This window comes from Glycine max, chromosome 13 (genome assembly GCF_000004515.6).
Source record: "Glycine max cultivar Williams 82 chromosome 13, Glycine_max_v4.0, whole genome shotgun sequence".
Taxonomy (NCBI): Eukaryota; Viridiplantae; Streptophyta; class Magnoliopsida; order Fabales; family Fabaceae; genus Glycine; species Glycine max.
The window spans coordinates 34,858,340-34,929,511 of NC_038249.2; the positions used below are offsets into that span (position 1 = coordinate 34,858,340).

The following is a 71,172-nucleotide window of genomic DNA, read 5'->3' on the forward strand; positions in this document are numbered from 1 at the left end:
CTGTGGAACATGAAAAGGGAACCTTTTTTACGTTGCATTTTTCTTTCGCTGGAAACGTTCAAGACTGGAATGAGAGGCATGTACGCTGGTTATAGCATTGAAAGACGGCGATTTTCACTTTTACCAGCTAATTGAGCTGCTCTCTAATTTTCTTGAATTGTTGTATGGCTTTAACACAATCATTAATTTCTTAGTATCAACTTGAAGTTGATTAATCATTTTAACTATCTTTATTTTTTTCTATGAATTTTTTTAATTAAAATCTGGTTAAAAATGTATAATAGATAGACTTTTTATATAAAAATTAAACCAAAAATTCACTTTAATTCTGTCTTCATAGGTAAAATTGTAGCTTTTAAAAATAAGCTTACAAACGTGTTGCAAAAGTTTTTTTTTTACATGAAACTGCAAGAGTCTTTTTTTTTGTTCACATGAAACAACCGCGGCACCCATGCGGTCATGCTCAATCAGAACCCAGCTCGAGATTTTCTTCATTTAGCAGCAACACTTAGGTCTCAAATTGTGACTTTCACGTTATAAATACGTTATTAGTATGCAGATTTAATAATGTATTTTTTTATATATATAAATTTTAAAAAATTATAAATATTTTTAAATTTTTGTCAATTCATATAAACTATACCTATTGGAATCATAAAAAATATGAGGTGTAGAAGAAAAAATGGATAGTGTAGGAAGAAAATTCCACCCAACTCTTAGAAAAGATCCATAGACCAATATTTGAAAATTGAAAAGATCCATTGATTCTACGTTTACATTCTAATTCTATCTAGATATGACTAGTGCTGTACTTGGATTGTATCTTATAAATTTTAATTTTCAGAAGGTTTATGCACCCAAATTCTTTTATATATATCATTTTTAATATATCTAAATATATGTGTATATATATATATATATATATATATATATATATATATATATATATATATATATATATATATATATATTCAATTTAAGGTTTAGAATTAAATAAAAAACATATTAAATTAATATTTAATTTTTTGAAAAGAATAAAAAATAAATTCAGATATTTAGTTCTATAATATATGTATAGATTTCTTAAAAAGAATATATTACTTATTAAACAAAAAGTATATATATATATATATATATATATATATATATATATATATATATGCATGTAAAACTTTGGAGGATGTCTTCAATTATGATTGTAAAAGATTTTTTTTGATAAAAAAGGTCTTGAAGTATTCAATTAAGACTATTAGAATTTTTTAAGAAAAATAATAAAATTTGTTATTATTCAATTAAAAAAATTTATAATATAAAAAAAATAAATTCAGATATTTAGTTCTATAATATATGTATAGATTTCTTAAAAAGAATATATTACTTATTAAACAAAAAGTATATATATATATATATATATATATATATATGCATGTAAAACTTTGGAGGATGTCTTCAATTAGGATTGTAAAAGATTTTTTTTGATAAAAAAGGTCTTGAAATATTCAATTAAGACTATTAGAATTTTTTAAGAAAAATAATAAAATTTGTTATTATTCAATTAAAAAATTTTATAATATAAAAAAAATATTTTGTTATTCAAAATTATACAAATTTTGATGGATTCTTTCTTAATTGGGAAGAATTTTAATGGATTCCATGAGACTTTTTGTAGAAAATACACATTAAATAATTTCACTCAAACCCTTGAGATTTCATAAGATTTTTTATTTATTTCTTTCTTTTCGTGCCAATTGGTATGTTTTTCTTTTCTCATCACATATAATTTTTTGTCTCTTGTTGAAAGTAATAAACATTCATGATTTTTTTTACTCTTCCACCAATGGTAAACATGTCTTGGAACGTGTGATATGAGAAATCTTCTCAATTCTTTGAATTTGAGACATCTTGATAACATACTTATACATATAAATGAACATGAGAAATATATAGTTTTAATAAACATAAGAAGTTGATTTCTGTATAAGTGAATAATATATATGAATGAGGTTTGGAATAATTGTTGGACGTATTTTTTGTTTGATAGGATCGTTATCATGAAAATGACTATAAGTATTCATGTTACTAACAGACACTGCGGTATATAATCTTTATACAATTAACATGATTGATAATTAAATGGGAATGAGCTTATTGTGCTTGTAAATTTGTTAGGAAAAATTAATTTATTATGTAACAGGTTTAAAGTTTTTTGTTTAAGATGAATTTTATTTAAGGTGTTAAGTGGGTAAAATTCATGAATCTTTTTTAATAATTTTGAATTTTTTATAAAGAATCCACGGAATTCATTAAAATCTTAAAAATTGATAATGTCCTTTCAAATCTTATAAATTTGTATTTTATAAATCTATTAAAATATAAACTATAAAATTTTAATAATAAATTTTTTTAAAAAAACTTAAAAATTATTATATTCTCAACGAATCTTTTAAAATCCAAAAATAAATTTTAGATAAATAATCTTTTAAAATTTTAATCCAATATAGCTGCTTGTTAAACCTACAGGCGTGGCTTGCAAAGCCAATTTGGGCCTTTCATGAGCAATGGGCGGTGCATAGAAACTGCTTAAAGACTACAGAAAAAAAAAAGGTAGTCATATTCTACCCTTTTGAATTCACACGTGTATGCTAACTGTTACCGTTACTCCCATCCTTAACTTCTTGTTGACCATACATACTGATACTAACCCTATCATTCCACGTACTCCTTACTCACTTTTTTCTTCAGTGTTATCAATCACCACCCTCATTTTAGTCTAATTTCTCATCATCTCTCAACAAATCACCATAATCTTTCCTTACAAAACAAACAGTCTTTATTTAATGATCACCGTGTTAGAGGGATAGTTTTGGATGATTCATGCGAGACTTCCTACTCCTCTAAATGACTATGATGTAGTTTGTGATCTGAACGTTACCACCTAGTTAAATAATAAATACTGGGCCTACATTATCCAATATTCATGTACTTCCATACGTTTCCATATTGACTATTGAGTATTATCAATTTGAAAGGAAGACTTTTTTTTTTATTTATTTTTTATCTTTATCCTTTTGGGTAACCAAGCCAAGTTATGGGGTTCAATGCCTACAACTGGTTGGTGAACAGTATTCAGGGTCTCATTAAACAAAGAGAGGATGAGAAACTATCTTAGCATTTGCAGGATAATGACGAAAGTGCAAAAGCAAGGTTGTTTGCCGACAATTAAAATAGTCTTAAACTTCACCAGTTACCCACCAAATACCCTTTGCTTTGGTAAATCATGACACGTTACTTAATGTTTTAAATAAACTATTCATATTTTTGTATGAAAACCTTATACCTCACGAAGATGAACAAATATGAAAATATGCAAGCATCCTGTTTTGAATTAGCATCATTTACTGACTAATTCATTTTAAGACTACCCTATTAAACCACTTCATAATTAAGTTTTCATTCGCTTAAGCCTTAAATATCTCTCTTAACTAAAATACGTGAAAACTATTATTTCTTGCCTAATGAAGAACGGTGATTTGCGACCCATTCAATAAAAAGAAGACCTGACTTAAACCTGCTCTAATCTTATTAAAATTAAACACTACCGAAAAAAGAATGGTTACGGTTAGTACGTTGGGATTTTGGATCCTTGTACAGTCAATATCAGCTGTTTGTGTGTTTGTGTGTAATTGTGTGCTTATAAAATCAAAATACGAAAAACATAATTTAAAGTATTAAATAATAGTCTATTATCATATCAAATATGAAAACGGAATTACATTTTTTTTTATATTTATCTGAATATCTTCTTGAAAGCTTCCTTTACCTAGCTAGCTTCCCAGCATCACACATAAGTTTTTGTCTCGACCTTTTATGGAATTGCAAGGCAATTTCGTCCTTCAAACCAACAAGACGAGTAGTCAATTTTTATGATTCAATTTAAGAAATCTGTGAATTTCATACGTTTTTGTTTTTATATTGAACCGACCATTTTATCTCTTAACGGGAGAGACCAGCTGGTGGAGTTGAGATTGGTGCCTTTCGGAATGGGTAATTGTTCATCTGGACTGTAGCTAGCAAAAGAACAATTTTGAGGATCCGGATCCTCTTGTGGTCTTGTATAGTTCATCCAGAAACTCCTAAAATTACGGTTTGAAAGTCCAAATAAAGAACTTTGAATCTGATTGTCATTATCAGTCAGTTAAATTGTCTTTTTCTCGCAAATATTATACTCAATTAACCTTAAAACCAACATAATTTTTTAATCCTCTTATTGGAATTAACGAGTTCACTACACTAATAGACCTTTCTTCCTCTTGTTGATCTTTTTTTTTTCTAAGATGTTAAAGATGGCCCACCTGTGGGCCTGATCCACCCATGACTAAGATAGTCACTTAATTAAGAATTAATATGATATTGAATAGACCAAAAGAAAAAAGAAAATGTTTATATGATCGATATCGAATGTCACGAATATATATATATATATATATATATATATATATATATATATATATATATATATATATATATGTATCCACTATCCACTCCACATGTGCGAGCCTTGTTCCCTTAAAAGAAGTCATTCTTCTTCCTTGGCCTAGCTGTCTTCATTTGCATGAAAAGTAGCAGAGAGCAGAGGCACAAAGTCTCAAATAACATTATTATGAGCAAACTCAATGGGATATATATATATATATAGTAGTTTTTTTTAGCCCCTAAATATTGCTCTTAAAGGAACTCCATAATATTATTGACGGAATTTATCTCATATAAGCCCGTTGATATTTAATTAACTTGAAACATTAAAATTTGAGCTGATACTCATTTCGAAATATCCTATTTTTCCAATTTTTAAAACTCTGGTCCTCATAATTTTCAAATTGATTTTATCATATCCCTTTCTACAGTATAATACAACTCGTTAGTCAGTTAAAAAAAAAATATAAAAAGAATGATATTAAAATTGGCTGATATAGCAACGTCTTCGTTGACGTGGATTGTTGTTGACGTTGCACTTGTTTCGCTTGCAAAAGCAACTTAATTATTATATATTATTTTAAAAGAATTAAATAAAAAATTATATATGTTTACATTTTTATCGTTATATATATTATATATAAATGTTATATATGTGTACACGTTTATCGTTATATATATTATATATAAATGTTTATTAGTTAATCATCACTGATATTAGTTTTAAAATAACTCAAGCCACATACGAAGGGAAACCTTGAACCACACACAAAATATCCATATATACATACATACATATATATATATATATATATATATATATATATATATATATATATATATATATATATATATATATTAAAAAAAACATGTAAGTCATAAAATAATTCAGAATTATTTAATATTTTATTTAGAGATATTTGTTTTATCGGTGGGAATGTAAGCAAGTATATATATGTTTAAACTTTAAAGTATTTGTTGTACACTGAAAAGGATATTTGTTAAACTTTTCTGAAAAATGTAAATTTTGTATATATTAAATAATATATAGTTTTATCGAATTTTTTTCCAAAAATTTGAAATTCAAGCCAATAAGATTATGAACAATAAAGTGTCAACGAGCCAAACCCACTCCATCTCCATCGCCATTGTCGCAACCGACCAATCAATCTACAGCGTTCCTTTCTCGTGAAACATGTGTATTTATCCTCCCATAAGAAATCCTAAATTCTAATTCACCATCACACTTCTGATAACTATAAACCATTCTCTACTAAATATTTACTTGATATGTGCTAAATTCTAATTCATCGTTGGTGGTTGTATTTTAGATAGCTTAATACAGACGCTTACAATATCTTATAAACCCTCAACCCAGAAAAAGATTTACAAGCGAAGAAAAAAAAATCACCTTTTACTTCCATTTGGGATTATAGAATATCAATTGGTTCCCATGATTAAGAAAAGTTGATGAATACGTTGTATTGGCTCCACCAGCATCATTAATTAAACTGAATAATTATACATACATAAAGTAAAATGTCAGTCCACATCTACTAGTAACCACTGTAGTTAATATTATTAAGCAGTAATAGTTAATAATATCGAATAATTCCGTGTAGAAAAGAAAAAAAGTAAAATAAAAAAAGAATGGCTACTACGAGTCACTGGGTGAGTGGTGACAATGCAACGTAAACGTAAGCAGTAACAAACAACTCCGTGGAAGGAGGGTCCTACACGGCATAGACCATAATGAACTCCGTGTATTCACTATTCAACGGCCAAGATTTGATGATAACTTGGGACCTACACTCCCCTCTCTTCTTTTCTCTATAAATTCTATTCTCTTTCCAACATCTCTCTCCATCACTCTGTTAAAAGCTTATCAACTTTTCTCTCTCTCTCTGGCGAATATGCTTTCTTGGAAAGTTCTCCTCGTCTCCGCCGCCGTCTTGTTCGCGGCGTTAGGCCTCAGAGTCTCTCTTCCAGTCGCCGCCACCAACCTCCCTCTTCTTTGGAGTTTCTTCCTCTTGTGTTTCAAGCCTCCTTACCTCTTCGTTGTTCTCAACGCCATCATCATCTCCATCGTCGCTTCTTCACGGTTTCATCACTCATCAAACCCTCAATCTCCGGAGCCAACTCCTCCACGTGTTGAATCCATGCCCGCTCCCACCGTTCCAGAACCACCGCTTTTCCAAGTAAAAGCCGTTCTCGAAGTGGAGAAGAAAGTAATCGAAGAAGATGTTGTGGCACTAAAGAGAAAAGACTCGACGGAGATTCCATCGCCGGAGGAGAAGCCACTGGTGTCTGCTAGGTTCACTCACCGGAAATTCCTTAAATCCAGTTCAGAAGGTAATAATTACTAATTATTATTATTTTGATGCGTGAATACGCGCTAGGGTTGTCGTTTAGCGAAGTGCATGGATGGTTGTAGGTGGGAGAGCGTTGAGAGTGGTGGCTAAGGCAAAACGGGACGAGACGTTGGAGAGCACGTGGAAGGCCATAACGGAGGGTCGATCAATGCCATTGAGCAGGCACATGAAGAAGTCCGACATGTGGCACAACCGCAACGTGACCCCACAACCCCAAGAGACATTCAACGATGCACTGAGTGTGTCGTCCGGGAGGCTGCGGAAAGAACCCTCGCTGAGTCAAGACGAGTTGAATCGTCGCGTCGAAGCCTTCATACAAAAGTTCAACCAAGAGATGAGGCTGCAAAGACAACAATCCTTAGAACAGTACATGCAGATGATTAACCGCGGTGCCGCTTAATCTCAACCTCAACATAATCAATATTTTCATTTTACAGAACAAAAAAACATATATAGTGTAAGTATTTCTGCAGGTGTAGACAGTAGGGGTATTTATTTTATTGCCATATATTAGTTTATGGTTGGGTTAGGCTCATCATCATTATTTCTTTAATTTGTTTGTTTTGTGCCTTTATATGCTCCACATACCAAAAATGTGGTTCATGTTCAATATCAATTAGCTAGCTAGCTAGAAAACAAACACACCAAAAAAACACTTCGGGGAACTTAGGATTAATGTTGTTCCTCTTTGTAATTTTTCGGGGTCATTTTTTTTAGTCAAACCTCTTTCTCTGTAATTAATACCATGAATGTAAGCCTGTAACGTTTAGTTTGCTATTCTATTTCTTTGCTCTCATTTTTAATCATGTCTTGGGTATATATATATATATATATATATTATCAGTTAAATATGTCTGATAAATAATTATATTGAGTGATTGGTTTAAATTTAAAGTATTGTTATTTTTTTCTTTTATTTTTATAAAGTGCTTTAAAAAAAAAGATTCTTTCTCTAGATTTAATGATCTCAAATAAACATGTACCTTCTTAATTGACTGTTGCCTGTTCCCTGCCATTTTAGTGATAGTTAATCAACTATATATAATTACATAATTAAATCAATTTAACAATTTATTAAAAAAACGTATTTGTCATCAATCTGCATAAATTTATCATGTGTAAACGATAAAACTCTTTAATTGATAAATTTACGGAACAAAGCTAAAGATTCTGTTTTACATGTATTAACTCCCAATACTCTAGTGATAGGGCATCTGCCTATGAGAAACTTGAATATAATTTACACTCGGCCACATAAAATTCAAAGGAGAAATTCATTGGGAAAAAAAAGTAACACGTGGCTCCTAATTAAATTAACCACCCAAACTAAAAAACAAATTCAAAGTCCACAAAATAACTAATTGCCAAAAAAACAAAAAACAATGTGAAAAGAAGAAACGAAGTCTGAAACATTGAATATAAGATCGCCAGCTTTCGTCTTGTGAGCGTCGACACGGAGTAAAAGTCAACCCAGAAACGGATCAAGATAATAAAAACAAGACCAAACTGAAAATTGTGTGTTCCCTCCTAATTTCTTTTTCCGTCCCCTCCTAAATAATTCGGTGGCAAAAAAAAATCCCAGAGACTACATCTCCCCCTCCTGAACCAAAAGGAAAAAAGAAATTGAAAATTATGATCACGTATACTGGAAACGTACATTGAAAATTGAAAAAAGAATTAAAATTTTATGATTTACTTTTAGTCTAAACATATTACTTCATATTACCTTTTTTAACTATGGTGATTTTTAACACATGAAATCGAAAAGAAGCACATGTGAAATTTCCCCAATGAGCTTTTTATTCCGGGGGACAGCTTAAATGGGATATATATGAAGAAAATGAATGCATGGTTTTCACGGTACACAAAGCAGTTCATTTTGAGTATACCGCTGCGGATCATTAGTGCTGAAGAATTTTTTGATTTTTTTTAACCATGCTATTGATACAAAATTGTCTCTCCCAAAAAAGTAGCGATAAATCTTTAATTAAGGATCAATCAGGATTCAAATCTTTAATCATTTGGTTAAGAGATATAAGTAACTACAACTTGTGTCGACTGTTATTTTAAAGAAATTTATTCATGAATTAGAAGGAATGACAACTTCTACATGTCATACTTAAACTAAGGGTGGATTCTAAAAAAAAAAGTATGAAAAGTTGATGTAGCTAGCTCCAAAGTGAAGGAGTTTGGTTTGACGAGCAAGCAAGAACACTGACAAACTCAGGTTTTGGGTTTTGGACTGGTATTCCAAGATCATGAAGAAAATATTCTAGCATCCACAACTTCTTTAAGATTGCAAAAGAGTATTCCGAGAACAAGAAGAAAATATTCTAGCATCGGCAACTTCTTTTAGATTGCAAAAGAATATACGATGTCTCATGTTAGTAGGGGTGTCAAACCGGGCCAGGAACGGCGGGCTGGCCAGCCCGCAAGCTAGTGCTTTTAAAAAAATAGATTAAGGACTCTGAAATGGCCCAAACGCATGCAAGCGAGACCAAACCCTCATGGCCTCTTGAATTGAATCTCATTTCTCATTCTCTTAAATCTCTTCTCTCGAGCCCTCTCTCTCAAGACCCTCACCCTTGACCTCGAGCCCTCACCCTTTTTTTTCGATTTTGAACCCCATCAGCCTCACATCTTCGATTGGACTTCGAGAGCCTCACCCTCAGCCCCTCATAGCCTCCCTCCACAGCAACGGCTCCGCGTCAGCCTCACTTCAATTTTTTATTTTTAGTTATAAAAAATTATAAAGAGATAAGAGTTAGATTCAAAATTGATGTTACCAACAACAATAAAAAACAATGTTAAATTGATGTTACCAACAACAATAAAGGATAATACAAAATCTGGAAAAAAAAATTGGCGGGCTAACGGGTGGCTTGCAGCCCAAGTGGACCAGCTTGAAATAGACCGGACTAGGAAAGGTAGCCCGTTTTGCTTGGCGGGACGGGTCGGGTTAGCCTTTTTATGGCGGGCTGGCCCCTATTGACAACCCTACATGTCAGGCATGGTACACAAACGAATGCTCTGCATGGAATGATTGAAGATTGATGGAGTCTACTCGCAAATTGACCACTGTGAAGCTGGTCTTTACAAAGCGCATAGGAAATGCTCTAGCAGATTGTTTGTGTTGGAGATAAAATCACAAATTGAGTAAAAATGAGAAAATTAAACAACATATAAGGATAAGATTTGAGGATTGAGAATGTGTTTGTACAAGTAAAAAGTATATGTTAATTATATTTTTAGGATAAGACTTTACTATGAAATTTCTCCATTGCTTTCTTTGTTTCTACTTATAAGATATTTTCAATTAATTTATGTCCTTAAAAAATAGTTACTGTATTAAATTTATTAATTATTTGCATTATCATTTCAAAATTATTTTTATTTTATCTATATTCATTTACTTGTTTCTCATTAATATTTAAAAAATAATAATTAAGTAAGAGTATGTAAAAAGAAAAATAATTAATATATCTAAAAATTAGAAAAGAGTATGGACAAAACAAATTTTTAAAAAAGATCTTATATTTAGCTGGCGACGGAGGACTATAATGATGTATGTTAGGAAATTGGAATTTATAACATGTCATTGGTGGGACACGCTACAAAGTTTAATGTCAGGTTGCAATATTAGGAATTAGAGTGGAAATAGAACAAATATAGAATCCTGAAGAAATCGTTGTGGAAGGTGAGAGCTTGCTATCTCATGTGTGAGGAATATGCCTTTGTATCCTATCAAGACTATGTTACATTCTAAAGAATTAGTGAATTACACGGGCACCGCATAAATCATTATGAGAGACATAATTTCGGGTAGCAACGACCATTGATAAGAGCGAAAGGAAAGTGTAAGGGTAAAAAAGATGAAGTTAATGGACTTCCTTATGGCGCATTCTTTTTAAAATGGGTATATTAAGTAGAGAAAAATGATTCCTTGGTAAAGGATTTAAAATATTGCAATAATTAACATGAATGTTGACATCATGCGTGGGTGTATATATATGAGAACTTATAATTATGGTAGGAAAATTCAACTGATAAGTGTCGGACAATATTGTTTTGCTGGGTCATTCGAATGTGATCCATGGTTTTAAAATGAGACCAAGAAAGGGAACAAACAAATTATACCTAAAGTAGGTTGATGCCATCATTTTGCATTAGTGTTCCAAGGTCATTGTAAGCATGTTTCCATTGAACCATCCTATACAAAAGCAGTTCATCCATCGATTACATCCTAGCATGTCAGAATTTCCTCATTTATGCTCTGATATATAACTAGTAGGTAGAATCATATCATGAAGATCCACATTTCAGTACAAATTTCCTACAAAAGAGTTATTTGTGTGTTGGTCTAAAAACCTTCGCAGAAGCTAAGTAGATCCACTAATAGGGAAGCTTGTTAGGTCCTGCGACAAAGAATACACGAGGATGACCATGTTATAGAACAAATCAGTAAATATGATTTTCCTTCATCTTCTTGGACCAATATTTGCATTAATGAATGAATTTCTTAGTTGACTGAAATTTTGTAATCAATCAAACCACCTCTTGCCAACTGTTTCTAAAGGCCATCAAGGGGGGAAAAAATCCATGTATTTTAGAATAAGATATTTTTAGCATCAAAATAAAGCTTCCAAGAGAGATAGAGGAGTAATAGTACTATTGTTCTATTCTCAAAATTTGAACATATCGCAACAGAACCTAAGCAAATCCTCCCAACCAGTAACACTTTAATTCATCATAACTTAAAACATACACATGAGCTGAATTTCATTGACACGAATAAAGAAACCCGTAAGGCCAGACATTTGAATATAATAACATTTTTTTATGTCATTCCAGATTCCAAGCCAAACCATGACTTTACATCCTGTGTCTGGGTCCATTTTTCCATCCGATCCCACTCTTCGTTTTCAACCATTAAAGTAAAGAAAAGAGTGAACTCAAACATTTCAGAAAACCACATATAACTCAACCAACAAATAACACACATGGTGTATATAGATAAAATAATGAGTGAGAAATTTCAAAACTGGAAAACTAAACCAACAACCCAGTTTTCATGTAAAAATAATGCATCATGTAATATTCTCCTAGTGAATTACTCCCTGATGCTGCATGCATCAAATTTCAATAGCGTCAACTCACAGAACAAGAAAACATGTCCTACTAAGATGATTTAAAGAGTAAGTTTGCAATGCATCATTTTCACCATGTAACAAGAACACACTTCTCATGTTTAAAGCCAATATACATCAGGGAAAAAGTCTAAACAAAAGTTTAGGAATATGGATATCGATTCATATATAAATTACATATTAGGATTGTGTAATTTGATGAAACAAACCTAATAATGACATACTCAATTTTTTCGCTCCGTATTAGAACCTCTTGGATGTTAAATGAGCATTTGCTCAGTATCAGCAATGGTGTGACATACAGTAGCACACTCAGTTAATTCTAATGTTGAATATATGGGTTCAAATCCTGGCTGCAGAATTAAATTGCAACTTGTTTTTTTCTATTTTTGACAAATCTACATCAGCAACCATGTACCCCGTTTTGTACTTCACTATGATCTGATAACTTGTTGCACATTGCAGGAAAAATAGTGGCGTTTTTTTCCCTGTAGAGAAGAAAATATAAAATCATGTCTCAAGTTATCAATGATGCAAAATAATGGAGAAACACAGGTTGGAAATGAAGTTCAAAGAAATATTTAGGCCTAGCAATCATTTTATAACACCATAAAATAAGTATAATTAAGACTCCACTGGGGATTTACCGATTTAGCATCGTCAGAAAGTGTCTTCTTCATTATCTCTGGATAGACTGATAGTACATAACACAAACCAAAACTAATTTCACTGCAATCAAAATTTCATTGGGAATACTCAGACCAAAAATTTAATTTTGTTTTAGCCTCTTCATTCTCTCAAGAGCACCAAGCCGTATTCCATTATCCTTATCTTTTGCAGCATCTACTTCTCCATTATTTTCATTCTCATCTCTCTTTCTAATCAAACCACCAAACACAGCAGAAGGAACATCTTTTTGTGCAATTTCAATCTTATCATCATCATCATCAGAATCACTTTCTTCTGGTAACTCAATATCCTCATGATTTGCACTAGTTTTTACCCCTCTATCAAGCTGAGATTCCACTCCAGCACTCACAAACCCAACCTTCCTATCTTTTGTCACTGTATTGTCAACTGCTGGGGCTAATTGTCTTTCTAAAGCAGCCATTTCGTCCTCAGGGATTCCAGCCTGTTTCAGTTTGTCTTTGGCCTCATCAAGATTCACAGTTTGATCCTTCTGCATCAGATACTCAGGCAGTATAAAATGTGTCTGGAAAAACAGTAGAAGCAAGATTAGAATAAATGCCAAATATCAGGGTCACAGAATTATAGGGAAAATGAAAAGTTAAAGTAACCTGGCTGTAGCTTGCAGAGACACTTCGCTTAATACGAAGCATTTCTCTGAAAGTATCTTCGTTCCCATGCTGAACCTCAAACTCGTGCCACTTATTCCAAAATTCTGGATCAGATCGTGGATCTGCAAACTGAGAGGCAAAAACAAATATTCCACGGGCCCGGTCAATTTCTCCCAAACTTTTTTCCAACTCAGCATACTTCAAACACATGGTTTTGACATCCTTGTCTGGAAGACCAGATTCAATTGCCTGTTCATAGATCTCCCTTGTTTTGGGTACACCAAATATCTCAGCTGCACGAGCAATATATATTTCATACATGCTTAACTTCTCATTGTTAGGAACAGCCTTAGTTGCTTGATCATAAACCTTCATAGCTCGCTTCGCTAGTCCATAGTCCTCCTCCAGCTTGGCATATTGCAGGTAAAGTGGTTTCACTTGATCAGCTGGGGCCTGTTTGGCAAGCATGATCCATAAGAAGGATTATGTTAGCATTGTAATGCATTAAAAAAATTCAAAAGTAATATTTGACACAGAAATAACATTTATCCTTAATGACACTTTGAACACAATCATGCTGTAGGTTCATCAATGAAAAACTTGAAAAGAAATTATACTTAAAGAACACTTAGATTTTGGCAATAAATAAATAAATAAAAATGTATATACCGATTCAACTGCATTTTCAAATAGTTCTCTTGCTCTCTCCAATTTATTCTTTCCATATCTCTTCACAAATTTAGAGAGATATGTAACCCATATGTCTTTAACATGTGGGTACTTAAATATCTTTACACCTCTTTCATAAACTTTAAAAGCATCTTCAAAGTATTTATGTTCCTGCATAAATCATTGTAAGGAATTGTCAATCAGCCAAAACCAGTTGAAGCAAAATTCAAAAGATGTAATGTGCCAAAACAGTACACCATACCTCCAGGAAGTATGCATAATTGATGATTATTTGCGGCGTGGCTATTCGTAAATCCAAGATCCGCTCATAAACAGCACATGTAGACTCCAAAGTACCTAGGCTTTCCTCCAAATCAACATAAAATGTCCACAATCTCAAGGATTTATGCAGTTTCATCTGGACTGGTTCATTCCCATCAGCAGCCACTAAAAGTAAAGCATAAGGCAAATTTAAAAGTTAGTTCACTCTCTAAACATGAAAAACAAAGCATAACTTAAAGCAGAGCATATTGGGAAGAAGTTAGGGTGAGTTTGGTTGTGTAAAAGAGAAAAGAATGGAAGAGAATTGAGAAGAAACATTAGAATTAAAGTAGAGGGAAAGAGGTGTAGGACCCAAACTAATTTTTGAAAATTTCCTCCCCTTTCTTCTCAATTTGAACTCAACCAAACACGCACTAAGGGTGGGCATGGTTAGGATTTTTACAAATCCAATCCATATCCAAACCATATCCAAACCAAACCATTTAAAGTGGTTTGGATTAAAATCCAATCCATTTTTTTAAAACTAGGTTTATGCAGGTTTTTCCAGGCCAGAGACATTAGAGCAATTACATATCTATAACAACAACTGAAGAATTTATTGGAAGAAAAAAGACCAAAAGTAATTCCATATATAATTTTTATCACGTAAGAGAATGTAACTGCACTACTAGACCATCAGCATTCTAACTCAAAGGATGTGATATGAAACCAGTTAATCAAGTTGCTCATCATTCAAAAAAATAAACCTCTGGACTCTTGTTTCCTTAACTTTATAGAGTTCAACTAAAAATAAACCTCTGTAAACACTGCATAATGACATGACCACACTACAATCAATAAATCCTACCCAGACACTAAATTCCAAACCCTACACCTTTCTAAGCTAGCTAGAGTAACATGCTGTGCCAATAAGCAAATAATAACCATCATTACAGCAACTATTAAAAAGTCAGTTACGATGACAGTTTAAACGGCCGTGCATATATGAATACATAATAACAGGACTAACAAGCATTAAAGGTGTAAAAAATAGAGGCCCAGTAAGTAGCTTGGCCCCTTTACTTATCAGAATCCAAATAAGCAAAGCAATTAAATCCTTCAAGCACTCAACAAGCTTATCAACACTAACAGCAGCCCATCAAGAAAAGCAGGAAAGGATCACAATTCACAACAACAAGCCCTTCAAAGCCTTGTACCTGGCACATTATTACCATTCATACAACACATTAATAAACACAAAACATTATAGTCCTTTTACATCACCATCATTAAATAAAGGAAAACAGCATCAAAAGCAAGCATAATACTATCTTATTACATCATCTAAACGTAGAATTCATGCTAGGACACATAACAAACTACTGCTCCAGATGCAAGCCAACTATTTACGTAATACGTACCAAAGATAGAAATGGTTTTGATCAACTCTCAACCAGGATTACCAAAGCCATTAAAGTGGACTAAAAATGGACAGGACTGGTCCAGTAAAAGTTAAGTTTTGGTCAAATGGATATTTTGCCCACACTTAGCAAGAAGAAAATGTAAACAAGGTGAACTGAGGTTACCTCTTCGCTTGACCTCAACGGATGGCTCTGCCGTAGCCCGCCTCATCAGCTCAAGTGCTCCTTTGAAATTTTTATACTTCAACTCCATTTCAGCCCACTCACACCAGACACTAGCCAGATTATCCACAGTTTTGTAGTTCACCTGCACTGCCTTGTCAAATATGACCCGGGCATTGGCTATATCTTTGTGCTGCTCATACAGTTTGGCAAAAGCAACCCACAATGTATGAGGCTTTCCCACTGCCTTCATGGGATCAATTGTCCTCACCGCTTCCGTGTAAGTCAGTATCTGCTTGGTAGGATTCCCTTCAAAGAGCTTCACCCTCCGGTGCCACTGTTCTACATTATGAGGATTTTGACGCAAAAGCACACTGTTAGCCAATTCAGGCCTCCTCTCCATAAGGTAATCAAACCGAGCCAACCTCAAGTCTATGTCATTCTTGTCATTCAACCAAAACCCATGTAAAATCTTCCTCTCAAAATCCTCCTCCACCAATCTTCCTTTAAAACGAATATCCTCTTCATCCCCTTCCTCAACACCGTTCTCTTCACCCTCCTCCTCACCATCCTCTTCATCACTCAGCCTCATCTCCTCCATCTTGAAAGCAAGCATGCTCTCCTCAAACTGCGAGTAAGAATCAAATATAACACTAAAATCCCTGACAGTAATAACAGTAGACATGCCCTCCTCAAACACATCCCTGGCCTTCTCATGTAAGCCCCTCCTAATGTAATACTCAGCCAACGAAGTCCAAAGCCTACCCACCTCATCAGTGAACTTCCTAATCCCACCCCTAATGATAGCATCCACATTCAACCCAGACACCTCATTCGCATGGCGAGTGAGCAAATCACACAACTCCAACCAAAGCCGGTGCTTGGTCTTACCCTTAATCGAGTAAAACTGGTCATCATTGAGCACAGAAGCCAGCCTCTCAGAAGACTCTTGCCAGAGACTCGAATTAAGCAAAAACTCAATAAAATCCTCAATGTGAGAAGGATCATACTTCAAATACCTGCGATAAACCCGAAGAGAAGTCTCAATAGGAATACCTTTCTGGCTCACAAACACAAGATAGGGTTCCCAAATGCGGTCATGCTGGGTAACAGGGAGCGCGCATAGAGCCCTATCGAAGGTCCTGCGTGTGCGAGTGATCAATTTCTGATTCGTTAGGGTTTGCAGGTACATGATCCAAATTCGCGGCATTTTGTGCATCGTTACGAGGGCGCGCTCGAAGGTGTTGTTGAGCGTGTCGTACTGTGAGTGAATCACCGGAAGATTGCGAACGAGGTCGAGGCGCTCGCGGAGGTAGGCGTGCCACAACTTGTAGCTTCCAGGAAGCGCCTTGAGTGCCCGCTCGTAAATGACGAAGCGCTTCTTGAACGGAGCTTCCGAACGCGCAATCAGGTAGCGCCACCATAGCTTGAGGCTGAAAGGGTTTCGAAGCAACTCCTCTTCGTACAAAAGGTCGTCTTCTGATGGATACAAATCTTGCGCAATTACCATTTCCACAATCTCTGTAAAACCCTAACGCTGTGTGTGTGAGTAGAAAATCTGAGAAACCACACTCTCTTTCGACTTGAATGAATTTTGACGAAGGTTTGGAGGTGTTGGACTTGGTGTTCGCAGATACAGAGAGAGAGGGTTTGGGAATTCTCTGTTTCAACGTGCTTGATTTTCCCCTTCGAATTGTTTCGTTTTTTTGCTGTTTATTATCTCTGGGCTGGATCTCAACTAGCCTGAACAGAGGCTCAACCAATAAAAGCCCAAACTTGGTCAAATTACTTACTAGTAAGCTTTTAATTTCATTCTTTGATTCCTTTCAAAAAAAAATCATTCTTTAATTTTCGTTTTTCTTGATCTTTTAGATTTCTACAGCTTGATAAATTTATTTTTTTAGTTGATTCAATCTGTACTCTGTAATATAAATTTTTATTTTAATAATTAAAGTAAAAATATGATGAAAATGTTGTATTTTCTCCTCTGCCTCTTAAAGATTGAAGCTACAAATATAAAAACAAATTTTTTTTCTCTTTTTAATTCTCTATATTCTAGTGAAGGTGGGTTGTCGTGGTGAATAAACTATAGGAAAGGTTTTTTTTTAAAAAAAAGGCTTACAGAAATCACATAGGTGCCTTGATCCCATGTTAAGTTGGCACTTTCCAATCTATAAAAAGGTTGATCCCACTCAACCCTCAATATCATATATCACTCATTTATTGTTCTCCCCTTCTGAGTCATGGTTGGAAATATATGTTCAATTCGGGAAAAAAAAAAGTTTTTTTTTTAAATCAACATATGAGGGCTACGGTTTTAGTTCAAACTCGTTGTTGTAAAATGATTAATACATGATAATGATAATAGTGTATCTAAGAAAAAATACTTATATTTTTCTCTCAAATGTATAAATCCTTTATCTAATTAGATTTATTATATATTATTTGAGTGGAGTTATAAGATTGATTTTATGATTTAGAATAAGATTGAAAAGAGGAAGAATGAGAGATTGTGGGTTCAGATTTTTCCACTAATATTATAACAATTAACATTGACTAGTGGAAAAAAAAACATTACTTTAACTTCATTTTCCAAAGCATCAAATGATTGACAATATTAAGTATGTTATAAAATCAAGGTGGAAGATATGGTGGGAGATCTTAATAGGTGTGATGAACAACGATATTTACAAAGAAAAAAAAATGATGACTCATAATGTGACTTTTTGGATTGCACATTATTCATCTCTCAACATTACTTATTTTATACCCAAGAGTAAGTTAGGCAAATGGGCTTTGGCCCTCATGCCACCCACCAAACTCGCATAGTATATCAATCTTAATATTTTGAATCCATTTAAATTGCATACATTATGGTCCCTATGGGCTTTTTATATTCTAATATAACAAATATATTATACTAATAAATAAGGGTGTAAATAAAGTAAAAAAATATTTAAAATTTAAGTGTTTTATAAAATTCAATAACGGTGACTAGTGATATAATATTTTGATTTATCATAGAATTATATATTAAGTAAATATAATGTAAAAAATATTTTTTTGGTAGCTTAAGATGCAAATTATGTTACCATTTTGGACAAATATTTTTTTATTAAATAATTCATAGTTAGTTTTTAAAATGATTTAAAATTGATCAAATATTACATTTTTAAAAATTAAGTTTCTTTTTTAACTTTTCTGTCAAATGTGAGCCTGCTCGCTAAGTCTATGGAGTATGAGGATGGTGTGGGCTTAAAATCATGAGTTTGTTAAGAATGCAGACTTCATGGATTACGAACTTTGTGGGGTGAGTTTACCCACATACCCAACTCTACCTAAGGATCAATTTGAACCTTGAACCACTTAATCAAGAGATGTAATTGGTTATCACTTATATCAATTTTTATTGGTGCAAATATTATCAATTACAATCAAATTCAAATATTTTAAGCTTCATAATAACAGTTTAAAAAAAATGAGTATTTGTCATAGACTCTAAAAAGATTATTTTATTTTTAATACCCAAGTAACTTGTAGGCCAACCAATCTCTCACATTTTCAATCTAGTGGATCGGGCCATAAGTGGATTGGGCCATTTTTTGTTATTATTGGAAAAAGTTTTTTTTTTTAAAATCCAATCATGCACAACAACATAATGGGTTGGATTGGGTCATGGGATTGCAAGCCATTTTAATGACTCTAATTTATAGTCTTCAATACAAATGTTCATAATTGATTATAAATCAAGCTAGTCATAATTTTATGATTTTTTTTGTCACCATGATATTTGTGTAAAATATTCATTAATCTTGTCAATAACTAATTTTTTTTAACTAATTTGGTTGGATAATGTCTAGTAAAGTATGCTTTCTCAATCACAATTTTTTCTTTTACAAAATTCAAACATGAAAATTTGGCCAGAGAAACCGAATATAAATATATAATTGTACTTGAACCAGCACATGTTGAGATGCTTACAATGAGATCTGAATTCAACCTACCCAATACGCAACACGATTATTGGGCTGCAACCCATTATGGATATGAAATAGTGTTTCAAAGAAAATAAAAGCACATTCTTTTCTATAAAATCCAACAACTTTTGAGCCTAACCTTGTACTGCAGCTATGTGGGGAGCGAAAGTAAAAATACAACTAATGAAAAATATGATTCCTTAACCTATAAATATAATTGATTCTTTAATCTATTTTTAAAAATTATAATATTAATGGGTGTGAAAAAACCAATTCGAACCAGATTACATGAAAACAAAACCGCTACTGTTTAGATACGAACCATTTCAATAACCAAATTTTGCACACCCTAAATGATATAAACGGCTTTATTATGATAAATTTATGATGAAAATGTAACTAGTCATATAATAGGTATAAAAGCTAATGTTGTTTTTTTAGTATAAGTATAATTAATATAAAAAATATTTAGACAAAAAACAACAGACTCTTTTGTATGTGTAAGTTTAACTTAAGGATATTATAATAATTTAAGATTGAATTTTAAAATAATCAATTAATGTGGATAGAGATGAGGGAGAAGAGAGAAATAATTATTTTAAAATTAAATAATAAATTATTATAATATGTTAAAATTAAACTTACTAACACAAATGAATTTATTGATTTTTTCCAAATATTTATGATATTGATTACTAAAAATTTAAGTGAATTAAATCTTGGATAAAAAAACATGCATGAAAGGTGGTCCGTAAATGCTTAGAAAATAAAAGAATTATTCCAACAATTGATAATTGTTTGATCTATTTAAATCTCCACGGTAGAGTGAGTAATAAGTAATACCAGTAAATAAAAATTGGAAGAAAGAGAAGTTGTTTTCCACTGCTACACGTCGATGCCGTAAGCCGCAATAATAATATGTGCTCAGCCACACGCAACCCCTAATTCTCGTATCGCGTAATAATTGAACAGACCCATATATCCATCATTCATTCCAATGGCAATAAACATACGCATTTCCCTTCTCTCTCTGCAAATTGATTTTCATGCCTTCCTCAACTCCTTCATTTGCCCATGCTATGCCCCTCACCATGATTATGTCCCTTTCCATGTTTGGTTCCTTTATTTTCACCTTGAAACCCAACTTAGAGAAACCCACAACGCCAATCCCTGTACCGTGTTACTCCTGCTTTCTCTGACACAAATTTTTCATTTTTCCACATTTTCTTCTCTTCCGATGCCTGCAAAATTATGTTAGATCCATTTCCCTTCTGTTCCTCCTATACATAATAACTCACTCTCTTTTTAGTTTTAGTTTTGCTCTTCAGAACCTAACCTTTCTCTTTGCGCGTGTCCCGTCCTCTTCTCCAATCCTCCACTCTCACAAAGACAAGGCTAAAACAGTGTGTGTTAGTGTTCAGTTTCAGAGAGAAATGTACAACAACTTTGCTGCTGAGGCCATTCTGAAGGCCTATGTTGGAGATATATTAATATCTATCCCCACATGAGTATGTTACATGTATTAATTACTTTATCACATGATTTTGAAGGGGGTAACAAAAAATGAAGGAATGGATTGCAAGGTTGTCAAAGATGGATGCAGCTGATTAGTTGACACCACCACAACAGGCTCGGCAGCTTCATTTTCATCTTGACTCTTCTTACTGTTCCTTCATGGCAATGTTGGTGCATGATTGAGTGGGGTATGTTTGTAAATATATTTGCTTTCTGCTGCTTTTATTTATTTATACTTTATTTTATGTTTATTAATGTCGTGTTGGTAGGAGAGCATTTATCTATTTCTTGACAGCTTATAGAGTTTATTAATTTTCAATTTATTATAGCTTTTTGGTGCTAATCATTAAAGCTTTTACTTTACTTTATAGTTTATAGTATGGGCAAGGCTTGAGGTCTGGGTTTCTTTCCTTTAGTTGTAGTTGTAAGTTGTTTGTCTTTTTCTTCCCCTACTACTAATAGATCCCTAGATGGATTACACTACATTTAATTTTCAACATGTGACATGGGAAGATTAAGGATCTTTTAATAATTGACAGTAGCTTTTACTTTTAGGGTGAATATAACCGGAGCCTTTAATAACATTTTTAGGGAAAGTGGTAAAGTGTTAATTAACCATGGTTTAATTTGGAAATAAGGTTACCTCTTAATTATGCTACAAGTAGTAGCTAGTTATGCAATAACTGTCTTGATCATTATGGGAAAAATAAGCTAGAAAGATGTTCAGAGTAACTGATAATTCTTCAGCGTACTGTAGGCATGCGACATGATTTTCATTCTCAGCTCTTACTTTTCTCCGGTAATTTTATATGCAACAAGAAGCTGTACAAGATAATAAGCGAGGACGACTATACCCTGAACAAAAACATCACAATGAAAAGAATCCCCATGCATGTTTCGGGTAACACATTGTGATACCTTGTTTAATGGGCCTACTCTGATTTAAAATATTTGGTGTAATTTGTTTCTACTGGAATAACTAAAATAAAATAAAAACAAAATATAACAAAAAATATTAGGATTTTTCCTGTCTGCACACTTGGAAACTACTTAAGCATGTCTCAATTTAAAATTATATTCTTGACGGGTTTAGGATTGGGATCTCCAAATTAGACATTACTGTATTTTTGGATCAAGTTTGGATTACCTTTTTGGTATATATAGTATTCGAACATTATTATTTTAATAATTAGCTATGAAAAAACATTCTTCAGTTTTAATTTAAAACTTTAAACTTTGGGATTTAATTATGTGTAATGTTTGAATTTACAGATTTTTATAAAAATGATAACTGGATTCAAACTCATGTTAGCTGCACAAAATTGTGTGTTTACAATTTCGGCTGTATCAAAACATCAACTAGACGAAAGATCTTTCGCACCACCGTACGTGAGTTTTGGTTGGTCAAATGTAATCTGAGCAGCAAGTTTTGCTATTAAAAAAAATCAAGGGTCAGGATTGTTTGCATCTGTGCCTTTCGACTTCTTCTCTCGGTTAGAGCAGTTGATTCAGCAATTTCTAGTCTTCGTCTATCTATCTGGTGTTTCATCCATTTTAGGTTCTATCAATTTTTTAACCGGTAGCCTTCACGCAATCCTGACCCTTGATTTTTTTTAATAACGAGACTTATGACTCAGATTACATTTGGCCAACCTGAACTTGTGATTCCAAAACTCACGCACATGTGAAAGATCTCATTTTCGCACCATAGACCCGTCATCAAACTATTGAATCTTGTTCAACGTGCCAAGGATTTTATTTAGGATTTTTTTTTAAAAAAAACTGTGCGACTTTGCATTGGATAAGCTTTATTAATCATTCACTCTTCAACTAGTTATTATGATTTCTTAAAAAAAGTGGTTTTCTCTTTCCCATTTAATTTTCAGACCACCTTGATATAATTTCTCTCTTCTTATCAATAAAATAATAATTAATTAATACATATTCATCGCCTCTGAAAACTGTCCAATTTAAATATTCTATTGGAACCATTTTTTGGGTCATCACCGTGATATTCTCCGGCTGCAACAAAGCTTATGAAAATGAAAGTTCTCCTTCACAGCTTCACACATTCAAAAAAAATATGCCAAATAGCTTGGAAAAGTCAAAGCCACTTAGTGAAGATAATTTCCTCCGTAATATTGAGACTTCTTTATCAAAGGAAGTTTCAAAATAACTTGGTTAATAATCTTATATTTTAGTTAGAACGAGATAAAGACTATTTTGGAATGAAATAAGAGAGACAAAATCACTTTTTTTTCTTCAAGAAATCATAATAATTAGTTATTTGAAGCGTGAATAATTAATAAGGCTTATCTTATGTAAAGCTGCACAAGTTAAAAAAATTGTTTTATTTATCATATTAAATTGGTGGAAATATATTGTATGACATCAACATCCTACAAATGTACCAAGGAACACATAAAAAGTAGGGAAACATGCTATAGCCTTATATGTACAAAGATTGTGCAAGATGCACCATAAAAGAAAAAAAATCCATAAATAGTTCAACGTGTCTGAATTTTATTCTTTATTATAATAAAATAATACACTGTTTATAAATGTTATTTTAAATATTTATATGCTTAAATGTAGATAAAAGATAGGATAAATAGTTAATTTTGTCTCTCAATGTATAATTTGTTAACAAATGTGTTCGTGAAAGATAAAAATACAAAAAGTGCGATAAATATATCCGGCCGCTAACTTCCGTCTATCAACGTAATAAAATAACCTACGTGGCATAAAGAGACAAATTTTTCACTGAAATGATTGTCAACATGATTGGTGACGTGAATTGTCAACATAGAGACATATTTGTCATAATATTTTTTTGACCTTTCGTTTTTCCACTCTGCTGATAAATGTGTCCCTGAAAGATGAAAATGTAAAATTTAGTTTCCAAAAGTATAAAAAGTGCGACAAATATATTCGGACGTTAATAATGAATTGTATAGGAGAGAAGTTAGGAAAAAAAGATTAAAAAAACAATAAAGTACAACTTAAGATTTAAACTCTATACTTTGATTACCTATCTATTTATCCATCTATCAAATTGTTAATTAGTTTTTTAATTAATAAATATAACTACTTATTTTCCCAAATAAAATAAATTTCTTTAATTTTATGATATAAAAAATTGAGTTATCATTTTAAAAAATGAAAACCTTTTATTTCTTGAATTTTTTTCTTCAATTAATTATTAATTTTTATTACGTACTTTGTCACAGTATGTCAAATGAAATACAATAAGGTCGCTGTAGCCCATAAATCAGCAAGAGATACAACTCTACGTCCTATTTTTTTTTTTTTTGTGTTTTGTTTTGAAGTTATGTCTCTATTAGTTTGAGCATTATTGTATTTTTTTATTTAAATTTATTTGAGTTCTTTATTTGTTAGTAATTATTTTCATCATTTCATTCATATTATGTATAATAAGTGTTGTCTCGAGTGAAAACACATAAGGTTTATTAAAAAAATTCTTTTATATTTGAGGTATATATATACATTTTATTGATTAAGGAAAAAGACTTATAATTCCACTTTAACTTTATCTAGTTTAAATTTTGTAAGATATATTTTTAAAAAAAAATAGTTGATTAATTTTTTTAAAATAAATAAATTTGGTCCCGCAGCCAATTGTATTCTTTCTACTAGAAAACTCTCTAACGTATTGTTTTCAATCTAAATATGAAGGTACTTAAGTTGAAATTGAGATATAGAATAATTTTAAAGATTAAAAGTGAGAAATTTAGTAAAAATTTAATAAAATTATAAGATACAAGATAATTTTTTTTAATATCAAATATTAAGGTTTGACAAGGAAATCAATATAATAAAAATATATATATTAGAAGACAATTTAAAAAATACATGACATAAGTACTAAACGAGTAAGAGCACTAAATTACAAACCTATAATAATAATAATAATTAGTCACAATCTATTATTAACATCTGAATATATTTGTCACATTTTTATACTTTCGAAAACTAAATTTTGTATTTTTATCTTTCAGGAACATATTTGTCAGCGGGATGAGAAGACAAAAAATTAAAAAAATATTATGACAAATATGTCTCTATATGCTGGCAATCGTTGGCAATCATTTTAATGATAAATTTGTCCCTCCGTGTCACGTAGACTATTTTATTAATAACGATGGACCGAAGTTAACAGCCGAATATATTTATCGCACTTTTTATACTTTCAGAGAGTAAATTTTTATATTTTTTATCTTTAAAGAATACATTTATCAATAAATTATACATTGAGTTACAAAAGTGACTATTTACCTTAAAATAAAACTTGTAATACTTTATTATAGGTGTTGTAATATTTTATTCCGACGATACAGAATAGGATTTGTATCTTCCCATATTAGCAAGTAACACGACATGTTTAGTCACAGTCAAAGATAAAATTAAATGACTCCACATAAATAACCATGAGTGTTATTATAATTGTTTGATGTTTTCCTCTCTCATAGTATAACCAAATCTAATGTTTTTTCTACTGGTCAATCAATCCAATATCAAGTTCTTCTACTATTATTATCATAAACGGGCAAGACAAAATAAGAATATAAGACAAAAATGGAATCATTCCAAAGCGAGTCAACTTGCTATTACAACGTTGTCATTGTCATGTTTAGAACTGTTGTCTTGCTATTACAACTCTATGGGAATCCAAAATACTCAGAATAACTTGGTTCTGTGGCTTTTTCTTGGCTTCAAAAGGTCACCTGCATCAACAATTTCATACAAAGCACTTGAATGTTTCATGTTTCTGCATATGTTTCATGTTTCAGCGTGCGTGCATGGCCACATGCTAGTAGTACTACTTAGCTCTTGAACATTTCAGAATAATGCAAAATCTAATGTTGGGGTTGGAAATAATTAAACTCTTCAAGATACATATATTCTTCAATACAATAAGTGAGGTAAAAGTGATGTCAAGAGAGGAAACAGGAGCACAACAACAAGCACAATGCCAAGAAGAATGGCATAACAAGTCCACTTCCTAGAACTCTTTTGATACTCTCTGGCATCTTGAAGTTGCTCAGTGCCTCTCCTCACAAAAGAACTCGCACGTGCCACATGACTCTCTATGTTATTAAGTTGTTGACCCTGAGACTCAACAAGAGCTGCCATGTCCAAAAACACCTGATGCAGCTCAATCAAGTTCTTCTCTATCTCCTTAACAGCATCGTGTCTCTCTTGAATCTCCGATATGGTGTCCATTATCTGACCCCTCCCTTGTTCCTGAATCGCCCTCTGAAGAAAACTCTCACTTTCTCCACTTGATATCAAGTTCTCTATGGTGTCCTCATCAGCCTTTTCTCCTGTGATGGTGAAGTACCTTCGTTCCACGGTTTCCTTGTACTCATTCTGCATTCTTGCCCTCAACCCTTGAAAATCATCCATCAAGTCCTTCAGTTTCTTCCCTAAGCCACTAACCACCGAGGTTCGGGTTCGATCCGCTGAGGAACCTGGACCACACCCTGGAATGTTTCTGTTGGCTGCATTGGAACGTTCGAGAGATTCAAGCTTGCCCTTTATGAGTTTCACGCGTTTGAGAACCTGCTGAACATCTTGGTCCATTCTGGCTCGAAGATCCTTCATGGTTTTAGCATTGTGAACGATTTTGCTTTCTTCATTAGACTCTTGCAGTTTTCTATACAACTTCTCAACTAGTCTCATGTCTTCTTTCACATTCTCCACCTCGTCGAAGAACTTATCGAGGTTGACACTTTCCTTCCCAGCTTCCACATCATCAATGTGGGACTGTTCTTTCAGGTCACTGTATTTCTTGAAGGAGCTTGAGAATAGGTCGTTCATCTTGATGAACAGTGACTAACACTTCTTTTTTTTCTTGTTGGTTTATTTTTTGTGTTAATTGATTTTATTTTTTTTGTTGATCAAACTTGTAGCAGAAAGATCGTAAGGGCACAGATGGTTTGATTTGATGTAACACAATGCTTTGTGCTTTGTGTTAATTCTGTCACATCTGGATTGTCTGTGTCCTTTTTCGTCCTCCTTATGGATTATGATCAATTTTACTAACAGGGAGGAAGCCGAAGGTGACAAAAGGCAAAAGGAACCGATTGTCACCAACAAAAGGCTTTGAGGGCAAAAAAGTCCTCCTTTTTTCAAGTAGTGGAGGTATTAGAGGTGCATGGTTAATGTCAAATGAGGACCAGCCAAGTTAACTTGATACTAATCATAGAAGGACGTTTAGAAATTGGATGTACCAAAGTTTACTCGTCCCATATTTTTAACAAGTGGCAATGCGATTTTTTCTGCTCACCTCTTTTTCTGTCCCCTCAGCCATTTTGGTATTTTGTGTTTTTGGGTATTCTTAGCTGAAATCTCACTATTCGAATAGATGTTCACACGATAAATATATTAGAGACTGCAGGAAACTTGCATTGCCGAGTCATTTCATCCACATATTCTATTTATTTTTAACAGTAAGTAATGGAACTAGCATTTAACTTTAGAGAACAAAGTAAATTTTATGAATGTGGATGATTAATTAATTAATTATTGCATTTCTGACAAGCATTTATTAATATTTTCTTGTAAAGTATTAAAAATTAAATATTTAAGGTTAATGAAAAGAAATTATTTACCAGATAAACGTTTTTAGTTATTTTTCATCTCTTATAATATTACAAACACAAAATTTTAATTTATTTTTTTATTTAAAAATCATTGCTCTTAGCGATAAAGATATCGTCTGTAAGTGACTTTTAGCCGCAGATTGATCATATATTCATATCCAAACAAAGTCATTTAAATTTGCCGAACATAAGTTTAAGGGCAGATTATTCAATCCAAAAAGGGTCATGTAAGATGACGACAACTACGATTTTAACAGAGGCTATAAATAATTACACGGGTAGATTTGTACCGAGTGCAATAACAATGGACGAGTGCACTTCCCCCCTTAAAACAGCCAATATTTCTCTGCCATCATTGATTGTATACAGCATAGGTTGCTTGCTGAAAACGGGTGAAAGTGTGCCTCCAAATTTCCAATAAAGAGAAACAGCGAACAGAACTAGCAGTTACTAGAAAGTATAAACATCTTACAGGCTAAGAATAAATTGGGAGAACAAATTAGGCATAGTTACATTTTCAACGTTGTTGAAATCAGGTGGCACGGTGAGCTCTCAAAGAAACTAAACAGCTTCAACCTACTACCCATTCAGCTGCATTTCATAGTTTTCCTACACAAACCACTATGATGCCCACTTATATTACCGGAATATATTGGTTTCTCACCATTTTTTCCTACTCCTCTTTATGTACAAACAAGAAAAAGCAAGAAGCCGAAGTGGATAAAATGTACAGCAAAATCTTTCCCCACTTCAATATAGCTTTGCAAGAACGTATCAATTATGGCTAGCGCCAATATGATTTTCACACATTCATAGGCAAAGATTGGGCATGTTCCTTATCAGTATTATGACTACTACTGCCATGGGCAACACCATTGCTAAGTTTATCTTCCCTCATTGCATCTCCTACCAGCTGTGACTGACTGCCTGATGAATCTCCAGTACCAGAGTTCACAGTCTGCTGTTTGAGATATCGCTCAGTAGCATCATGGAGCAACTTCATCATGCCGCCAGAATCCGAACCAGGTGATAATTCTTCTTCTCGCTCTGGTTGGATATTGAGGTCAATTTTGCCTTTGAACGGCGAAGCAGATGATTTTATTCGGCTAGGATCATCATCAGAACCATCATTACCCTCTTTGTTCTGGTTTGGGCTACTATCACCTGTGTTACTACAGGGCAAGGAATCTTCATCAAGCAAAATTTCAGATGAAGGTAATGGTAGAGGATGTTGTTGCTGTTGCTTTTTACGAGTTGTCTCTGCTTCTTTTTCTGATTGTTTCTTCTCACGCCGTAACATAAGGGTACGGAATCGTCGCTTCACTGTTAAGCATACATTACATGTGCATGTCTGCTTATGCTTGGGGCCCTTTCCACTGGGAGGCTGAATGCAAACAATGCAAGAGCAGCCAGGTCTATGGCGTGGATGCTTAGTTGTGGCCTGGGCGGATGCTGGGAGTGCCTCACCCTCTCCCAGGATAGCTAGATTTGCAAGGGTGTCAAGTCCCTCCAAAGCTTCAGCATTATCGGGATCCTGTTTGGTGGCCTTCATTTTCTTGGGAACAGCTGCCAAACAAATGCATTTAACAACATAGTTTTCATACCCTAATGGCTAATGTTGCAATTTGTTATATTAAAGATTTCAAGTGAAGCAATCAAACAATTCAAACCTGAATTACAAGGAGGTAGCAAATTCTCAAGTTGCTCTGCTGTCAGCTCTTGCGCAGCTGAACAAGAAAATCTGGCAGCATAGAGAATTCAATAAAAATAATGCACTAATATATTGGTTACATACTAACATAGGTTTATAAAGTTTGAGCAAATGATTCTGTGGAACAGTCTTGTTAGATTTATAAATTAATCACGTGCCTTGAACACATAAACATGAGCTAAGTTGAGGGTTACTTGAGTCCAAAATAAAGCAAGACATGCATTTATATACTGCAACTCTATTATGAAAGGAAAATCATATGTACATGTTATCTAGATGTATAATGTATCTAAGGTTCAGAAAGACACCCTCCTCTTGAACATCACGGATGACTTTTGGTCCATACTAATTGTTTAAATATGAAATACATTCTTATTCACTCAGGAAAGCTTAATAATTTCAACTGTGTATTTGCCACTCAAAAGGGAGTGGAAAGGAAGAAGCTAAGGATAACATAGGAGACCAAAAATGCCAATGAGAATTTAAGAGAATCGATCAATCTTGTTACCTTTCTGGATCCCATGAATTATCAGAACACGTCCATTTTGATGGAAGAAGCGCACTTGCTGGCAATTTGCGCCACTTGAAACAATCTTCACATTGAGCCCACTGGATCTTTTCACTGGCACAAATAAAGATCATTGCTGGCAATTAATTTACATATATAATTTAATTAAAAAATATCACCCAGTCTGAATGAGAAATTAATGTATTTCTTGGGAACTTAGTGATAAGACATGCACAACAATAAAAATATATATATAACATCCCTCAGAAAGCACAGAAACAGTCAAAAGCCAATGCTTGTCTCGAGGTGAGAGCAACCACATGAAATCAAATCCCATATATCATCATCATAATTAAAAATTATCCTAGGTTTCCCACTAGCAATGCTATGCATACAACAGAAATTCATTCCACATTCTCTGAGAAAAACTATATGTGTGTGTGTGTGTGTCTGCGTGACTGTAAAAGATATGTGAACAAATACGAAAAGAAAATTTAAAAACAACCAAGAAAAAAAACAAAGTGATCAAAATCTAATTAAGGATAAGTGATTTACCCCACACTATCACTGGTAAAAATTGTTGGCTTCCCAAGCACTGGAGCTTCCTGTAAAAGCATTCTCAGCATGAAGGTTTCCACAATGCATAATAATTCCCAGAACTCTTTCAATCAAATAAAGCACCAAGAAAGATGACAACAAAGGCAGACAGTAAAATTCCAATCCAACATTGGATGTACAACTCTAGAGACTGTGACTTCAGCATTTTAAACCAGAGACGTGTTTTAGTTTAAGGGCTGGATGATGAGGAAGAACAAAGGTATCAGAATTAGAAGATTTAACATACACAATACTCAACTAAGACCAGTTCAGGATCATTAGTCTCCCTTCCCTTTCTTGTCTGCTCAGCCAGTATGACTAGTGAACTTCAGTATTTCTACTCACAAATCTTATAATATATTGGATTGACTATAGGTTTCAACTAAGATTACACAGTGGATTAATTATATGGCCTGCATCATGGACACATCAGAACTGTTATTTGGTTAGTTTTATGTGACTATAAGATATAAAGAATTACTTTTCAAAGATGAAAATGTGTTATCGTTTTTTTAATTGGAAATCACATTAAGAAAGAAAGTTTGAATGAAAGGTTTAGGTCATTACTTTACTAAAAGTATAATAACATCAGCAATCCATAACCCTTTCTGATATGAAGCAAGAATACAGGTACCTCATATTCCTCAAATTCAAAACCTTCAATCACCACAATACTTGGAATGTGGCTAGGAGGGGGTCGGAGCAGACCTTGAGCTTCTTGCCATGTAATCTTCAGCTCTATTAAATCCTCATTTTCAATTCTTAGACGTTTACTCTTTGAGCTCAATATGTTGCTCTTTCTTTTTCTAGAGATTAATGATTTGCTCCCCAGTGCTTCTTTTGCTATGTATCCTGACTTATCAACTTTAGACCATGAATTAGGATCTGCCAATTCAACCTAAACGACAGATGAAAAATGCAGCCATGAGAATAACTTAAGTGACAAACATTAGCAATTACAATGCAGTTAGCTATTTGATACTAACTTCACCATGTGCAGAAAATCCATTTCCAGTCTTGGTCTCATTGTCCTGCAAAAAGCAAAATATGCACATAGCATATGTAAACTTTCAGTATACAAGTTCAGATTTTCACCAAACTATATAAATATATATAGGATTTGCTAAAAAAACAAAATATGCAAACAAAAATAGCAAATTATTTATTAAATTGATAAATTGTCCTTTATTAGAAAATACCCACAACTATAAGTCCAAACAATCAGACAATATACAAAATTGAAGTCCAATCATACAATAGGGCATGATAGAAACTTCAGACTGTACCCAAAAAATCTTAATTAAGGCAAGTGCTGAATTTGTGCGTAAGTCTCCTAACTAATTAAACATGTATAATTATCCATACAAGCATCCAGCTAATGATAGACCTATACAGACAAAGCTTCAATCAATTTATATTAAAACATACAAGTACACCTCAGAAAATTATACATTACCTGATCAGATGGCATGACACTTGAAGCCTTTCTAAATCCCATAACCAACCTTCCCTCTGGCTCCAACCGGCTAAATGTTACTGAGAAAAACAATTCAGGTCAGCCAAAAAACTAGAACTCAATTAACAAATCAAATGGTTTTGCAGGGGGGAGTCATAAGCACAGAAGGCAAAAGGATTCAACATGGATTATGAGGCAAATCTTGGAGCATAATAATCTAGAAGTCCAGCTTTACAAGGCCATTTTTTCACGGAAGAAATTTTAGAAAACCAAAAATCCTTTGAATTGAATAAAATAGCATCAAGGTCAGTTGTGCAAGAATTCCGAAGTAGACAGGGCTGTTGGAAAATATTAAGAATATCTTTAGATTGTCTCTTGGTTGTTTCCTTACTTAGGGACTGTTTTTGCACCTTTTTTTCCAAAGAGAAAACTATTTTCAATCAAAAGATATGATCATAAAAAATAATTATGCAAGTTTTTTGGGGAAAAGAACAAAAAAATCTCAAAAGAGAAAAACGGTTTCACTACTTTTCTCATAAGTTAAAACATTGTTTGCCATCTTTATCTCTTTTTCTTCTTTCCCAACACTAAACCTATAATTCTTAGCAAGGGCAATAAAGAGCATTCATGCAAATCTGACTAATGAGGCTAGTTTCACTTAACAGGAAGTAAATAAGAAGAATACTCCTATATATTCCGATACATGAATCACCTTCATGACAACGTCTTACCAGTATCACCAGCCTGCAACTGCATGGACTGTATGCATGGAGTGACACCCTCTAAAACATACATTCTGCTGTTATTGTTTGGCCAGAAGCGAAATTGAAATATCCATTCCTTGCCTTTTGCATCAAGGATTTTAAGAGGCAATCCTTCAGGCTGAGAAATTGGTGGGAAGTAGGTCTGTCTCATGGAGCAGAAAATAATATTATATAACAATTGATTGAATATTCATGAAAATAATAAGAGAATGTATATTAATTAATTTACGTTACAAATAAGGAGAATATTATTATTAGATCATATGAACTTACTAATTACCACAAAAACTAGTTCCTCATTGGACAGTGTATATTAATTAATTTATGTTAAAAATAAGGAGTCTATCAAACACAATTACAGGGCAAAACAAGAGAATTATGGTATGCAGGCATCACATAAGGCCAGGAGTCAATTGTTAATTATTATAAATTTTAAATTCAGTTTACTATGAACATAAAGCATCCACAGAACTTATACTCAAACCAAAAATACTATCCCCCAAGTAGCTTGAAGAATCTCAAGACCAACCTCAGCACACTTCTTGGGTAGCACTAAACGCCCAATTCGCCCAGCATCACTAGCACTCAAAGTTTTCTGAAACAAGGGAGTAATTACAGAATTTGAACTGGGATAAAGTTAAGGTATTGTAGCTTCCAGTATGGCATTAGACATAATTGGAAAACGAAGTGCAATAAAATAGTTATATATAAACCAACACTACAATCATTTGATTTGAAGGATACTCTATAGAAATTTGCTGTAGCTCCAGATCTGTACACCTTGGCCAGTACCGTGGCAATAACTGGTTTCTTCCTCGGGAATCTGCTCGAGGCCGCCCATTGCGAATCTGAGCCTCACCTGATGAATCAGGTGCTAAATGCATAGTGCCATTAAATTGCTTTCCTGGAGGTGGTGGAGTTTGTTGTGGATGACTTCCAGTTACCCCAAGTTGACCATTTCTTTCATTTTGGCATGAATTAGGCACAGCCAAACCAAATGGTTGAGGAGATGACTCTTCCTTCAGAGAAGAAGGCTGTTGACACATATTTAAACATGAACTTGATTTGTCCTCATTCCTCATTCCTGCAATATAATGAAGATTCATGTTATCAAGGGAAGACTTCCTAAACCAGAATATCAGAAAAGGTAGAAAGTTCAGAGAATGTCAAAGCCTGCATTACCATTCATAAGCATCATCTCCCGTGAGCCAAGCTTGACGTTCCAATTAACTGGTATTCCAGACAAGTCCTCATTTTTCTTTTCCAAGGCTGAGGCAGGTAACCTTTCATTGCAATACATTTTGTCAAAGCTATTGGATAACTCAACTAAAGAAGGCACTTCTGGGATCAGGTCAGATGAAGAAGCAGAATTGAACAGACTGGGTGCTTGCTTCCATGGTACAGGACCTGATCCAGCTAGCTGACTCCAACCTTTGGCAGATAGGTCTCTAAGTCGATCAGATAAACGATTTTGAAGGGAAAAGGACTGTGGCCATGGCAGGTTAGATGGCTGAGATACAGATAACAGAATAGAGTTACGATGCCAAAATTGTTTTATCCAATTATCAAAACAGGTAAATGGTGAGATTGTCCAAGCATCATGTCAGGACTATCAATTGCAGCTTAATTACTAGATATGGAGTTCAAGATTTAAAGGTATAAACCAAAAGTGACGAAAGGGCATTTGCAACTAAGGGAAACAATAGACACTTACCAAAATAATACTTTTGCGGGCACATGCATAACATTCAATTCCTCCAGGATCCAACAACATAAAAGCATGACTTGAAACAATACACCCACAATGAATCCGCTGCAAAGAATGATTAATCATCAGTTAAAACTACATAATTCTAACTAGATTCCGGAACATATATCAAACCCTTTGCACCAAACATAGTAAGTTAGTAACAGTAACATTAATAAAGTATTCAAGCAACATTAATCATCAGTTAAAACTACATAATTCAAACTCAGCTTTGGGAACTATGTAAATTTCTTTGCAGCAAACATAGTAACAGTAATGTTAATAAAGCATTTCAAACAACCATAAAAAGATTTGCCTCACCTTTAGACAAGTCTCACAACTCCTCCAACCAGAAGCATTTGAGTGAAAAATCTCACAGAACCTTCCTTCTTCAAAAGCAGAGCTAAGTATCACAGAACAACGGAATTTTACAAAAGGAATAGCACATATGCATCATGCAAGAAAACAATATCAAAACACATATGATGAGCAACAGGCATGATTATTTACATATGGCCAATTAAATTCTTGATCAAGACATTTGTTATCAAGTACAGTGAAAACAAATGTTTATGCAATCAAAAAGCTCAACCTCTGTTATTGAACCTATTAAAACCTCTTATGCCAGAAAGAACAAAATTCTTTGGACCAGATAACACATTAGATCCTTTATGTCGTCCATTCAGTTTGTACATAATCCAACCATAGGCATAAATATATAAATAATTTAGAGAATCACATTGACTGAAGATAATATGGGATGAACAAGGCAGAATTTGATTTGAGGTGAGCATTCAGACAGAATAGTTTACTCAGATTAACTAAACAAACAACTTCTTTCAGATGAATATCGAAAACAATATATCAGAGTCATCATAACGAGAAGAAGAAAATGTAGAACTCAAACTAAGCATTTGAAAAATACATACGAATTGAAAAGAGATATCTTCATTTAAAGAAAAAATGGCTTCAAAAACCATCACTAGAAAAAAAAAACAAAGAATAACCTCCATTGCTTAACATCTACTGAAGCAACAGAAAAAACAGCAGTCATGACTCCAGTAAGGAGATCCATAACTAGTGAAGCAAAAAGGAATCATCCATTTAATACTTAATAGTAAACTTTAGTTTAATTAGGCCAATCCTAGTATCACTCAATGTTATTCCTGATTCCTATGGTGAGGGCTTATTTTTAAAATAAAATGTTGCCCAAAAACACAGTAGTTCCTTTAGTTTCCCTCCCCCTCTTCAGAAGAGATAATTTCTTCATGCTAAAATGTAGTTATTAATTGCTTACCGAATAAGGCTACAGCAAATAGCACATTGCATAGTGCTTTTGCATTAACGTAAATACTTTTGGTATATTTAATATAATTCAAAATGGCAATAACATATAAGTAAACTACTACTCCCTTTGTTCCATATTATAGGACGTTTAAGATTTTAGCACAGGAATTAAGGAATGCAATTAATTTGTAGAATTTCATAAAAAATATTAGGTAACTTCCTAATATACCATTTATTCCTCTAATTAATTACTCATTTACTCTTACTATACACCACTCCCACTATGTATTGATTAAGGATAAAAAGTATTTAATGCAGCATTGGTTTTGTAAAATGACATCTATTTTGGAGCAATTTTTTTCTCTCTAAAACGTCATAATCTGGAATGAAGGGAGTAATGCATATGAAAACTAAACTCACATACAACTCCAAAATAACCAAAATCTAAATGATTAACCATAAAACATAACATTAAACATTTTAAATAATATAATTATCATTCCTCAAAAAAATTGTAACTTTCAAATTTTCAATGTTGAAGGAGTTCAAAGTCTTGGTATAGACCTTCATTGACTACAACAACCCACCATTTCCCTGCTAGGTACAATTGGTCACATGGAACAATCATCATCACTATTGAGCTCTACAAAAACCAAATTTTCACTAAAACAATTTAAAGCAAGATACTTTTTAAAAGTTTCTCTTCTCAAGATTTCTTAGGTCCTCCTCTACCTCTTTTAATCATACTACCCTTCGTTTGATCCACTTTCTCATTGGAGCCTCCAGTGGTCTCCTTATCACGTGACCAAATCACCTAAGTCAAGTTTCCATTATCATCTACTCCAATAGTCAAAACTCTCTCCCCAGGCATCTCCATTCCTAATCTTAAATTTTCTTGAAAGTTGACTTCAGCATTCTCGTCTCCACTATACTTTTGTTTTGCCCTTGAAGACCACTCTTGTCCCTACATTTACTAATGCTGGTCTTATGATAGGGGCTTAGGTATTATGGGATGGCAAAGTCCCACATTGAATAGTATGAGATGCTCTGTGGAGTATTTCATTATTCGGTTCTTTCCCCTTAACAGCTAGTTACTAAGGGATGGTTCTTTCCCCTTAAGTGCTTGGGTGCTTATCATCTTATAGCCATCCACTAAAATTTTCCTTTGAATTTGATAGGCACTATTAGATCAGAGATACAGAAGTTGCCAGAGAAATCAGGCCACAAACTCAGAGATGGCCAATCCTTTTTATTTAGATAATAAGTGGTGCATGGGCTAGGGAAAAGAATGGGGTTTTTAAGTTAAACCGTGATCAGAAATTTAATAAAGAGGTCAGGGACTGTTAAAATAGTGCATATGGGTAACATAGCAAGCGAAATACCAGCACTGAGTAACTTTTCACAGTACAGTTGGGTAGCACGAAGACCAGTTGCATGTGCCATATCTCAGTATTAATTAATAACTATGCCACCAATGCCCACGCTCAAACAAATATACTAAGTTATGGATCCACAACCACATAACTTGAGAAGCACCAACCCCGTCTCTATGCTTAACTTGTTCCAAATTGAAACGCTACATAATTAGAAAAGCGGTGTGTGGAACCCATAAGTTTAATTCAAAACCACCATAAGTGTATTTCTTTTTTTAGAAGAGACCATAAGTTTATTTCTTATCGTTAAAAAAAAAATAATTCAAAGCACAAACCTAATACTCTCTAGAAAGTTTTTTTCTTTTTTCCTCAAAACAACATACATAAGGTCTAAAGCAATAAACTTAATCCAAATTTGCAGGAGGAATGCCCAAACCTAGAAACCTCAGCCAACTAATAATCCCAATCTCTTAAACTAACTGCCACGTGTAGCTAGCTCCAAAATCCAAAATTAAAAAAAAAAAACAGAAACATGGAAATAAAAAAAATTAATTTAAAAAAATTACAGTTTTGTTTTCAAAAAAAAAAAAATCAACAGAAGAGTGTGAGTCAACAAAACAGTGAAAAGTTATTAATTTACTAACCCGCATCGATCACAAAGCTCTGCTAGTTCTCCGCTGCGGAGTCTCCACCCTTTCTTAGGTCTTTCGGACTTCAATTCTTTGCAGTCAGAATTGAAGCATAGCTTGGAGGACGAAGACGAAGCCGAAGCCATGGCGACTCCGAACCCCAACCGAATCCACAACCGCAACGGTTGGTGCGGCCTGATCTGCAATTAGAGAGAGAAAACGAGAAGGGTTTTAGAGAGAGAAAGTAAGGGCGTGCGTAAGTAGTAGTGAGTGTTTTTTAAGTTAAGTGAGAGAAACAAAAAAACGGGGTTTTTAAAACTAGTTGTTGTTGTTGTTATACCACTACTGTTCATTCGGCGTCGTCGTTTCTCTCTCCCTCCCTTTCATACTAACTTTTCTCTCTCTCTCTTCTTCCTCCAGGGACAAAATGGGAAAATTTCACATCATCATTAGTATAACTCTCTTGCACCCTCTTTTTCTAATTCAAACCTAATGAGATTCACATTAATGTAAAATTTTATTCAATACTATAAATTAAGATTATGTTAGAAAAAAAGCGTTATTAATTTATTTTTCTTCTTATTGTTATCATCTCATGTCAAAAAAAAAAAAAAACAAGGAAACTTTTAAAACACACTACGCCACCAGTCTCTTCTTGACGTGGTTTAGCCCTTGCCCGTTTTCATATTAAAAGAAGACATCGTAAGAAAACAAACACGATGGATTGATTTAATAAAATAATAAAATTTGAAAGTTATTTAAAAGTTACGTAATACTATTATTTTAAAATACTAGCAGTAGTACCACATAACTTTATGTTCTAGTTATTTATTTATCGATCATTTCTATAAAATTAATTAGCTTGAATAACATACTGTAACATGTTTCCGTAATCCAAGAGTGTAAAAGTAGAAACGCACATGGCAAATCGTGATAATATCTTACAAACTATAAACAGTAAAACTCCAATTTGAGGGTGTAAAATTTGGTGAAGTGGTTCTACAAAAAGGTTGGAAAATTGAGACGGAAAAACACGACAAGGGCAGATCGGTAAATAGAGGGGGGGTTTGACTGGTGCCGGACGCGTGGGAATGAGGATGATAATGGGAGCACGTGAAAGGAATGGAAGGGGCGAGTGGATTAGTAATGTTTTGACGCGCTGAGGTGAGAGTGGGAATTGTTAAGGTAGAATAGCCAATTATCTTGCATGGCCCGCGAGCTCACGCTACGAAATCACGTAATTGATAATTCGCAACTCCCAATACCTACTTCTATGGCCTTTAATGAACGCAGCTTCTAGCAACACGCGCTTCTTGTTTTTTTCTTCAAGTTTTGACGTGATGTTTCGAATAACGTTGATCAAATGAATTTCCATGTTACAGTTGAAATATTTTTAAAATATATATTCTAGTTTAAATTTATAAAATTAAGATTAAAAAAATCTCTTGGTCACTTTTAAGTGGTTATGTAACCATTAATTAATTATTTTTTAATCTTCACTATCTCTCTATATCTGCACATATAATTCAGATTTTTATGTACCTTGAAATTAAGTTTTCATTCTTCGAGACTTTTATTGTTCTGTTACTATTGCTGCGGAACTTAAGTCAATATTAATGCAGCGGCGTGGAGATAATGTCCAAAAATTAAATAGAATCATAGTCAAAACACGACTGGCTCTTGTATGTTAATTAATATCGGAATAATACACACAAAGATTTACCAAATTACATAAAACATTTTTTTATTCATATAACATTCCCACGTCATATTCAATCAATTAAAATAAACTCCTTTATTATTACATATAGTAGTATTATTAGGGATAAAAACTTCTAAAGCCTTAAAAATGAATTTTATAATAATTTATATATATATATATATATATATATCACAACACAATAACAACATTCTATTATTTTCTTTTAACTTCAACTTATCATAAATAAAATTCAATACGAAACACATATATATCTATAATTAGCTAGTATTTCATTTATTTGTTTTACTATTTTTTAGATATAATTTAAAAGTTTGGAAACAATATCTTATTATTAACAGTGGAAACAAGTAATTTTTTAAATGTTATAAAAAAAGTTTACTGAAATATACATCTTAAGTTTTTTCAAAGAGTTTTAATCAACGACATCATATTATTTTTAATTTTATTAATGTGAATTATCATTTTTCTATGCTTCTAAATAAGTAGGCAATTAGAGTGGGGAAGATTATTTATTTGATTTTCTTGTATATAAGTTTTTACTGTATTCATGAATGTGAAGTTAATTATCATCATTTATTATTGTATATTACATTAGAATGTGTTCATTTGAGAATATTTTTCCTTAATTGATATCAAAAAAATCAAATGTATTAGATTTTGAATTAAAATTAACTTATTTCAATAAATTAAGTTTGGAGATTAATTAGCTACCTTCGAATTAAAGATACTTATGATTGAAGTGTTCCGAGAATTCATGTATGCAAACAACTATGCAAGAACAAGTATTTCTGCAGCAATGGATCTTCCAACTAAATACATGCATTCATCAGGTTGAAAATGACAAGGCCAACAACCAATTTGACGGGTGTAGGAAAATTCTATAGTCATCCTTACTTATCGTTGGATCGAGATATATGAACCAGGACAAGAAACAAATTGATTTTTCGTCCTGAAGTATGATAAACACTATAGTGAGAGATAGGCACACGTTGTTTGGCACAAAAGTGATTAACAAACCAATCTCGACCACATCTATCTAAGCATCTATGATCCATGTATAGCAACAATGTTGTTTTCCTAGTTGGTTGTTTTCCTAGTTGGTTGTTTCTTCCCAAAAAGCAACACGTTTTCTTTTTATTATTGCCAACAATTGATTAATAATTCAAGGCTAATTCAAATATGTTCGAAATATAAGTTACAAAGGTACTTATATATCTGTTATCTAAAAAAAAAAAGCACTTATATATCGTCCACAAACAATTAATGTGCTCATGTCGATAGTAAAATTTGAATCAAAATTCTTGTGCAATATGAATTTGATCTTTTATCAATTTGGCTAACCTTTATTGGCAATAAAAATAAAAAATAAAAAATTATTTTCTAAATGTAAAAATTTATACAATATTATTGACAATAACGGTCATAGTTGTTATCGCCAAAAATAATTCGAGGATTATCAAGTACAATAATTAAAGTTGCATTGGCCGAGGGATCAAATTAACTTAATTTCAGAAATAAAATAATTAAGAGACCAGGCCAAAATTACACGTAGTCCAAACTAAGAGATCAAAATTGTAATTATATCTCCTTTTCATTTGCCTTTCAATTTCGTTTGGATTTTTTTTTCATTCCACTAATCAAGCATTACCGTGACGTTCAATTCACTACTTTTATTATGACACTTTGTTACACAGCACATGCTACCTATGATACAAATCCTTTGACTTCAAGTGCTGGAAATTAATAACAAAAGTGAACATAGCAGCAAAATAAAGCGTGAGAGGTTGCCTTTGTCTTGCCGCCCCAACACATCTGCCAAGAAGCAACATCGATTTGATTCACATGAAGGAACAAATCTGTGATCTAAATGCCATTACTCGTAGCATAGAACTAATCGGCAAAAAGAAAGGGAAAAAAAAATAGTAGAAGGAACGAGACAAGAACTTAACTACATAAGTGAAAGTTAGAAGCATAGAGCACATAATAAGGAAATATTCTTGTCATTACCGCGATACATTGCTAGGTAAGGAAGGACAAAACAAGACAAAGATTTCAGCTATAAGCTATATTATCTATATCGGCTGATATTTATATGTTCCATAAAACTAGTTAGAAAGTTATTTAATAGTTAAAAGTTAAAAAATTAACGTATTAAATTATAAGTGTTTGATAAAATTAACGTTGAAATAGTTATGATAGAAAAATAATAAAATCATGTTTTATTTAAAAAAATAACAAGAAAAATGAATAAATATATCATGGATAAAAATGAAAAAAAATGTAAAAAATTAGAAACTAACATTTTAAAAAATATTACTTAAGTGACATTTAAAAAATGTTAAAAAATATTAAAAAGATATTGTTTAATTATAAAATAATCAAATGAATTTTTTAATTAATAAAAAAGTTTAAAATTAATTGAAATGTTTCGCTCCAATGTTATTAGAATTATGCTACTTTATATACTATCTTTAATTATCCAATCTTTTATATTCATAGTTCTTAGTTGCGTAAAAATATGAGCTTTTAACCATTATTACCTTTTGTTATTTATAATTCGTTCATAACTCTACGTGTCTACGTAGGCAAACTAATTGTCACTATATATATATATATATATATATATATATGACTTTGATAATGACCCTTATCATGAAATGTTTGATATTAGTGTTATTTTTAGTTTATAATTGTTTTATTTTAATATATTGAATTTTAAAAATTTAATTCATTTTGAAATATATAATTTTGTTTATTTTTCAATTTTCCGTTAGAAACGTTAATGTTTTGTTAATTTTTAAATTTTAAAAAATGTCTAACGATACCTTTCAAAAACATAAATGACCAAAATAAAAATTTTAAAACTTAATAGACTAAAATGAAACAGTGTGAAACATAATGGACCAAAAGTAATATTAACTCTTTGAAAATAATTAATTTTATACCGTGACAGTTAAAAATTGTTACTATCTTTATTATTATTTTTAAAAAATATACAACTAAAGAAATCACCATCTCTTCTAGACTTGAAATGGTAAAAAATGCAACACCACATAGATTGAACGATATCAACACATAATTTCGCTAGAACCACCAAAATTTTTCATACAACTATATTATTGGAAACAAAAGCAGGGGAGATCGATGCAGGAGTTGTCTTCAACGAAAGACAAAAGCATGATCCTAACTTGCCAATTAACCCATATCTAAATGAGAAAGTCACAATGTGACTCTTTGTGAGGTCTGTGAGCAAAAACCTCTACTGTCACGCATGGTTGGGCCGAGCAAGTAGAGTATTTCTCATCCAACATCTACAAACAGGTCAAGCAAAGATGAGCAATGTAAAGAGGGGGTGAAGGGTATGCTTCATTGGAAGATGATTCTAACTGGCCCGACTGGTCAATCCTCATCCACAACCGGGTGTTGCAGATCTTCTTCTTTGCATTCGTCAACATGTTATTGTTGGTGATGGCGATGGCAATGAGACAATTGTTGTTGTTAGGTGAGGCAGCAATTTCAGTCATGTAGGTTGGTTGTGGCAGAAATAAAAGCAGGGGTAGGGCAACAATTTTTTTGGGTCGATGACAAGAGGCGAAACAATAGAAAAAAATGACCGTTACCCATTGTAATTGAGAATAATTGGTGAATGTAATTATTATCCATTGTAATTGAGAATAGTGTAATTATTATCATTATTAAATGATCAAATTAAATAATAATAATAATGTGAGAGTAAAAGTTGTTGTTGTTTGTGGTTTCAAATCCATATTTTGTTCATTTACTCAGTAATTTTTAATTTTTTAAATAAAAAAGATACCAACAATTTTTAGTCGTCATTATGTTAACTTAATTATTTCAAAATTTAAAATACTATTAGACACTAACTTTTTTAATGAAAAATTGAAAAAAATGATCAAAATGATACATTTTTCAAACATAAAGGATTAGAATGAAACTTTTAAAACATAATGCACTAAAGTGAAACAATTGTAAAACATAATGAACCAAAAGTGACATTAAATCATTTAAAATTTAAAAATTAGCAAAACACTCAAGTTTCTAACAGAAAATTGAAAAATGACCAAAATTATACATTTAAAAAACATAAAAAATCAGAATTAAACTTTTAAAATTTAATATACCAAAACGAAATAACTATGAAACATAATAGATAAAAAATGACATTAAATCTTATATTTATAATAATAGACTCAACTGGTAACCTCTAATAGGACAAAAAACTTTAGGTTCAATTTTGACATAAATAGTCAATAACCCATGATTATGGCTTATGACACATGTTCCTACCTTGTAATGTTTCAAATTTTGAAAGATGTTAATGTGTATTTTTAAAGTATTTTGGTAAGTGAATATTACTATTTAATAAAAACATTCATTTTATTAAAATATAAAAATAATTTATGGTTCGGTTGAAAGAGAATAAAGGAGAGAAAAAAAATGGAGAGTAAAAAAAAATACGAATAACTGCTTTTTTGGGTTTGGTTAAATAGAAAATGAAAGAAAAATAGATGATTTCACGAGACAAAAAATTAAACTTTTTCTTTTCTTTTTAATTTAAATTTCTTTTTTTTTCCTTTCTTTTCAGTTTTCTCTACTCTCTACCAAACTACGGTTAGTATTCAATTTTAAAGTAATTGAGAATATTGAAAATAAAGTATTAATGTTTTTTAGGGCATATGTATTAATGTTTTTAACTCAAGCTCTTCAAATATACTAGTATTTGTTAGCAAAAGCAAGAGTGCAAGACCCGTAACATTTTATGCGCCTTCAAACTTTAATTTACAAAATACAATATCAAAAATTAAAAATAAAGTTTAATGTTTATACACTGTATAAAACAGTTTTACACGATCATTTAATCATAAATCACCATTTAAATTATTTTAAGATAATTATTTTAAAAGCCAACAAACTTATCATATATGATGAATTATGATTGAATGATTTAGTAAAACTTTTTATACTATCAATGCATAATTTATTTGTTTTTCTATGGGCCTTTCAGGCTATTTCATAAAAAAAAAATCCTTAAAAACAACACCAATAGCAACTCAATCTAATAATTTGTACATTAGTTGTGGCTAGTCATCCTCTCATAAAAAAAAAGTTGTGGCTACTCATTTATGATTCCTCAACCATTGGGTGGAGACAAATTACAGTTCTTGGATATAATAATCGCTCACATTGGCAAGAATAATTTCAGATTCCTAAGTGGCTTTCTCCCACAATTTGATGAATTCAATCCTTAACTCTTTTGCTTGATAATGCAACAACATTGTCACCTCTTTGATTCTGAATTGAGTTTCTAAAAGAAATCACTACTAGTGTGATCTACCGTTCCTCAATTGCAGAAATTTAGAGTAACCTTCACGCAAGGTTCAAGTGGCAAAATTGAATAAGAATATTTCCAATGAAAACAGAATGGATGACTTTACAACTTGGCTCTCTCTAGGTAAGCCAGTGTTTTACTAATTGAACTTTAATCTTTATTAGAACTGGAGCATATACTTTTTCAAAACAAAACAAAAAAAAGAACTGGAGCATATAACCCTTTACATCCTTTGCACCAGTGAGGGTATTCGGCCACTGTTGGATTACAACCATATGGAATATGTTATGTGTTTTTCGTGGGAATGAATTACTCTTTTTCCCAAATTTGGGGGTAGATTCTCCTCTTGAACCTCATCTCTCCAGTTAGGTCCCTCCAAACTTGATGCTTTGGCTGCTTCATTTGATCCTCAAGGGGCATTTACTGTCAAGAACTCTTCTGACAGTACCCAAGTTGGCAAAAAATATAGACTATGGATTGCTTAGTCACGGATATTCTCTAGGATGCAAGAAATACAAGCCTACCAGTCAAATTTTTGACCCCCCATATAGCATCAATCAAGTTTTTTTGGTGCTTCTAAACACAATTTCTATTGACTGCTTGGCAGTATCAATAGCTATTAACTTTGCTTCAAAGCCAAATATGCAAATCGTTTCAACCATGCTAAGAAAATATTTTTTCTTTCACTATTATTAATTTCTTTCAATTAAAAATGTTTGGATGCTTACGTTTTGCTGCTACTTTGTCGTCCAATAGAACCAAATTCACCCACGGGCCATGCTTGTTGCGTTTGTGGGCTATATGGGAAGTTGGGAACAAAGGTTACAAACTACAATTTTATGGGGAACAAAGGGGATTACAAATAATAAATGAGACTTAAAGATTACATACTACAATTTTATTTAATAATTTTTTGCAAAATTAAAAATTCTCAAATAAAATAGATACTCACAGAACAGATGTTATGTTCTCCATCACAGTCATTTATGAAATTTGTATTCATATCTCACCGAAAAACTCCACAAACTGAAGATTTTTCAATGTTTTTTTTCTCCCAATTCTTATACTTAGATCAAAGTGTGCTTATATTGATTCAATAAAAAAAAAATGCCCCCTTTTCCAACAACCAAAAAATAAATTTTATAATTAAGAGAACATTAAATTAAAAAAAAATAAAAAGCTTTTGATATACAATAAACTGATACAAACGTCCTAATTGCTAAGAGTGACTAAAGAATAAAGTGAATATAGTAATTGCTAATAAGAAACAAGTAAACATAGTAGCAGAGCTAGTCACGAATTTTTTTCTTGTTTCTTGAAAATCTTGTTGAAAGGGAATAAGTTTAAATATATTTTTTATTAAACAAATCTGGATCATTCAGAAAAAAAAATCCGTATCACTGGATGTAAGATTAATAGAATTCAAAAAACTTTTGGGGACCAAGGCCTTCCCTGTAAGATAGCAAAGCCTTTGCAAATTAGCACGTTCTGCTTCACTTGGATCACTGTTGCTTCCTTTGCTAGTAGTAGATTTGCCAGGGTAACTTGTGGGATCCCCAAAAGCTTCATACCCAGGTGCAGGCACAAAAGAAACACATCCAATGTATTGCCTCAAATTGAGGAGTCGACAGACCCAGAGACCCTGAAGCCGGAAAGCGGTGAATAAAGAAAACAATGAATAAGTTCAATCACTTATCTGTAAAACTAATTGCAGTGCAAATTTTACAATGAAATTCAAAATTGCACCAAAAGCAAAGTCAGAAAAGCATAGTTATGTTACATCCTATACTTGAGTTCCCCACTAAAGGGTCATTCATATTACAATATCAAGGAGGTAAGAGTCACCCTTCAAATCAGAAATGAACAAAATGAGGGATTTAACTAGAAGTAAGAAATTATCATCCCCTAAAAACAAAGGCAAGTGTCCTTAGTCCTTACAACAAAGCCATTATGTAGTTCTCTTTTTCCTTCATATTTTGGATCTGTTTCTCAGAGACATATACAGACATGTATAATTACCCTAAGAAATACAAGTAGACAGAAACTACTTGGAAACTGAAAAGAAACAACAACAAAACTAGAGGTAAACAATATGTATATTGGACTAGATTGGCACTTTTGTCAAGCGTGTGTAGCTACTAGTTATGGGCCTGTTTGTCACAACTTTTTTCATACAGATATATTTTCTTTTTAAAAAATAATCACCTTTTTAGTTTTCATGCGCTTGTTTCAGCTTTTCAAAATAATCAACAGCTGAAAAGAATCTAAAATCTGATTAAATCAGAAGTTATTTTGAATAGCTTCTAGCTTCTCATAAAATCAGTTGTTTCTTTATAAAAAAAAAGTGATTTTTATGATTATAAACAAACATAAATTAGTTTCTACCTTTTTTAAAATATCTAAAAAATATTCACTAAAATATTTTTCATTAAAATCACTTTTTTTTAATCTGTAACAAACTAGCCCATATCTTATTCTAGTGCTAGAAATCAAAGTGTATTTTCTGAACTAAGTATTAGAAGGCATTCTACATAAAGTCAAAAACAACTTCAGATATACCCAAAACTAAAGCAGATGACCTGTAACCTGCAATTTGGTTTTTTTTTTTTTTTTTTTTCATTCACGTTCCTTCAATCAAACCAAGTGAGTAGAAGATAATTGCAACAATAATCCATATAAGAGACACACATATAAGTGAAAGAAAAACATCATAAATAAACATGTAAAAGTTATAAAATGGATTACTAACATAAAAATCTAGCCAAGCACTTCCCATCCACCGGTACTTTTCAGACTCAATGTCAATATCTGCCACCAGATCTGAAATAGAATAATACCTCCGCTGGATATCATATAATATGTCAAGTGAATTGCATGGTCAGAATCATATGCAAACCCAAGTCTGGATAAATCAAGAGAAAGAAAAAATTGTGAACAGTTAGCCTAGATGTTTTAGCACATCTGCCACCATCTCATTGGATTAATCTAGTACATGGTGAGAGTAATTACCCCATGCGAGCATCAATATACTGAAAAATCTGGTTTCCCCTTATGTGATGGTAGCCACATCAAGTGGTCGTTTACTGCCTGTCAGTATTTAATAAACAGTTTAAACATATAACAGCACAGAAAAAAGGGACATGACATGTTTGAATGACATAAATAGATTGAAACCTCGTATAATGGCAAGAACGGCATTAGCTACTTCACAAGGATCCCCAACTGAATCAAGAAGAGATTTTGCCATGCCATTTCCTGTACTTTCAAACCATGGAAAAACTTATTAGTTTGGCACAACAAAATTTGTCTAGTTAGTATTTACCCTTGCACTCATTGTGTACAGATACCAAAATATAAACCTAACAAAAACCCAGTGAATAATACTAGCCTCACCTCTCCATTACTGATAAAAAAAATTACAGACAATAGCTTCATTTCCCCACCCTTGAGCAATAAGCACTTTAAAGTGATAAAGTCTAATTAGATAAACCCTAATCAACAAAAAAAAATGATGATGATGATGATGATAAACCTGCAGGAACTACCCCAAGGGGCATCTTTATTGCCGTATCCCAATCCTCTCTTTGAAGAAGTCCATTTACAACCTACTAAAAAGGGCAATGTTTGTCAGATTAAGAAAAACAATTAATAAACAAGAAATCAAAAGTGAACCAGTGCAAAAGTATTCTAGAATACACAGGTTACATGGCAAAACTTAAAAGTGAACCCCATTGCTATTTGGTTTCCCACAGATTTCATAACTTGCATTCAGATCTTCTGAGCTTCATTGGAATTGTCCACAAAAACCTAATCCCCAGAGGCCAAAAAGTTTCTCAGGAAAGAACAGAGTCGAGGTATTGACTAAATATTTTTCAATTAGTCCGTGAGCATGATCCAATAAACCACTTCAGTATTAGCATATCTTGGAAGGATACCTCAGTCAGAGTAGAAACGAATTTGTTCATTCATACATTAAGAACATCTCTAAAAAACTCAAACCTGTTCTTTCTTTCTCTCTTATTTTTTTCTTTTCTAACAAGATTAGGAAAAACCATCACTGCCATCATGCAAATAACAAGTGTTGGACGGAACACAGAATTAATTATTCCTCAATATTTTGCATCAGAAACGTGAATTCGTGAAGGGTGTAAAAAAGTGTGATGTTATCACTATTATGGTCATTATTTTGCATTAATAATCAGTAATCACGGACATGATAATGATAACGATAGCAATTGCTGCAAGTGTAATGGCAATGAAACTAACCTCAACCAAAATTCCATCTCCACTAACACAAACAATCCCATGGTACTTAGTAATATCCAGCGAACGAGCCACTTCCTTTGCATGGAGCTCATGCTTGGTCTCTGAGGAAAATCATATCAAACAAACATAAAATTACAAATGAAAGGGCAATAGCAACAACAACGAAATATGGTGGAAGAATTAGAGCACCTTGGACTGTGATTTGGATTTGAGCATCTTCAAGAAGAGATTTCACTTGTTCAGCGAAAATCTTCTTAGCGGATTGCTTGCCACCAAACGGATTAACAAAAACCAACAAACTCTTAGGACGACCTGCATTAATGTCACATAAGAGAGCTCAAAATTACTTCTAACGAGAGAAGGTGAAATTTAATTTACCGAGAGAATCAATGAATTCACCAAGCTTTTGGCACCAGAGCCTGGGGGATTCCTCGGAGGAGGGCATAAAGACGACGTCGTTTCTAACGAGCCTTGCAGGGGAACTGCTGATGAAGCATCCGTCTCGGGTCTCCACGAGGCTCTTGATTTTGATGTAGGGCCCACAGGCCACGATCCCGAGGACGTCCTTTTCGATCGACAAACACCGTGGGAGTCCATCCGATCACCATAGACGGCCGTCGGCGAGAAGAGCAAGCGGCGTCACGGAGCCGTTAAAGGTGACCATATCCGAGATGGCCCACCCCCTCGCCCGGTTCGTTATTGACGATAATTAAAACCGGGTTTTGGCGTTTGAGAGAGGGAAATGCTATAAGCCAAGGATTACAATGCGAGTAACTACTAAACTCAGGAAATGGTAACTGATGAATGATGATTTACACTCACTTGATTCTCTCATTTAATTGTTGTAAACCTTTACCTGCTCACCACCAGTTCCTCAGGTTTGTCTCAAGCATACCTTGCTTTGTCTCTGAATGATTGATACAAATTTTCTTCTTCAACACACACGAAGCTTTGTCACATTATATCTCTGGGAATCTCAAAGGGAAAATGAGTGTGCCATTACATTCTGCAGTTGTCATTGGGGGAAGCTGCAACAACGAGCGGCTAAAACAAGTTTTTGGGGGAGAGCGTGATGTTTTTGCGTTGACAGATAAAGATTTCAGTTTTCAAAAAGGGCATTCTCAGTAAATAGAAATTTTATTCCCTAGGACAAGAAAATAATCTATAATAAAATTATTTAACTTTTTTCTTCTAATTTATTTTTCTGCTTAAATTTGGTCACGTGTTTTTTTTAAATAATGGTATTTTACTTTTAAAATGTTTAATTAGATATTTTATTTTTTAAATAGGTTTAATTTAGTCTTATTTAAAATCAATTTAAGATCTACTTATTAAAAAAATTGGAGCAAATAAAAGAATAATGAAATTAAATTGAATCCTTCTCATAAAATAAACATCTAACTAAATTTTTTAAAAATAAAAATCATATTGAATCATTTTTTAAAAACTACAAGATCGATCTAAGAAATAACAATAATTGATGACAATTTTTTCTTTTTTTTTATTTAAAATTGTGTTAAGGTGTATATTTTTATCACTTATCACGTATTTAGTAATAAAGGTGCATTTAGTAATAAAGGTGCGAGAATAATAAAAATTAAAGTGATAAAGTGATAAAATTAACATTAATATATTCTTTTTATCTTATAATTTTTTTATTCATTTTTAAAAATATATATTAGGAGAATAAGACTTTTTTTACGAGGGCAAAAAAAATAGTTTAAAAAACAAAATAAAATCTGTGTGGACAATTGTCTCCACATCTGTTAGAATATTTTAAACTAAGAAGTACACATTTTACAGTTCTTACGTCAATGGTTAGCTCTTGAAAGTCCAAAGTCCATCATTGGTGGTAGCTATAGTATTGTTTTAGAGTCCTCGGCCCTCGTGGTTCTGCCATGGATTTGAAAGGATTGAATTATTGAGTATAGGTGTCAGGTGACAGTTATATTTTATTTGCCATATCTGTTATAGAAATTATTTATAGGGTGGAGATGAAATTATTTTTTATTTGCTCTTGATTTTCTACAAAGTATGGGCCGAAATTTATTTGTGGAATCTTGCATTTCTTTTCTTTAAATTGTCAATTTTGTAATAATTTTGATTTATTTCTTCTCCAATTTTGCAATATTTGTAGCTTTACTCCTAATTCATTATGATTAAATGTTTGAATGACTCAATTCAAGAATCACGGCATACTTAACGCGTAAAGAGAGAAAGTGATAAATTTGTTAAGGCCCAAATAATAGTTGTGGTCCAAAACTACAAATTATAACAATTATGGAATTGGACAACAATGGCTAAAAATGTTGATGGGCTAATAAAATTAAGATTTTAAACGTCAGTCAGTTGCAAGACAAGTAAAGGCCCATTTCGTGTTAGAAAAACTGATTAAAAATAATTGTTTTTTTTAATTTTAAAAAGGGCATAGTCCAAACCCGAATTAACCCACCCGATCTTATCCGTACCCGTTTAACCCGAGCCCACACCAACCCAATGATAAATCGGTCGGATATGGACCATATAATTGAGAATTCAATTTCTGGTGGATTGGGCCTTTTGGATCCGAATCCAACCTACCCGACCAAATGCTTAGCACTAACCAATATCTTAAGAAAAATATATTGGAGTTGTTTTTTAGTCATTACCAGAAACTATAGTAAGTTTGATGTTAAAATGGCTAACAAAATGAAAAAAAATATTAAATGAGTTAATTAAGGTAATAAAGAATATTTTAAATTAAAATAGTTAGATTATTTTTAGATGCATAATTCAATAAAGTAACGTATTTAAAATGTAATTTTTGTCCTTTTATTTTTTTTAAAAAAATTTATGCTGTCAGTATTCTTATTTTTTAATTAAGATATTTCATCTGTCACTTTTAAAAAATTTAAGATTTTAATCCCTTATTTTTTAATTGAGATATTTAATAACTTTTTTAAAAAATCATAATTTTAGCTCATGTAGACAATTTCAAACATTGAACTATCATATTGTAAATATTTATTTTTAGAAATCGTTAATATTTAATTGTAGTTACACAAAAGAGGCAAAAAATTAATTTCATTAGTTATTTTTATTTGATTTTTAAAAGCTTTTTTTAAGTAGTTTTATTTTCAAACAAAACTCAATTGGTTATTGTGACGCATACCTCATTACCGACTTTAAAAAAAAAAATAGAAGAAACTCTATTTTTCATTAAAATTAAAAGATAGCTGCAGGTCTCGATTTCTTAACATTTTGATTTCCATTTTCTGGCATAATGTATTAAAAAAGTGGTTGCATAATTAATTATTACGATTTTTATGGGCATTATTTTTTTTAAGTAGCTTTATTTCATTCTTTAATAATAATATATAACAAAAATATATATAAAGTGAATGTAACCAAAATAAATTCTATATTAGTAGTATATTTCGCGTTTATCTCACCGTAGCTATTACTTATCATAAGATAAATTTTAACATGCAATGTGAAATTAACATTGTGTGGCGTTTTTTTCCCGGCCCCAACAAAAATGACCACTGGCATAAAAAGTTAGAACTGAAATTGAGTGTAAATTTGAATTTGATAACAAGTCTCTTTTTCCAATACATGTATGTGAATAAATGCTGTAACAGAAGGTCAAATTCCCAATTAAAAAAAAAAACAAGAACAGTCAAATTCCCTGTAATAAAAAAAAAGAAAGTCAAATTCCTGGTTATATATGGAGTTAAATTTCTCACACGGTAGTACGTTACTTCTCAAAACTTCAAAACAATTTGTTCCACATACAATGAATGAGAAAAAATATGCTTAACAAAAGCCAAAGTCAAAAGAAAAACGCACTCCGTATACAGTAATAAAAATATTTTTTAACTATCAAATATAATTAATATATATGTAATTAAATTAATTATGCTGTATACATTTGATATAAAAAAATGTATGTAACAATGCCAACTTGGTAAAACATTAATAGCTGAAACAAAGATTTTGAAAATTGTAGAAGAATACAAACGAGCAAAGTAAGTAACAGCTCAGAGACAGTAATAGTGTGACTCCTTACCATACCAATCTGGGTTGGAGAAAAAGAGGTGGTAAAAGCATGCACGTAACAATAACAAGCGAAACGACATAGCCTCGATTAGAAGCACATGTCGTTTCATGCGCTTGACCAGCAGAAAATGAAGGCCACGTCACTGATGTTCTGTAACGGGTGAGAACTGAGAAGGGAAAGAGTGAGTGCATGCATATATATCTTTAATTATTCCAAAAACCATCCATAAATAAAAGCCCAGACTTGTCAGAAAAAACGCATCCTCCTTTATAACATTCCACATAATCACCCTGCGACAACAACAACGTTTAAGGTAACATCATTAATTTTCATGTGTGTTGTTCAGCTATAAAAAAAGGTCCAATGTCCCTAAATTTTTCAATCATCAGGTTCTGGGTTGATCACTGGTTGAAACCTGAGAACCTATATTCCTTATTACTACCTTCTCTTCCTCTCCAAATTTTTCTCCGCTTAAATTATATTTCCCAATGGCCAAGAGAGCTAGAAGCGACTCACTGGCATTGTCATCAGTGTCATCAGTGTCACTGCTTCCTCGCATTTTCGAAGAACTTCCTCTTGAAATTTTGTTGCACGTTTTCTCTTTCTTGCCCATTAAAGTGGCAGCGCAGAATTGCACCCAGGGATCCAAGTTCCGGAATTGCAAGCAATTCAATCGCAAATTCATATTCGGCAGAGAGTTAGCGATGCGACGCAACCGCGAATCCGTCGCTAAATTAGTGGATCACCTGTTCGACACACACAAGGGTGATCTGATCGATTCATTTCAGCTCCACATCGACCCAGTTGAAATTGAAGAGTTGCTTGACAAGTGGCTCAGAATCTGTGTCGAGAAGAAAATCCAGGATCTCGAATTGTATTTTCTCCGACCGGGATACACACTCACCGAGGATTTTCTCAACCAGCTCAAAAATTTGAGCTCTTTGAAGCTTGTCCACTGCGAATTCGAGTTACCACTCAAGCTCCAAAGTTTGACCAATCTGAGAAGTTTGATTCTGTGGCATGTCCCGCTCAGGAATGAAAGGCTTCAGACTTTGATAGTCCGATGTAGGATGCTTCAGACAATTGATTTGCTTCACTGCGCTGAACTTTCCCGTGTGGAGATCTATGCGGCCGAGCATAGATATTTCAAGATGTTGAGAATAGCTGGGTGTAATAATTTGTCAATGGTTGAGGTTGTTTCCCCAACTCTTCGGTGTGTGCACTATTGTGGGCACGTACCAAGCACAATAACATTCCAGGCACCTCAATTGAGTGAGGCCTTGTTCAATTTTGTGCCTGCTGGGAACAGAAGGTACTTGCGGGCTTCTGTGCTGGAAAAGCTGGTCTGTGATATCTCTAATGTCACTGTTCTTTCAGCTTCAGTCCTTATTCCTGAGGTATATATATTATTTGTTTCTAGTTAATTACATCTAGTTGATTCTTTGTCATTTCATTCAATTTTAAATCATGGTTGTTGGACAAAATTACTTAAATAGAGTTTCCTAAATGCTGTTTGTATTATTCCCTTAACAAAATTAAAGTTTCACTTAAAATTGAACAAGTTTCATTTCAGTAACATGTCTAATAAAAGCAATATCATAGAATTATATATATATATATATATATATATATATATATATATAAATATAAATATAAATTAACTATAACTACAATTCTGGTGAAAGAATGACCCTAAAAGGCACCACATGAATTTTATTCTTTTTGTTAGGCTGACGATGACAGTTTTTTTTGAATAATTGGATTTCAGGCTTTGACGGCTAAGATTCATCATGGAGTTTTTGGAGAAATATGTTATAATTTTTTGAATCTCCGGGAGCTTCACCTGATAATGAATGGAGGACTTTTTTGTAATCCATACGATATCATCATGTTAATGAAACGGTGTCCTATTCTGGAGAAATTATTCATCGATGTGAGTATACTATTAATTAATCTCCAAATAATAATTATAATTGCTGATTGATATGATCTTTTTACATTCTAAAGTTTCATCCAGTTAGGAATAATATATTATACTTTTTTCTTTTATATATTTCATTCCTGCTTGGTTTGAACCACCAATCCTCAGTCTTAAAGATGACCAGGGTTGATTAGTTCCCCTGGTAATGATAGAAGTTTTTCAGTGTTCCATTCATATATAAGATTGTGCTTTTAAATATTACTTCTTAATTAATATAAATTCACTAACAAAAAAGTGTATACATTCATGATTACTGACAATAAATTACCCTTAACTATCGATGTACATACAAAATCTTAATAATAAGAATTATATTTTATTATTAGATTTACTTTAATAAAAAAAAACATTACATTTATTTTTATATATTTATAACCATGTGTAAATTATGCAAGTCTTTTATATTTTATCTCTAATCCTTGTAACTTAATTTCTTTTTGTCTTAACGTTGACTCTAAACTATGTTGTAGATTGATGATTACAATTTTGAATGTGGACCGTATTGGGAATTGCATCAGAAGCCTAAGCTGGACAAACTTGATCACTACTTTGATCGGCTCAAATATATTAAGCTCAAGGGTTTCAAGTTTCTACAGTCTGAACTTCAACTGGTAAAGATCCTTCTGAGCAAAGCAACCCATTTGGAGGCTCTAATTCTTGTCACACCAAAGAATGGTCGTATTAAATTATGGAGAGCAGATGGACCCAAATATAGTCATCTTTTTGACTCTTGGAAAGCATCGCCGGAAGTCAAAATAGTTTTATTTGAACATACGGCTGATCGCAGTCTTGTTCGTCCCTCCCATTCAAAAGATTGGTTATTGTAGACTTTGGATGGTGACTAATTAAGGATATGTGTTTGTAATAAAAAAAGAACTTAAAGAGAGTTTAGCAATATGGTTAGAAGGATAGCATCCGGATAAACTTACCTTCAAGTTATTCAATTAGATTTTCAAAGTTTCTAAGGAAAAGGAGTTATCATATATACACAGTAATCAACACAAGAGAATTCAGGTTGTTTCATGCTTGGAATTAAGATCTATGATGTAGAATGTAGACTTTAATTTGTTCTCTTTCATATATACACAGTAATCAACACAAGAGAATTCAGGTTGTTTCATGCTTGGAATTAAGATCTATGATGTAGAATGTAGACTTTAATTTGTTCTCTTTTGTGTTTACATACCTTGTAATTTAATTTATACAGGAGTAAAATGTACTTGCTCTCCTTGCAACCTTTTTCTGCTGTAGTGATCAAATTGTAATGGTAAAGTGCTAATTTCTGTGGAATTGTTGTTCTATTTATAACTGTAAACTCGACGGGATTGGTTTAGTGATGCATTAAGCTAGTTTTCTGGTTCAAATATACTATAAAAACTCTTTAGGAAAGGAGTGAATTGATACAAGCTTCCACAGGACTACTTTTAAATGAGGGAGTTTGTGGATATACATAAATACATATATTATGCAGTAAAAAATATTAAGTAATAAAAGAAGGTCAAATCTCGTCCCAATGTGTAACTCAGTTTTTTTTTTTTGTTCACAGCCAAAACAAATATAGAGGAAGTCAGTCACAAGCAGTGCCAGACCCGAAATAATTAAGTGCTGCTCATCATTGGCCAATATTATCCTACACCCCACATAACAATGAGTAACTCAGTGATTGATATCTTCGCCAAGCATAGTCATGGAGCTATAGGGATTTTTTTATTGTTTTTTATTGATCCTCCTTCTTTTGCTTTTAATTTGTTGGAAGCAGACTTTTATGCTATATATTTTAGCTTAGGTTGTTTGTTTTCGGGCTTTTAAACCCCCTTGATTCAAAAAGAAAAAGAAAAAGTTCTCGCTCTCTACGTGTGTCTGTGAAATATGATCAATTGACATGAGGATTTAAAATAATCCTTTTTAATAACTTTTTTTTAAGTTACAATTTATTAATTTAACCATTAAATTTGAAGTTCTCACAAAATATAAATCTATTTGCAATGTTTGATATGATTCAAATACTACATTTCATTACATTATTTTTATTTTATTTTATAATACAGTATTTGAAATATAAGTAAATAATTATGATTAGATTACAAGTTCAAATCCTCAATATGAAGATTTTTATTTTATATACTCAAAGTATTTTTTATTAGACGTAATTTTGTTTGATTTGGATATGATTATTATAAAGGACAAAATTCTGATGATAAATTTGATTACAACATAAGATTATGATCATTAAAATATGCAATTTATTTAACAATTTAAGGGATTGTAAGAAACTGCAAAGGATTTACAAACATTATATTATATTACATGTAAAATTTGATATAAATTATATTATTAGGATAATATCGCTAGTGAACTTGATCAAAACATATTCAATTTATTTTACAATCTATAGGGTCATAAGAAGTGATTTTTCTCACTACAAAGAGTTTACAAGCATTAGATAACACTAAAAAAAAATTATTAGGAGACGTATGTTTCACGGATTTAATTATATTTCTAAGAATAATATTATTGAAAATGTTATATTTAGGAATCCATTCTTAATCCAGATTTACAATTTTATCAATTTTTTAATTCTTTCTTTGATAGTATAAACAAGCATTCACTGTGTATATAGAAACATTCATAAATGTAGCTACCTATTCTCATGAATAAAATATGTTTGTTTCTTGTCTCCTTCCTCTTAAAATTTTTCTTTCCTCTTTTTTTAATGATTCTCTTATGACTAATTTAGGAAAGTATTGATTGTTTCTACATTTGCATTTATAGTCCTACAATTTCCTTGTTAGTTTGTGGCAATAATATTTGATAAATAGTGCTTGTTGTTGTAAGATATTGTACGGTATTGCACATTTTTGCAGCAATAAAAAAAGGTGTTTATTGTTGATAAATTTACACTTGGAAACATGACAGTTGGATTTGATGGTCTTACTTATACTCTAACACTAGGAAGAAAGAGGGTTGTTGTTTCTGATGATGTGAAAGTGTCTCCTCGATTGAAGAGAATATATCGTGACAGAGTTTCTCTCAACTCTAAGAGGTCTCTCCTTGATGCCCTTCCTCAGGATGTTTTGGTAATTGTGAAATTTTCTAGGTTTTATTTGAATGATTTTCAAGCTTTCATTTTGATTCTTTATGTAAGTTTTTAATTTTAAATGTGTTTTCTGTTTTCTTAATTACAGGTCCAAGTGTTGTGTGGTGTGGATCATGAAGACTTGAAGCAGCTTTTTCATGTATCCAAAACGATTAGAGAAGCGGTATGTATCAGTAACATGAGGATAAACGCATTAGTGGTGTATTTGTAATTTGATCATTTTAACGTTAATTATATTGTCTATGCAGACCACAGTGGTTAAGAAATTGCATTTTGATATCAGTACACCAAAGAAGAAAACTTTTGGTTTTCTTAATCCATTTGATTTGGAGGATGTAAATGGGTTTGAGGAAATTGAAGCCCCAAACAGAGTGTTGAGGAAAGCAAAGTCAAGGTTGAATAGGAAGAAGTTGGATGACAACGTCTTGCAAGTCTTGTTTGCTTTCATGGATGAAGACCAGTGAGCCATGAAAGGATAACTGAGGATAACGATTATTGATTAGAGAAGAGGATGAACATTGTGAATAGATTATACTGGAAATTAGAGGTTTAAGATCTACTCAGAAAGATGTCAGTGACTTATTTAATTTCACACGTTAAATTTTCATAGGTCATTTCTTGAAATCCGTCCTTCAAGATTGGACTTTATGAAAATTTATGTACACATGGATAGGCAAATAGAAAACATAATTTAAAGAGGTCAATCTTTGTCCCTTCTATTTTGATAAATTTGAGGGCATATAGTTGATATTATTATATTTTGTCTTATCTTAATAAAATCAGAAAGTTCTAATTTTTTTTTTTCTGAATATTTTGTCTACCTTTCTCTCTGTATTATATTGTTGTAGAAGATTCAATTTGCTTTAATAGAGTTTCTTGACGAACATCCACGGAATGGTTGATATTTACTCTTAATAGAGAAATTTATGAAGAAATTAATTTTAATTTTTTCTCTAACATTGCCTATTCATTACTGTTACCAACAAATGAGGGAAGCAAATTGCCATATCATTATCATGGTGCACAAAGATGGAGGTTTTAAATTGAGTATGTTTTTATGGGAATGAAAAACATGAGAAAAGCTTTGCTTGTTAGAATGGAGAATGGATAACTGTACAAGGCTACTAAAAAATTTCTATATTTCTTTTGGGTGAATTGAATTTGTACTAAATTACAAGTTATATAAGGAATGATCCCAAATTCTCGCACTTGAAATTTTATATTTAGGGAGTTTATATACCATTCGCATCTTGTGGCAATATATTCATTTTGCTTTAATGGAGTTTCTAGAGAAGATTCACAAGATATTTATAATTCTGTGATATTTCATCATAATAGAGAAATTAAGGAGAAATTCATTTAATTTTTTCTTCTTCTTGACAATGTGTATCATACCAATTATAATTAAACAATTTATACATATCTTGTTTGTTTTAATTGTATAATTTTAAACAATTCTTAAATTATCTCCATAAATGTGGTAATAAAATATTTTTTTACTTATAAAAATCGGAATTTAATTTTAAATAACCGGAGGGAAGCAAATTGCCATGCCATTATTATGGTGCACAACTGTGGAGGTTTTCTTAGTATAGATAACAGGTTTGAAATTACGAATACATTTTAATGCTTTTTTAAATGGAAACTAATAATTATGAATATTATTATATTAAGAAAAATAAATTGATCAACATAGCTAATTCCTGTGACTCGTACAAACAACATCAGTATAAAATAACATAAAATTGTTGTTTTCAAAAGAGAATGTTGTAATACAAAAACAGTTTCGTAAAATCTGTAAGAGTGTGATTTATGTCAAAAGCTTATTTATATTTTAAATTTTTTAATTATTTTTTTAAAAGAAAACTGATCGATCCACGTAGCTAATGATCTTGTGATTCATGCAAACAACATTGTAAAAAATAGCATTGCTATTTTCAGAAGAGAAACAATAATTAGTACAATTTTTTTTGTTAAATCTGTACCAATGCAATTTCTGTCAAAAGCTTATTATGCTTTAATTTTAATTGATATTTATTTTTAAAGAAGGAAATTTATCTACATAACTAATTCGTGTGATTTGTACAAACAACATTATAAACAGCATTGCTGTTTTCAAGATAACAGGGGGAAAATTATACAAAAGAAAAAAAAAACAGAAGTTATTATTGTTAGGATTCATGACTAAAGAGTGAAGACAGATATATGCCAATACTTATTCTAAGCTTTTCACATATGTGTGACGAATAGCTGATAATTGTAAAAGGCTGCCTAAAATTTATAATTTTTTCACCGGTGAATTGAAGTTGTATTAAATTACGATTTGCACGCAAATAATCAACAGCTTCTCCACAGAGACGTTGGTTCTTCCTGTATCTGAAAAAAAAAAGAAAAAGGAAAAGGAGGTTCCTTTACATCTCATTACCCAGAACAACCTGATCCCCTAACAGGAAAATGAGACCGAAGAAGTTATGTACAATACTATGAGTTTAATATTTTTTATCCACTATGAATTTTGTGTTTTACTTAAGTTATATCCACCATTTGTACCATTTTTTATTTATTTATTTATACACTGTTTGATTCTTCTTATGTAGTATTTATTCTCCAATTTTATTTATCCAATAATTTTATTTATATATTTGTTTTTAGAGAAACTATTATTCACAATGAACTCAACAATAATAATCTCAAGTAGAAACGATTTTCATAAATTAATCTATTAAAATATGTATTTTTTTTTAGTTTTTTGGAATTTAAATTCTAAAAAATTGAAATATTTCATCGGATGAAAATTTTATATGCTTTCAAAATTTAATTCCTAGAAATATGAAACCAATATAATCACTTGTTGCTTATTAAAAATAATATATATAATGATTTGAAATTAAAAATTGAGGTGTGAATAGAAAAGAAACTGTTGAAAGAAATAGCCTTTCTCTAATTGGATTAGTGGGCTAAGCCCAAAGATGGAGGAGTACCTAGTGAGTATAAAATGCATGTGGCTCTGGTGGTTTGGCGCCGGTCCTTAAGAAATAACAATGGCTTCGAACAAAAGGCATTTCGCGGAGAAAGACGACGATCCTCACTCGTTATCCAAGAAGGCGAAGGAATCTGAATCTGAATCTGAATCTGAATCCGTTGCATCTCCTTCTTCTCTGCAAGTTCTTCTCAATCCTGCGGACTGTGACTTGGTGTTATGAATCAACCATCAGACAAATCAAACCATGAGGAGGCGAGCGTTAACAGAATAGGAGCAGGATTGCTGAGTTGGCTTGCAGGATTGGGCCCTTGGATGATCCTGTTGGGAATATGCTTTTTCTGTTAGGATAATTGTTGCAATTCTGTTATTGCTAGCTTTCTCTAGAACCTGCAAAAAAAGGAACGAATAATTAGCAAATGAAGCTTATAAATTGTCAACCCATGTAATGAATTTGCAAGCAGAAATCAAAGTTTCTTTTCCTTATCTTATCCCTTTCTTTGGAGGAATTCTGGGCCTCGAACTCCAGAAACACCTGCACTCATTTTCTCTTTACTATCCATCTTGTTACTTGTTTTCATTGAAAACCAAACATCTTATGACTTATCCCAAGCACTTTAATAAATTTGACGCTGAAGAGTTAAAATTGTTATAATATTGAAAGAATCGCAAGTTATTGCTCTCTTAGGGGAAAATGGGTTGGGGATTTGTCAATTTAACGTCATAATATTTTCTTGAGCTGTTAATACTTAGTTATATGCTAAATAGTCAAATATTTTATTGCTTTCTTTGTTTAACTCATTTATCTGTTACCTTAGGAAAATTAACAATTTGATGATTTATTGCTAGATTTCAATATTGATGGCAATGGACTTGTTCGATATGGCCTTCATGAGGAAGGGTTTGCTTATTACTGGTCTGGTGCCCGAGCTAAGGTGGGAATAACCAGAGGTAGATATTGTTTTGCCTGCAAAGTGGTTTCTGCACAGACGGTTAACATGGAGGACACTGCCCCTGAGCAGCAGCATATTTGTTGCCTCGGGATTTCCAGAGGGGACAATGCGGTTGGAAACCTAGGGGAGTCCAGGCAGAGCTTTGGATAAGGTGGCACGGGCAAGTTTTCAAAATGTGGAAGATTCTTAGATTTTGGTGACAAGTTTGGTGTTGGTGATACAATAGTTTGTTGTGTTGACCTCGAAAGCAAACCGCTGGCTTCTATTGGTTTCTCCAAGACTGGGAAATTGTTGGGTGCTGCGACTCAATTTGATGTAGCTCGCCTTGGAGTGGCGGATTCTTCTCCAGGGAACTTACAATGGACATCAGCCCTTTTTCCACATGTGCTGTTGAAAAATGTTGTGGTCCAGATGCAGTTCAGTGTCGAAGATGGACTTGTTCCTTAAGAAGGGTTCAAACCTTGGGCCTCCACTGTGGAGGGCAGAAACATAGTGATCGGACCTTCTTTTTCTGAACCTAGGGATTGCGAAGTGATAATGATGGTGGGATTACCAGCTTCAGGCAAGACTACATGGGCAGAAAAATGGGTGAAAGATCATCCAGAGAAGCGTTATGTGTTGCTTGGGACAAACTCAATTCTTGATCAGATGAAGGTTTGTGCTTTGCTTGGCCCAATGTTGTGATCATTGTTTTCTGTTTGTAGTTTTTGCTGAAAGTCAATGTTACGCTGGTACCTGGACTATTGTGGAGAAACAACTATGGTGAAAGATTTGATCTTTTGATGGATAGGGCTACTCGAATTTTCAATGTACTGCTATCCAGGGCAGCTAATATACCTCGCAATTATATAATTGACCAGACAAATGTCTATAAAAGTGCGCGTAAGCCTAAGCTTGAGCCATTTGCTGATTATCAGAAGGTAGCTATTTATCTGATTGTTGGAGCTTGGAAGATAAATATTCTATGGATTTGGTAATATACTTTTTTGTCCATTTCAGTTTGCTGTTGTTGTATTCCCAAAGCCGGAAGAGCTCAAGATACGGTATGATAAAAGATTTACAGAAATGGGGAAAGAAGTGCCACCTGATGCTGTGAATAAAATGATAGGTATTTTTCTTTCATTTCCTTTACTTGTTATCTGATGGTTAAAAGTTCATTATTTCTCTTAACTTACACTCTTCTTATGGCCTATTTATTCTGTTTATGGTTGTGGCAGCTAATTATGTTCTGCCTAAAAGCAACGATATGCCTTGTTCTGATGAATTTTTTTATCAGGTATTTAGCAACCTAGTCTACTTCATGTTCTGCCTAAATATTTATTTGTATTTTGAGGTTATGTTTGTAGAACTGAACCAAGGCAAGTCTCAGAAATATTTGGATCTGATGAACCAGAATCTTGCATATATATCTTGTAATAACTCATCAACATGATCCCCTGGAGGTTCTTTTGAGTCTTTTGCTGGGTCCACTTTTCAAAATAAAAGAAGTTTGACAGGTTTTTATCTACACGCAGTTATTTGTTTACCTTGCAGTATGTTTGTTATTTGATGCTACTTTTTAATGATCTTAACAACAGTGCGCTTTGGTTCTGGCAGTGGTCTTCATCTGCCAGGCTCTTATTCTCCTATCACTCTTCCCATCTATGGGACCCCTGGTCAAGTTAGTCAGGTTTGCTCATTTTAGATATTTCTAATTGAAACCTTAACCATCTCATTTATTCCGTTTTTGTGGCAATGACGCTGATACCTAGGTGGAATAACTGTTCTTTAGGTTAATGCAAATGATCATGTGACTGAACTTAATGGGAGTATGAATTCATTTTCTGGAGTATATCCAGGAAGTCAAATTCCGCATGTTGCCAGAGCGCCCACTTCTTGTGAACCCTATTCCAATAAAGAATCAAGTTGTTTTGCTAGAGATATTGCCGGTTATAATCAAACTTACGGTGCCATTCTGACTGGTGATATCCGGAATTACAACAACTCTGTTGTGGGTGGCCCATACAGACCAAACATTGTAGAGAACAATATGGTTTCTCGGGATGCTTTTCCTGATGCCTACATGAGTGGCATGAATGAACCCTCTCCAATAGCAAGTGCAAGGGCAATATCTTTTGATTTTAGCACTTGTAAGGAACCTTATCCTGGTGCCTACAGGAGTGGCATGAATGAATCCTCTCCAGTAGCAAGGGCTAGGGCAATGTCTTTCGATTATCCTAGAGAGGTTTCCAGCCATTTCTACAGAGGTATCCAGCCTGACCTGCATACTCGCTCCCCAACAACATTTGGTAGTTACTCTCTTCCATTTTTGTTGACATTTTTTAATTAATACAATCCTTATTTGTTGCTATCTTATCTCAGATTCACTTTCCCCATATGGGACACCGACTACAAGACCTACATATGGAAGTTCACCTATTAACACGCCGTATTCAGGAAGATATGCCTCTCAGCGTCCAAGATAATTCTAACTGCTATGTAGATTCTGCTTGCCCACCTGATTGTCTATATATTAATGTTGTGAAGGGGAACAAGGCTTCACTTCCACTGACTGCAAAAATTTGTATATATGTATATCTGTTCATGTATCTGATATTTATTATTTTATTCAATTATGTACGTGAATGGAAAGTAATAAAGTGAGGTTTGTTTTATAGGCAAAAATATAAACGAAAAAATAGTTTAGTAGTTTTCTGTTCATTCATACACTTAATTACCAAATGCAACCATGGAAGAAGTTTGATGATTTAGTTTTTTCTTATAAAGGAATTTGTATAAAGAAAATGTGTAGTGAGAGGATAAGAGTACATCCACCCTTGACTTGAAGTTTTGGTTAAATTCATAAAATACTTCAATTCAAGTCATGTATGGATATAATTGTCTTCTCACTTCAGGGGAGGTGAATCTACAAGTCATTGTTTTTCTGCAAAATTATATATATCTGTTAGTGTTTCGCATGGAATTGCTTGCATGTATCCTTTTTGTGAACCAATTAAAGACTATCTACAAAGCATTTAAAATTTTAATACGTTACTTATTCTTTCCAATACTAGGCTACAACGGTAATTGGAAAAGGAAAAGAAAAAAAAAAAAAAAAAAGAGGAAAGAAGTTCAATGCTCTGAACAGTTCTATGGAAGCAAGTTCTGTTAAGGTGTCGGATTATTGTCGAAAAGGAACTTAATAAAGAATGGGAGTTTTTCCAGTGCCTCAACTAAACAGCCTGGAGACAAAATGATGAAAAACAATGTGGCCACTTAACTTCTTTGAACAATGTGATAGTTAATTTCAAAAAGTTTAGTTGTCCATGAAAATTATGATTAGAAGTAATGTGATGCACGAATTGTCTATCACATGTAAAGCGGGAAAGATGAAGGCCTTTTCAAGATCTAGAAGTAAGTGATCCACTGAATCTCACATATAGTGGCAGTTAGCCAGTTAGTATTCTGTATTCAGATTTAGAAGGGTGATCAACAACTAATAACACCAAGAAATGAGAGTCACCAATAAAGGTAACCTGTTAATAAGATGAACTGCATGGCTAATGGCATATAACCAGAATGATTTGGAAATGTGAGCTTGATAGCGTAGAGACCTAGTCAGATTAAGTATATGTGAATGCTTTCGTTCTACAATAGAGTTTTGTTCAGGTGTCTTAACACAAGAAGTTTGAGGTAAAATTCCATGAGTAGCATAAATTTCTGGCAAGAGAAACTCAGCACCATTATCAGTCCTAATGTAATCATGCAATCAAATTGAATCTTTACAGAGGTAACAAAGATGTAAACAAGATTTTTAGTTTTAGCCTTTGATCTCATAAAAAAAATCCACCTGTCTTAAAAATCATCAACAGTGAGAAAGTATCGATGACCATGACTAGAAGAACTGGTTACAGGCCCCCAATCATATTCGTCCATATGAACTAAGTGAAAAGGAGCAGTAGCCTTACTTGATTTGAATTCTAAGTAAAAGATAGTTTAGTCAAATGACAGAAATCACAACCTTTATTTGCAGTCAAATTGTACATATGGGAAATTGTACAATATGAATTTACTGAGATGCTTAATGACAGAAGGGTGTAAACTCTATGTCTGCACGTGGCAATCCATAAGTGGGCCACTTCAAAAGTCCAAAAGGGAACACGAGGAAACTACACTTTTAATGTTCATATTACCACCAACTTTGATACTTATTGCATGTATTATTTGTGTGTATTGAGTTGCAAGAAAGAAGGATGAATAGAACAGTGCTGATGCGTAATTATGGAAGCTGACAAGTCATGCTGGGGGGAAACTGAGCAATGTGAGAAATTTAGGTGTTGGGTTGGGTGGAAATGAACCTAAGCCAAGAGGAAGGAATAAGCTTGTGGGTTGTAACTGACCCAAATGTAGGGTACAATAGTGGGGCTTTTAATGCAGGGAATGTTGGGGAACAAATAACTATTGAAGAGACATGCTATTAGTATCGGGAGAATAATGGAGCTCTTAACTTGGTAATGATTTTGCAGCTCGGGAGTTGTAGGTGGAAACTGAGTATGCTGGCTTTCAGTAACTATTTATGATATTTGATGAACAAGAACTAATGTTTGCTTCGTTTGCCCTATCATCTTTGCATGGATGTTACTGAGCTGTTAATACAACACACATACAATGAATTTAGTGTTTTTAGAAGTTTTTGGCAAATGGGTCCCTTATTTAATGTCTTGTTGAACTTGTATACTTAATGCATGAAGTGTTAGCTTTGCCTTTTCTTATTGCAGGAAATATAAAGCATAAACACAATCATGGCATTGCTAATTAAAGGACTGGTTTGGTTGAAGCAGCGAAAGTCAACAGTCATCAATACATTTTCGGTGAATAGTTCAATACATAACCCCATACGCACAGGCATAGTGTGATAGTACAATAAGGTTCCGAAATACTAGCAAAATTTTAAATTTTCTTATTCTTCCTTTTTTTTTTTAATAAAGATCACATATACATAATTTAACTATTCTTAACGACATTACAAAAGGTACTCTGAGATATTGTTACTACTAACTAACCATGGATTTTATTTTTATTAGATCGTCCAATGAAAACACATAAATTCAACCATTAAATACGTTTTCGAAATTAAACATTCCACCCTCCATTCATAATTCATAAATAAAAGATTGAAGCCGAGGCCAAAGCTACTTCACAAGTAAGATTGCGAAAAAGTGAATGATAGAAAAGCAAGTCATCATTTTAACAAAGATTACAACCTAATTGTAACCACAAAAACTATTTTCTCTACCCCGAAATACTTCATAATCTTCAGAAAGCTCAACTCAGTTCTGGTGCAACAACAATTTTTGGTTGCTCTGCCAAATTGTGAAGAAAGTGTCCTATCAGATTGCCTCAAATAAATCTTCTATCAAGAAATGACAACAATGAATTTGAGTGTTTTCTATCAGATTGGGTGCCAAGGTCGCCAATTTCCGACTTACGGCCCCATTTTTGAAATTTCTCCGGTGCATGCATATATTCTAACAAGGTTAAACTTTAGGCCTTGTTTTCTCTGGTTGGATCCATAAACAAGTATAGAAAAAGGAAACAAAAAGTAAAAATGAACTAAATTTCTTTTAAAAGGTGTCACAAGCTACAAAATCTAAGGAGACAAACGCCATCAACATTAATAACAGGATTGGTACCGCAAATCTATTTCAATCAATACTCTTTTCTGCTGGTTTGATTTGGCGAGCAGCATGGCTTTAAAGAAAGAAATGAGTTTTTTTTTTTTTAATGGGTCTTTATAAGTTGGTGTCAGGTACTAAGGAGGAAAGGACATTTGAAGAAAATAAATGGATCCTGAAATAGACAAAGAATTATGTTTTTTTTTCTTTTTATTTAAATTTTATTAATGTGTCATTTTATTATTGGTTGTGTTTATCAATAGTAAATGTATTTGAGTATATATCTATGGAGTTTCATTTTCCATGCATGTGATAAAAAAATTTAATCTTAATCAATATGTTCAAAGGATCTAACAAAGTTTCATATATTAAAAATAGAATAGGGAATGGACTAAACCAATTCGAAATCACTAGGGAAAAATCTTTGGAATCTTTTAGTTCTTGTAGGAAACAAAATAATATGAATTGGATAGGTGTTATATTATTTTAAGAAAATATAGTCAATTTTTTTTTTATACAATCTTAAAACTATGTAATAAATTTTTTACATATTTACAGTGCATAGTCATTAACGTCTAAATTATGAAAAAAAAACAAATTATATACTAATAAAATAAAACAAATTTATATTATCATCTAATAATAAATTAAACTATGATGTATGATAAATTTATTAACCTTTATAATAATTATATTAAAAATCATACGAATGATGATTTGTTTTTAGTTGATAGTATAAAAGATTTTATATTAATATCGCATAATTATTATATTTTAAATTATGAAAAAATAAGTTATGAATGGATAATTTTATATTGAAAATTTGTTGATTTTTATAATAGTTATCTTAAAATCATATTAAAAGTTCTTTTTTTAAGGATACTAAAAATGATTTCTTATTGATTAATAATATAAAAAAATTACACTAATAGTACATACTAAAATGCACTTATGTAAAAAAAAATTATACTATTATTTAATAATAAATTATAATTTAAAATAACATAAGTTGATTGACTTATATAATATCTCAAATCATATAACAATGATTTTTAATTAAATAAACAATAGTGTAAAAGTTTATACATTAACACCAAAAAAAACATTAAGCTCACTAATTATATCCAAATTACTTTAAACTTTTTTTCTTTCTATGATCACATGTTTAACCTTTTTACCCAAAATAGACTGTCTACGCGGCATGGCATGTGGTTTGGGTAAAGTTTCACATTTATGCAAAGTAATTACCAAAAACAATGGAATACTTACCTCCATTCGGACCTCAAACCAACGTCTTGGATTGGTAATTAAAATAAAAAATGGAATAGATTCCATGAATAAAAACCTAAATTGAGTACGGGGCAAATACAGTGATTGATTAAAATGATGAGTTTGAGAAGTGTAAAAGCATAACAACTTTTTAGGTTGGATTTGTATTTTTTTCGTGTATGCATAAAAGATCGTCTTGGTTATTGCATAACACAGGACCACACACCCCCTTTCCTTCCCACCCTATTATTCCATGCCTTCTTCTCACGCAAAAAAGGCCTTATAAATCCCACACTACACCCTGTCTAAAGCCCTCCTCTACACTGTTCCCTTTCACCATTCCATTTTCTAACTTTTCTGACTCTGCTCATGGCTTTTCTTTTCTTAGCATCACCTATTCTCTTGGTATCATAGTTATTTATCTTTTGCAACGTATAATTGTAGCCAATGGAGGAGGAGAGCGAGTTTCTTTTAGAAACGAAGCTCATTATCAACTCGTTATGCACAGAAACACTTTCCCTTCTCTCTGTTCACTCTTCCCAACCTCTGTTTTCATGCATTGTCACTTTCTGTTTCTTGATTCTCCTTTATTTGCCTCATCTATTTTGGAAGATAGTTTTCTCACCCGTGCTGTTTCTCTCTGGGGTTCTCTTGCTCCTCCTTCTCCGTCTCGGTGCAATTCAGAGGTCTCAAAATGAAGAGAAGAAAAACCCGGTTGAACCTGAACCCATTGCAAACGAAGAAAACAGGGGAAACAGAGAAGAGAAACAGGGGAATCCCATTGAACCGGTGGAAACCGATTCTCAGGATCATGTTTACAGGTGGATCACGAGCCAATCTCAAACAACGATAAAATCTCAAATGGGTTTTCAATCAAGTTCGCGTTTTGACGAGTCTTTCGTGGAGTGGAACGTGAAAGCGCCGTTGGAGGTCATATACGAAGGTGAAGAAACAGAGCAGAATCAAAATGAGAAACGTGACGAGGGTATTTTGAGGCACCCGTCGTTGTCACGGTACTACCCTGAAACTGACTCCGATAGCTCGTCGGAGAGTGGGTTTCCGGCGACGGAGAACTGGGACTCGCCGGAGAACATGTGCTTCAGATGGGATGAAGAAGACAGGGAAGGGTTAATTGAGATAGCTCTTGACGGTTGCAAGAAGAGGGAAGTGGGGTTTCACTTCGATGAGGAGAATTTGATCGAGATTGATATTTCTCCGACGAGGCACAGGGAATTTTCCGGCGAGGACGACCCCTTTTCCGGTGAGATTGGTTGCAATTAGTGTGATGTTTACTAAAGATTAACATGGTGGATTATTATGTGATTTGTTTTTGGGATAAGGGAAAGGGAAAATTAGAGATTTGGAATTACTTTGGATTATGGCAGAGTAGTATGTCTCTTTTGGATGTGGTCACCATTGTACTACTCTCTTATCAAATCTTTAAGTGGAATTAATCACTAATCCCAAATATTCAAATGCCATTAAATGACTAAGATACCCCTCCCCATTCGTCCCTCTATCTCCATTAGTTACTCTACAAATTAATGCATATGGTGAGATTTTTCCTATATTATAGTCAAGGTTTTGATTATGCGTTTAAGATTTAACTTGCGGGCAAGTGATTCTAATTGCAGTCATAGTGTGATTATGAAAACTTTTAAAACCTAGTACTATAGTAATAATTGTAGTTGGGAATTGCAATAAAATCTTAATTATACTAATTGCAATCATACTTTTTTTTAAAAAAAATCTTTGGTAAAAAAATTATTCTGTTGATAACTAAAATGTGTTAAAGTATAAAATGATAGACATTTTTTCAACAAAGGTAAGTTGATTTCAAAAATAAGTATTGTTCTAACGATGCCTT

At 32.6% G+C, this 71,172-nt stretch overlaps 8 protein-coding genes and 1 pseudogene across 18 annotated transcripts; 5 read left to right on the forward strand and 4 right to left on the reverse strand.

Moving 5' to 3' along the window:
- The first annotated feature begins 6,323 nt into the window (after nt 1-6,323).
- Nucleotides 6,324-7,627, forward strand: LOC100794998 (uncharacterized). The gene is made up of 2 exons (XM_026125228.2): nt 6,324-6,825; nt 6,908-7,627. Exons 1-2 carry the CDS (start codon nt 6,387-6,389, stop codon nt 7,243-7,245), a joined length of 777 nt encoding a protein of 258 aa, XP_025981013.1. The 5' UTR covers nt 6,324-6,386; the 3' UTR covers nt 7,246-7,627.
- Nucleotides 7,628-12,123: 4,496 nt separating this feature from the next.
- On the reverse strand, nt 12,124-17,508 carry LOC100781026 (pre-mRNA-splicing factor SYF1). Of its 2 annotated transcripts, XR_417687.4 has the most exons (6): nt 15,807-17,508; nt 14,222-14,406; nt 13,960-14,130; nt 13,291-13,743; nt 12,640-13,205; nt 12,124-12,480 (listed from the first exon to the last, which is right to left on the reverse strand). XR_417687.4 is itself a non-coding variant. In XM_006594560.4 (5 exons), the coding sequence occupies exons 1-5, from the start codon at nt 17,311-17,313 to the stop codon at nt 12,762-12,764; spliced, it is 2,760 nt and encodes a 919-aa protein (XP_006594623.1). In that variant the 5' UTR covers nt 17,314-17,508; the 3' UTR covers nt 12,639-12,761. The 2 variants fall into 2 exon arrangements, 1 of the variants encoding a protein (XP_006594623.1); XM_006594560.4 differs by lacking the exon at nt 12,124-12,480 and having other exon boundaries at nt 12,639-13,205.
- An 8,389-nt stretch (nt 17,509-25,897) lies between these two features.
- Nucleotides 25,898-27,841, reverse strand: LOC100781569 (syntaxin-124). Its single transcript, XM_003543038.4, has one exon. The coding sequence runs from the start codon at nt 27,134-27,136 to the stop codon at nt 26,222-26,224; it is 915 nt and encodes a 304-aa protein (XP_003543086.1). The 5' UTR covers nt 27,137-27,841; the 3' UTR covers nt 25,898-26,221.
- A 566-nt stretch (nt 27,842-28,407) lies between these two features.
- LOC100782114 (B3 domain-containing protein Os07g0563300) lies at nt 28,408-38,343 on the reverse strand. The gene is made up of 14 exons (XM_006594561.4): nt 38,009-38,343; nt 35,026-35,107; nt 34,672-34,770; nt 34,140-34,467; nt 33,702-34,041; nt 33,487-33,583; nt 32,925-33,099; nt 32,194-32,273; nt 31,724-31,768; nt 31,372-31,635; nt 30,696-30,745; nt 30,141-30,254; nt 29,592-29,662; nt 28,408-29,487 (listed from the first exon to the last, which is right to left on the reverse strand). The coding sequence occupies exons 1-14, from the start codon at nt 38,137-38,139 to the stop codon at nt 28,724-28,726; spliced, it is 2,640 nt and encodes an 879-aa protein (XP_006594624.1). The 5' UTR covers nt 38,140-38,343; the 3' UTR covers nt 28,408-28,723.
- A 7,593-nt stretch (nt 38,344-45,936) lies between these two features.
- On the reverse strand, nt 45,937-50,435 carry LOC100795529 (sphingosine kinase 1-like; annotated as a pseudogene).
- Nucleotides 50,436-53,613: 3,178 nt separating this feature from the next.
- On the forward strand, nt 53,614-56,589 carry LOC100796056 (putative FBD-associated F-box protein At1g61330). The gene is made up of 3 exons (XM_003541699.5): nt 53,614-54,768; nt 55,140-55,304; nt 55,823-56,589. Exons 1-3 carry the CDS (start codon nt 53,860-53,862, stop codon nt 56,177-56,179), a joined length of 1,431 nt encoding a protein of 476 aa, XP_003541747.1. The 5' UTR covers nt 53,614-53,859; the 3' UTR covers nt 56,180-56,589.
- Nucleotides 56,590-58,261: 1,672 nt separating this feature from the next.
- Nucleotides 58,262-58,913, forward strand: LOC100796581 (F-box protein At1g61340). Its single transcript, XM_006595352.3, has 3 exons — nt 58,262-58,429; nt 58,538-58,612; nt 58,698-58,913. Exons 1-3 carry the CDS (start codon nt 58,262-58,264, stop codon nt 58,911-58,913), a joined length of 459 nt encoding a protein of 152 aa, XP_006595415.1.
- A 2,555-nt stretch (nt 58,914-61,468) lies between these two features.
- Nucleotides 61,469-65,046, forward strand: LOC102668527 (heterogeneous nuclear ribonucleoprotein U-like protein 1). 10 transcript variants are annotated; one of them, XR_005887959.1, is made up of 8 exons: nt 61,469-63,036; nt 63,173-63,302; nt 63,382-63,490; nt 63,600-63,658; nt 63,776-63,878; nt 63,960-64,051; nt 64,154-64,670; nt 64,744-65,046. XR_005887959.1 is itself a non-coding variant. In XM_041008348.1 (8 exons), the coding sequence occupies exons 1-5, from the start codon at nt 62,920-62,922 to the stop codon at nt 63,732-63,734; spliced, it is 480 nt and encodes a 159-aa protein (XP_040864282.1). In that variant the 5' UTR covers nt 61,469-62,919; the 3' UTR covers nt 63,735-63,878; nt 63,979-64,051; nt 64,154-64,670; nt 64,744-65,046. The 10 variants fall into 10 exon arrangements, 1 of the variants encoding a protein (XP_040864282.1); XR_005887956.1 differs by having other exon boundaries at nt 63,979-64,051; XM_041008348.1 differs by having other exon boundaries at nt 63,114-63,302; nt 63,729-63,878; nt 63,979-64,051.
- Nucleotides 65,047-69,524: 4,478 nt separating this feature from the next.
- LOC112998741 (uncharacterized) lies at nt 69,525-70,786 on the forward strand. Its single transcript, XM_026124896.2, has one exon. It carries the CDS (start codon nt 69,753-69,755, stop codon nt 70,584-70,586), a length of 834 nt encoding a protein of 277 aa, XP_025980681.1. The 5' UTR covers nt 69,525-69,752; the 3' UTR covers nt 70,587-70,786.
- Nucleotides 70,787-71,172: the final 386 nt, after the last annotated feature.

Excerpts from the sequence above, each read along its gene's own strand:
- LOC112998741 (XM_026124896.2), top strand. The coding sequence starts at position 69,753 with ATGGAGGAGGAGAGCGAGTTTCTTTTAGAAACGAAGCTCATTATCAAC.
- LOC100794998 (XM_026125228.2), top strand. The coding sequence starts at position 6,387 with ATGCTTTCTTGGAAAGTTCTCCTCGTCTCCGCCGCCGTCTTGTTCGCG. Across the intron at positions 6,826-6,907 it reads CCTTAAATCCAGTTCAGAAG|GTGGGAGAGCGTTGAGAGTG; the intron begins GTAATAATTACT and ends GGATGGTTGTAG.
- LOC100781569 (XM_003543038.4), bottom strand. The coding sequence starts at position 27,136 with ATGAACGACCTATTCTCAAGCTCCTTCAAGAAATACAGTGACCTGAAA.
- LOC100796056 (XM_003541699.5), top strand. The coding sequence starts at position 53,860 with ATGGCCAAGAGAGCTAGAAGCGACTCACTGGCATTGTCATCAGTGTCA. Across the intron at positions 54,769-55,139 it reads CTTCAGTCCTTATTCCTGAG|GCTTTGACGGCTAAGATTCA; the intron begins GTATATATATTA and ends ATTGGATTTCAG. Across the intron at positions 55,305-55,822 it reads TGGAGAAATTATTCATCGAT|ATTGATGATTACAATTTTGA; the intron begins GTGAGTATACTA and ends ACTATGTTGTAG.
- LOC102668527 (XM_041008348.1), top strand. The coding sequence starts at position 62,920 with ATGATGGTGGGATTACCAGCTTCAGGCAAGACTACATGGGCAGAAAAA. Across the intron at positions 63,037-63,113 it reads CAATTCTTGATCAGATGAAG|GTACCTGGACTATTGTGGAG; the intron begins GTTTGTGCTTTG and ends AATGTTACGCTG. Across the intron at positions 63,491-63,599 it reads TGCTGTGAATAAAATGATAG|CTAATTATGTTCTGCCTAAA; the intron begins GTATTTTTCTTT and ends TGGTTGTGGCAG.
- LOC100782114 (XM_006594561.4), bottom strand. The coding sequence starts at position 38,139 with ATGGCTTCGGCTTCGTCTTCGTCCTCCAAGCTATGCTTCAATTCTGAC. Across the intron at positions 33,584-33,701 it reads CTACAGCAAATTTCTATAGA|TTCAAATTCTGTAATTACTC; the intron begins GTATCCTTCAAA and ends ACTTTATCCCAG. Across the intron at positions 29,663-30,140 it reads AATTCATGGGATCCAGAAAG|ATTTTCTTGTTCAGCTGCGC; the intron begins GTAACAAGATTG and ends CTATGCTGCCAG.
- LOC100796581 (XM_006595352.3), top strand. The coding sequence starts at position 58,262 with ATGACAGTTGGATTTGATGGTCTTACTTATACTCTAACACTAGGAAGA. Across the intron at positions 58,430-58,537 it reads CCCTTCCTCAGGATGTTTTG|GTCCAAGTGTTGTGTGGTGT; the intron begins GTAATTGTGAAA and ends TCTTAATTACAG. Across the intron at positions 58,613-58,697 it reads CCAAAACGATTAGAGAAGCG|ACCACAGTGGTTAAGAAATT; the intron begins GTATGTATCAGT and ends TTGTCTATGCAG.
- LOC100781026 (XM_006594560.4), bottom strand. The coding sequence starts at position 17,313 with ATGGTAATTGCGCAAGATTTGTATCCATCAGAAGACGACCTTTTGTAC. Across the intron at positions 14,407-15,806 it reads CGTTGAGGTCAAGCGAAGAG|TGGCTGCTGATGGGAATGAA; the intron begins GTAACCTCAGTT and ends CTTTACTTTTAG. Across the intron at positions 13,206-13,290 it reads TCTCTGCAAGCTACAGCCAG|ACACATTTTATACTGCCTGA; the intron begins GTTACTTTAACT and ends CTGTTTTTCCAG.